Below are 72,089 nucleotides of genomic sequence, written 5' to 3'. Positions count from 1 at the left end.
TCACTGTTTCGTGTTTTGTCGTGAAGAAGACTGCTGCCTTATTTAAATGGGTATAACGCATGAATTACATGCGATAAACCTAACTGTCTTTTCACATTCAGGTATAGCGCATGTATTTGATGCGCTATACTAAGTCTTTGCCCTCCGTTTCAAACTTAGGCATATCGCATGAATTACATACGCTATTCCTTAACGGACAAACTTGCCATTAAGGTATAGCACATGAAATTCATGCGCTATATATAAAAGTGTTCTTAATTCTTTTTTTTTAAACCTATTTTGTTGTTTTGAGTCTATTTTTGCTACACTATGATTCCGGATTCGGATTTTAACAGATAATTCAAACAAACAAGATAGTATGGGTGTATCTAAGGGGATGGAGGCGGGTTTACGTGCACGAATGATCTTCTCCCTAAATAATGTATAGTAATATTATATTATTTTAAAATAATATAAATATATGTGGTGCACCCAAGAGTCATATAGTATAATTGTTAATGGGTGCACCAAGTGAGGTCAAGGATTTAATTTCCTTGTTCATCTTGCGTTTTGATTAATTACCTTTTTCTTTGTTTTTATTTCTTTATTTGGTTGTTTTTTAAAGTCTCACGTCTATTAGAATCCTTGTTCTCCTTTTGTAATAATAAAATTTTATATAATTAAATGAAATGTCTAATATTAAAAATTAATAGCAATGGAGGATATAATATTGAGTCAATTAACGGGTTCAACTAGCAAATTTTTGACATGGAGTACAGATATATTTTGGAAAAATCACAAAAATGTCTAAAAAAACATTAAACCTATAATTTCAATGGTGTAATGGTTTCAATAAGCTAAAGGTTGAACATCAAATTTAAATTCAAGATCCGTTTATTTATAATAGTATATCCATTCTCTTAAAATCCTGGATCCGCCTCTCGCATTACCTACTTTGAAGGATTAATCAACAATATTTGTGATATTATCTTAGTCACGACAAGCCATTAACAAAAAAGGTTTGATCAAGATCGATTATGCATCATTTTCTTATTAGAGAATGAATGAAATAGATTTCTAATCAAGTACTTTCTCTGTTTCAATTTGTGTAAAAATTTTTACTTCTCGAGATTCAAACTATGTGATTTTTGACTAATATTTAAAAATATATGTTGTTTGAGAATATGATGACCTGATAGGCCATTTATAGTGTTACCTTTTATTTTTGTGTTTCGAGACCTCGTATAGCTCCATTTAACCTTTCTCAATTTACGTGCACAGTCCGTGTCTTTTTTCCGGAAGTATTCTATGTGAAAAGTTATGAAAATGTGAAATTGTGACTTAAAACTCATTTGAGTTGACTACGGTCAATATTTTGTGTGAACGGACCTGGATCAGTATTTTGATGGTCCCGATGGGTCCGTATCGGGATTTGGGACTTAGGCGTACGCCCGAAATCAAATTCGGAAGTCCCTAACTTGAATTAACGCAATTTGTTGAAAACTAGAAATCTAAAGATTTAAAGAATTCCTAAGTTTGACCGTAAGTTTACTTTGTAGCTACTGAGTTCGGATTCCAGTTTCGGAACTTGGTATAAGTTAATTATATATTTATGACTTGTATGTAAAATTTTGTGTGAAACGGGGTTGATTTGACGTGATTCGGATGTCCGGTTGAAATATTACATGTTCTTAAGTTTCATTGAGAATTTTATTCGTTTTGGTGTCCGATTCGTAGTTCTAGATGTTATTTTGGTGTTTTGCGCGAGCAAGTTCATATAATTTTTTGGATTTGTGTGCATATTTGGTTTGGAACCCCGAGGGCTCGGGTGAGTTTCGGACGCGTGGCGGAGTGATTTTAAATTAGAAGAATAGATGATGCATGTTTGTTTCGTGTGCTGAACTACAGATATTTGCGAGGTCTGGCTCGCAAATGCGAGCCTTGCTTTTGCGAACAATGAGTCACATTTGCGAGCTTGGGCTGGGTTGGGAAGAGTTCGCATTCGCGAGAAATTCTTCGCATTTGCGGACTCTGTATCTTCGCAATTGCGACCAATGACTGACTTGGTACTGCTTCGCTTTTGCGAAGTATTGTTCGCATTTGCGGATAGCCTTGGTTCGCATTTGCGATGACAACAGGCTCAGTGACTTTTTTGTATTTGCGAAGGATTGATCGCTTTTGTGATCATCGTAATTGTGAACTATGTGTCGCAATTGCGATAATTGCAGCTCGGTAAAAGAGGAGAAAATCGGGATTTAGCTCATTTCTTTCAAACTATCAACCCTAAACACCCTAGAAGCAATTTTCCCTAGAGATGTTCTTCCTAAATTCATTGGTAAGTGACTTTAATCTATTTCTTTTCAATTACCCATTACATTTCATAAGTTTTCAACATCAAATCTAGGATTTTCATAATAGAAATTAGGCATTTGGGTAGAATTAAAGATTTTTGTAAATTTGGGATTTAGAACTTAAATCGAGGTCAGATTTTGAAACTAATTATGTAACCGGGCTCGGGGATGAATGGGTGATTCGATTTTGGTCCAAAACTCGAGTTTTGACCAAGCAATCTCGGGGTTGACTTTTGTTTACTTTTTCCGAATTCATTAAAGATTGAATCTTTTTCACTCATGGGTAGTTTCTAAGGCTTATTTTCATTGTTTGAACGATATTTGGTTAAATTCGATTGGTTTGGAGACGAATTTAAGAGGAAAGGCCCCGGCTGAGCTTTGAGTTGATTGCGGAGCGAGGTAAGTATTGTGGTTAACCTTGACTTGAGGGATTAGGACTTGTTTGCCTATTTACTACGTGATTAACGTGTGGGTACAATGTATATGTGAGGTGACAAGCATTTATGTGTTATTGTTGGGATAAAGCATGCGGGTGGAACTTGTTGCCTTGTGATTTGTTGCCTTTTTAAAATATGATATCCATTCTTTGATTAGATGATTACTTATTTAATCATTTCTTCCGCAATTATTGCTTAATTAGTAATGGTTGAGTATTTTGAAAGTTCAGGTTTGGTATCTTGGCATCGTATTTGATGTAAAGCACATTTTGTACGCTATGTATCTCCCGAATTCATATTATCTTTACTACATGGTAAGGGGGAGTGTTAAATCATGAAAGGTGATATCGTGCCATTGCATTGTCTTATTTATTGATTATTACATAGTGAGGAAGAGAATTAAAGCACGAAGGGTGATGACGTGCCATCTATATCATCTATTAATTGTTACATGGTGAGATCGAGAGTAAAAGTACTAAAGGTGATGCCGTTCCATCTATATCAATTATTCATTGTTACAAGGGAAAATTGAGAGTAAAAGAATGAAGGGTGATATCGTGCGATTTCATTTTACTTATGTCATCATGTCATGGTAAGGATAAGAGTAAAAGCACGAAGGGTGATGATGTGCCATCTTTATACCGTATGTTTATATGTCTTCATTGGTTGATGAGTTATTTGGCTATCTTGTAAAGTCATATTTGTCATAGTTGTTGTATCTATTCCCCCTTTCGCATGTCCTCTCCCAATTGTACATTGTTAAATCTCGGTTTTGTTGCTGTTTTGTACATATATCTATGTTTGTACAAGTTTAATTACGTGAATGTCCTATCATAGCCTTGTCACTACCTCGACGAGGTTAGGCTCGATAATTACGGAGTACATTGGATTGGTTGTACTCATACTATACTTCTGCACTTCTTATGCATATTTTGGTATTGGTCCCAGCGGTGCGTGTGTGCGTCATCTCGGATTATTGCATACAGAGACTTGATGTAGATCTGCTGGCGTCCACAGACCTTGGAGTCCCCTTCCTTTTCCCTCTTTTACTGTTCATTTCATTTGAAACAATTGTATTTATTTCAGACTCTGATTGTATAACTTCTAGTAGCTCGTATACTCGTTACTCCGAATCATTAGGAGTAGATGTTATTATATGACTTATGCTGGTGTTGTATTTTTTTGAGTTCCTATCTCTCGTTATTTATCATCACATTATTTAAACTGTAAAAATTTGGCTATTTAATTATCTCACGTTGCCTTGCCTAGCAAGTGGATGTTAGATGCCATCACGACCCCGAGGTTGGTATTCTGGGTCGTGACAAGTTGGTATCAGACCACTAGGTTGCCTAGGTCTCACGAGTCACGAGTAAGCTTAGTAGAGCCTGGAGGATCGGTACAGAAACGTCTGTACTTATCTTCCAAAGGCTATGGAGTTTTCTAAAAGTATCACTTCTTTCTTACTCTATCGTGCGGTTTTTATTCTATCATTAATGATTGAACCCTTCTATTCTTGTTCTCTCGTAGATGGCGAGAACACGCACTGCATCTACAGACGGAAAGGAGCCGGAGCCCCCTGTGGCAGCTACTACCAGGGGTAGAGGTCGAGGCAGATTTTGAGGAGGAGGTTCCAGCTCACACTATACCCGTCAGACCAACTCAAGTTTCGGAGGTTTTCATAGCCAATACAGTGCTTCAAGATGATCTAGTCCGTTTGGTAGGCCTTATGGAGAGTGTGGACAAGGCCGGTACCTTTCTAGTGGCACCAGTCATCTCTCGGGCTGGGAGAGGAGCACAGACTCTCGCTACTCACATCCCGGAGCAGGTGGCTCCCAAATATCAGACTCCAATAGCCCCGCCAGTTGGAGTAATTCAGCCGATTGTTGTAGTACAGGCTGGTGATCTCGCTTTGTCTTTTGAGGCTATGTTAAGGTTGGATAAGTTTACCAAGCTCTTTCCTATTTATTTTAGTAGTGCATCTTCTGAGGACCCACAGGATATTCTGAGACGAATGGGGTCGATTTTGCAGCATTTTTGATCACTAGTTCCACCTGGAGATGGTAGAGGGATTATATGTTGACTAGACCAGCTGGGTCGACTGCACTTACCTGGGATTAGTTCTCATAACTATTTATAGAGAAGTTCATTCCTATCACCCTGAGAGAGGAGTACCGCAGGCAGTTTGAGCATCCCTAACAAGGTAGTATGATTGTTACTTAGTACGAGACTCGATTTATGGACCTAGCTCATTATGCCACTATCTTGCTTTATACTGACAGAGAGAGAGAGAGAGAGAGAGAGAGAGAGAGAGAGAGATAGAGATAGAGAGAGAGAGAGAGAGGAGATTTGTTGATGGTCTCACTTTCACTCTCAGGCTACAGATGCCCAAGGAGACCGAGAGTGATATTTCTTTCCAGACGGTCAGAAATATTGCCAGACAGATCGAGTTGGTTCATGCTCAGGAGATGGGGTCGGTGTCAGATAAGAGACCTCGTTATTCCGATAGTTTAGTGGTGCCTCATTTGGAGGCAGGGGTACTTTTGATAGAGACCATCCTCCCAGGACATTTCATTCAGCGCTTTAGGTATCTTAGAGTGCCTCAGGGAGCCATGGTCCTTATGTGTCACATCCTGAGCAGCTAGCCTACAGTGCACCGCTAGCTCCTATTAGTGCACCTCTGATCCAGAGTTATCAGAGTGGTTACTCAGGTCTATAGGGCCAGTTCTAGGGTCAGTAGTCACAACAGCTGAGGGCTTGTTATACTTGTGGTGATCCGAGGCACATTGCTAGATTTTTTCCCACGATCACAGGGTAGCGTACAGCAGCAGGGTTCTCGTGCCATTATTCCGGCACTAGTTTCCCCACCGCCCACTCAGCCAGCTAGGAGCAGGGGTAAGGTAGCCTGAGGTGGAGGTCAAGGCGTTAGAGGTGGAGATCAGACCGTTCAACCAGCTAGAGGCCATCCAGAGACGTGGTTCAGAGTAGTGGGGCCCAATCCTGAGTCATCTGACATTGTTATCACATGTATTGTTCTAGGTTTCCATAGAGATGCTTCAGTTCTATTTGATCCGGGATCTACTTATTCCTATGTGTCATCCTATTTTGCTTTACATCTAGTTGTGCCTCGTGATTCTTTGAGTGCTCCTGTATATGTGTCCACGCTTGTGGGAGATTCTATGTTGTAGATCGTGTCTATCGCTCATGTGTGATTACTATTGGGAGTCTTGAGACTAGCGTAGATCTTCTACTTCTTGATATGGTAGATTTCGATGTTATCTTGGGTATGGATTGACTGAAACCTTATCATGTTATACTGGACTATCACGCCAAGACGGAGACCTTAGCCATGCTTGGGTTGCCTTTATTAAAGTGGAGAGGGATCCTGGCCACTCTACCAGCAGAGTTAATGTTTATGTGAAGGCTCGAAGCATGGTCGAGAAGGGATGTCTAGCTTATTTGTCCTATGTCCGCGATTCTAGTGCGGTGGTTCCTTTGATGGATTCAGTACCAGTTATTCGTGAATTTCTAGATGTGTTTACTACACATCTGCCGGGGATGCCACTCGACAAAGATATTGATTTGGCTCCGGGCACTCAGCCCACTTCTATTCCACCATACTGTATGGCCCCACCGGAGTTGAAAGAACAGTTGCATGATTTGCTTGATAAGGGCTTCATTAGGCCTAGTGTCATCGCCCTGGGGTGCATCCGTATTGTTCGTGAAGAAGAAAGATGGATCGATGAGGATGTGTATAAACTATCAGTAGTTGAACAAGGTCACTATCAAGAACAAGTATCCATTGCCGAGGATTGATGATTATTTGATCAGCTTCTGGGTGCAAAGTGTTTTCAAAGATTGATTTGAGGTCAGGCTACCATCAGTTAAAGATTAGGGCATCCGATATCCCTAAGATGGTTGTTCAGACTCGGTATGGGCATAATTATTTCCTAGTGACGTCATTCGGGTTGACAAATGGCCTAGCAACATTTATGGATTTGATGAACCGGATGTTCAAGCCCTACTTGGATTCTTTTGTGATTGTATTCATTGATTATATCTTGATCTACTCCCACAATCGAAAGGAGCACGAGCAACATCTTCGGATTGTGCTTCAAACGCTGAGAGATAGGTATTTATATGCCAAGTTCTCAAAGTGTGAGTTTTGGTTAGACTCAGACGCCTTTTTGGGGCATGTTGTATCGGTGGAGGGTATAAAGGTGGATCCTAAGAAGATTGAGGTAATTCAGAACTGGACTAGACCTACTTCAGCTACAGAGATTCAAAGTTTCCTGGGTTTGGTGGGTTATTATCGCCGGTTCATGGAGGGGTTTTGATCCATAGCAGCCCCATTGACTAGATTGACCCATAAGGGTGCACCGTTCAGATGGTCGGATGAGTGTGAGTTGAGATTTCAGAAGCTCAAGACTGCTTTGACTACGATGCTAGTGTTGGTGTTGCCCACAATTTCAGGATCCTACTCGGTGTATTGTGATGCATATAGCATTGGGCTCGGTGCGTTATTGATGCAGGATGGCAGGGTGACTGCGTATGCGCCGCGACAGTTAAAGGTTCACGAGAAGAATTATGATGTTCATAACTTAGAGTTGGCAACCATTGTTCATGCGTTGAAAATTTGGAGGCACTATCTTTACGGCATGCCGTGTGAGGTATTCACGGATCATCGGAGTCTATAATATTTGTTCAAGAAAATGGATCTCAACTTGAGGCAGAGGAGGTGGTTAGAGCTGTTGAAAGACTATGATATCACCATTTTGTATTATCTCGGGAAGGCCAATGTGGTAGCCGATTCCTTGAGTAGGCACACAGTGAGTATGGGTAGCCTTGCATATATCCTAGTTGGTGAGAGACCGCTTGTAGCAAATGTTCAGGCTTTGGCCAATCAGTTTGTGAGGTTAGATATTTCAGAGCCCAGCCGTGTGCTAGCTTGCACAGTCACTCTGTCATTTTTGTATGAGCGTATGAAAGAGCATCAGTATAATGATCCCCATTTACTTGTCCTTAGAGACACAGTGCAGAACAGTGGTGCCAAGCAGGTTACTGTTGGAGATGATGGGGTTTTGCGGATGTAGGGTCGTATTTGTGTGCCCAATGTGGATGGGCTTTGTGAGCTGATTCTTTGCGAGGCCCACAGTTCCCGGTATTCTATTCATCCGGGTGCCACCAAGATATCAGGACTTGCGGCAACATTATTGGTGGAGGAGAATAAAGAAGGATATAGTTCCATATGTAGCTCTTTGTCTAAATTGTCAGCAAGTAAAGTACGAGCATTAGAGGTTAGAGATTCTTGAGTGGAAGTGGGAGCGTATCACTATGGATTTTGTTGTTGGACTCCCATAGACTCAGAATAAGTTCGACGCGATATGGGTCATTGTGAACAGGTTGACCAAGTCGGCACACTTCATTCCAGTGGCAGTTACCTATTCTTTAGTGCGGTTAGTGGAGATCTACATCCGCGAGATTGTCCAACTTCACGGTGTGCCCATGTCTATCATTTTTGATCGAGGTATGCAGCTCACCTCGCACTTCTGGACGGTCGTACAATGTGAGTTAGGCACGTAGGTTGAGTTGAGCATAGCTGTAATGACTCGGTCGGTCGTTTTGAGTATTATAACCACATTCCCCCATTTACTACTCAAGCTATTCTTTACAGTTGTTTTATATCTTATCGGGTTAGTTGGTTCGGGTCCGTAAGGATTTCGAAGTAAATGAGACACTTAGTCTCATAATTGAATATTTAAGTTGCAAAAGTTGATCAGATATTGACTTATGCATAAACGATCTCGTATTCGAATTCTGATGATTCCAATAGCTCTGTATGGTGATTTTGGACTTAGGAGCGTGTCCAGAAAAGTTTTTGGAAGTCCGTAGTGAAATTTGACTTGAAATGGCGAAAGTTAAATTTTTGGAAAGTTTGACCAGATAGTTGACATTTTGATATCAGGGTCGAAATCTGATTTTAAAAATTTTAATAGGTCCGTTATGTCATTTATGACTTGTGTGCAAACTTTGAGTTCAAGCGGACTTGATTTGATAGGTTCCGGCGTCGTTTGTGGAAACTTGAAATTTCAAAGTTCATTAGGCTTGAATTGATGTATGATTCATGGTTCTAGCATTGTTTGGCGTGATTTGAAGTTTCGACTAAGTTCGTATGATGTTTTATTACTTATTGGTATGATTTGACGGGTCCCAAGGGGCTTGGGCGTATTGTTTTTGTATTTTGGATCATTGGTTGAGAGACTTGTAAAGTTAAGAAATTTGGGAGTTTGACCATGGTCAATATCGGGTCAAGACGACCTCTTTTCAGTATTTTGAGTGTGCGAGCAGGTCCATAGCGTATTTTATGATTGAAATTCATATATGGTTTATGTCCATGAGATTTGGGGTGAGTTTCACATGGTTAACGGATCAAAATTTGGACTTAAACAACTGCTGGAAATTTCTGCTGCTAGAAAAATCGTGGTCATGAAAAATTGAGGTCATGAAAATCAAGGTCATAAATCGAGGCTGGAGAAAATCGAGGTCATAAAAATCGAGGCTGGAGAAAATCGAGGTCATGAAAAATCGAAGCTGGAGAAAATCGAGGTCATGAAAAATCGAGGTCATAAAAAAATTGAGGCTTGAGAAAATCGAGGTCATGAAAATCGAGGCTGGAGAAAATCAAAGTCATGAAAATCGAGGCCAGGCCTGGGCAGAAACTTTAAGTTACAAGACGGGGGTTTCGTCCTAATATTTTTTATTTTTGACAAATTGGAGCTTGGAGAGAGGCGATTTTTGAGAGATTTTCAAGGGAAAACATCGGGGTAAGTGATTCTAACTCAGATTTTGTCAATATACACGAATATATCAATGTTTTCAGCAATTAATTAGTGTTTTGAGATAAAAATTTTGGGAAAAATGAAGAAGAGTTCTTGGGCTAGAATTTTGAGGTTTTGAATGGGATTTTGTTATCGAATTTGAGCAAATTTTGTATGGTTAGACTCGTGAGTGAATGAGCTTTCGGGTTTTATTACTTTTGTTGGATTTCGAGACGTGGGCTCCGGGGCCAGGTTTGAGCCATTTTTGGATTTTTGGCTATAACTTTATATTTTCTTGTGGAATTGATTCCTTTAGCATATATTGATTGTATTGTACTGCTTGTGGCTAGATTCGGGACGTTTGGAGACCGATTTGAGGGGCAAAGGCATTTTGGAGTAGAGTTTTACTCGGATTGAGGTAAGTAACACTTCTAAACTTGGTTCTGAGGGTATGAATTCCCGAATTGATGTTATATAAATTGTTTGAAAGTGACACACACGATAGTTGACGAGCGTGTGGACGTGCTCCATTGAAATTGTGACTTGAATAAATTCTGTGGGGTTGAAAAATTAAAGAATCATGTTGTTATCTGAACATTTGCCCACGTGTTAGAGAAATTGAGATGAGGCTCTTACTAAAGATCATGTTTAGGCTGCGCGCCGATATTTTAGGACATATGGGGCCGTGTTGCTGTTGAATTAATTATTTTAAAAATGTACATTTCACACTCAGTCATATACGTCCATTGTGAGGATATTTATGGGATCGAGAAGCGCACCGCAGCTGGCCATATTGGCTTTATATATGTTATTACTTAATGGATCGGGGCTGCCTGCCTGCAGCAGGCCAGAATGGCTTTATACATTATTATTGTTCTGGATCGGGGTTGCCCGCCTGTAGCAGGCCTTATAGGCTTTACATTTTTATAGATCGGGGCTCCCCGCCTGTAGCAGACCTTATAGGCTTTATTATTATACGGATAGGGACTTCCCACCTGCAGTAGGCCATAAAGGTTTTATATCACGCTTGGGCTGAAGGAGCCCCTCCAGAGTCTGTACACACCCCTAGTGAGCGTAGATGATTATACATATTCGGGATGGATATCCCACGGCATGGACTTGCCTTACTTATTAATATTGTAATGAATTTACCTAGACATAGATCTTGTCTGTATCATTTACATTTGGGGATAAATTACCCCGGGCTGGATTGGCCTTATACGGTACTGAGTGACTGACTGTCAGTCGATGTGTATTTATATACGGGTTGGAACATCCCTGGGCTGGATTGGCCATAAATTGTACCGAGTGACCGAATAATTTGTGACCAATATTTACATGAGGTCTTTCTCATATCATGCAGTATTGATCTATTTCACTTGTACTGAGTTTTACTGTTGAAATTGAAAGTATGCCTACATTTTTGTACCATTATTTATACTGGACTGTACCTGCGGAGCTCGTCACTACTTTCAGCCCAGAGGTTAGTCTTGTTACTTATTAAGATGGTTGTACTCATACTACACTCTGCACCTTGTGTGCAAATCCAGGTGCTTCCAGACACGGCGACTGTTAGACCTCAGTATGATACCAGTTGGAGACTATCAAGATAGCTGCCTGGCATCCGCTGACCTTGTCTCTCTTTCCTTCAGTTATTGTACTCTTTTATACTTTCGGACAGTGGTTTTTTTAATCAACCAGACATTGTATTCATATTAAATGCTCATGTACTCCGTGACACCGGATTTTGGGAGTGTTATATTTGAAAATTGTGGGTTTATTCCGCTGAATTTAATTATTTTGTTTTCAAACTTAAAAGATATGGTGTTTTATTGATATTGTTGGCTTGCCTAGTATTGAGATAGGCGCCATCACGACAGGTGAGATTTTGGGTCGTGACAAGTTAGTATCAGATCCTAGGTTACATAGGTCTCATGAGTCATGAGCAGGTTTAGTAGAGTCTTGCGGATCAGTACAGAGATTTTTGTACTTATGTTCGAAAGGCTGCTAAACCCTTAAGAAAATTTCACTTTCTTGTATTATATCGTGCGAAATTGATTCAGCTTGAAACATAACTCGTTGAATTTCCTTCCACGCATTTGTGTGTGCTTGTGAGCACTCAATATCAGTTGTGCATCACTGGCTTGTGATTCCATGAATGAGGTTCGAGATGTGTATTCTGTATTTTGGTGATGGGCCAGTCTGGAGGACTTGAGGCCAGGGTTAGACCGCATCTTAAGATCGGTAGCTTCAGTTATAACGTGTACATTTGGACTCATATGTCTGGTAATGTTCCTACTGGTGGAATTTGTGGCTCGATGAGCGGTGGAATGGCTTTGTGATGAGTATGATGTGACTGCGGGATATGTTAAGCCGATTTGAATATGACGAGAAGTGTTTCCCTGAAATGTAAAAAGGGCCATTAGGTGCTTGATTTTCGTTTTGATGTGACGTACAATCTCGAGTATGAATGTTTTGAAGGATCTTTCATGTTGTTAAAGTGGGACAAATTAAATTCTCATGTCTTATTAATAAGTTTTGACTCGGGAAGATTAAGTGACTGTATAGTAATTGTGATTGCGAAGAGGTATAACAAGATGCCAATTTGAGGCTAAGCATGTGGGTTATCCCCTGCGGAGTAATCTACATAGGTGTGTTTCTTATAATGTTAAGTGGAGAGTTTCGTTTCTGCCAGCGGGGCATATGTGTTGCCGTTTGAATTTGAATCTGGTCGATAAAGTTGACTTGACTGTCACAAGAATAAATGCGAACTTAGCGGATGATTGAGGTATTTTATGGTGGCTGTTGCATAAGCTTGAGAAGAATTTTTGTTGAACTGACTGCAGTATTATGGCAGTAATAAAGTATGGGTATTGTGATTTATCGAGTTTTTTATTCTATGGCTTTGAGCCAAGTGGGGGCGTCTGCTATCTACGATGTGATTGCATGCTTATGAACGATATTGATTTTGGTCCGAGGCATATTTGTTGATTAGTTATGATTTGTAGAGGTTGAGATTGGGGATGACTCGAGTATGAAAATTTCTTGAATGCGGGTTATATTGTACTTTATGAAAATATGAAAAATCGTGAAATGATTAAATTATTATAGCGACTCATGAGGAAACTTTGTGAGAAGTTGAAAATCATCCATCGTAATTCCACAACATACAGGCCTCAAATGAACGGGGCAATTGAAGCAGCCAACAAAAACATCAAGAGAATCTTGCGAAAGATAGTGGACAATCACAGGCAATGGCATGAGAAACCATCATTTTCCCTACTTGGTTACCGCACCACCATGTGGACATCTACTGGGGCAATGCCATACATGTTAGTATACGGTATTGAAGTCGTAATACACGCAGAGGTAGAAATACCATCTTTGAGAATTATGCAGGAAGCCAAGTTGGATGATGCAGAGTCAGGCAGGAACAACTCATGCTCATTGATGAAAAGATAATGGATGCAGTTTTCCATGGTTAGCTATATCAAAATAGGTTGGACAACATATTCAACAGGAAACTGAAACCCCGATAGTTCACACCGAGGCAACTAGTTTTAAAGAAGATATTTCCCCATCAATAAGAAGCAAAAAGGAAGTTCGTGCCAAATTTGCAGGGTCCTTATGTGGTCCACCGAGTATTATTAGGAGGAGAACTAATCTTAGCGGAAATGGACGGCAGAGTAAGTACAAAGCCTATCAATTCATACGTAATCAAGAGATGCTACATTGAAGACAATAGAGTTAGGTTTTGTTGTAACATAACTACGCTCGACCTGATTTTCCACGGTGGGATACGTAGGAAGCCCACGTAGGGTCCGGTCCCACTCTTGTAATAGAAAACCAAATATTGCTTTCATGTATCCGGAACTACGCCATGACTTGATTTTCTTTGGCAGGAATACGTAGGCAATCCACATCAGATTCAATTATCTATTATAATAGAACTACATTTTGTCCTGATTCTAGTTGGATATGTAGGCAGTCTGAGTCAGACTCATGCCATATCATTTCGAAATTATATCATTTTGCATCTATTGTAATCGAACTACGTTTTGACTTGATTCCATTCGAATATGTAGGATGCCTGAGTCAGGCTTAGTCATTTTATTTCACCATTTTATTATTTTCATACCCTAGAACTATGCGCAAACCTGATTTTGATTGGATACGTAGGCAACCTGAAAAGGTTCGGTCATTACCTTAGAAAAAGCCTTTGTAATGCACTGCCTAGATTAGGAAATAATCACATCAGCAAGGAAATTACGTCATTAGAGGCACACCCAAGAGAGCACCCTTAGCACGGTAGAACCATCCAGAAATGATACACGTATTAGAGGAAACGTCTAAATATGTCATAATCCGGAATGATGGTGTTTGCCATAAACATAAATGATTTTTCAAAATAACTTTTAAGAAAATACTACTTGATCCACCTACCGAACTTCATGGTATAATCCACCAGGTTCGGGGCAAGGCCAACAATAAACACAAATCAACACCCCTCCCCTACTAAGAATTTGTCTTTGAGTGCAGGACTGACAAGAGTCGAAGGGCGCCAGATCACACCGGAATCAATGCCAGACCCGCTACCTTGAATTCTTTACATGTATCCCAGATCCAAGCCTCTGACACAGTCAGAGCGTTTTGTATATATCAAACTATTTACTCTGCCAATCAGAGCACCTCGTACATATCAAATCATTTTCTATGCCAATTGAAACACCTTGTACATATAAAACTGTATGCTCCACCAATTGAAACAACTTGTACATATCGCATTGTCTGCGTATCCAAATAAGATCACTTTGTACAGATCGCAGTATCACTCCGACAAACAAGAGATTCTAAGTAGATCGTTGCAAACCTTGTCCCTAACTTCGCTAATCGAAGGATGGGTCATTCAATTCCGTCACACGTACCGCCGATCGACGGCCGCAAACTAGTTCTGTAGTCAAGAGCACCTCTTGGGCATGCTCATTTATTTTCCTACTTTTACCTTGAATGATTTGACGTTTTATTTATGCAGCTAACATGCATTTTTATATTTTACTTAGTTCAAGTTCAAATACTCCCATCGTGCGGAGGTTCAAATTCTACTACTCCCATCGCGTGAAAAATTAAATTCAAAGTCAAATACTCCCATCGCGTGGAGATTCAAATTCAAAGTGAAATATTTCCATCGTTAGGAAATTCAAAGTCGAATACTCCCATCTCGTAGAGATTCAAATACTCTGACAACTTCAGAATGGTACACAGCCCGGCTAACATTCAGGTCAAATTCAAACACCCATCTCTGGCATATCGAATAATGCTCTAGAACTCGGAGGCTTCATGTTCAAACATCCCATCTTCCAAAGATCCCAAATAACAGTTAGCCGGAAGCCATGCATTATTATTCCTGTATATTTACATTATATCCTAACGTATTTGCATTACGATATATGGATATGTGTGTTTCTTTCTTTTTGCAAGTTCAAACACCACAACGTAGAACTCTCTCTAAGTAGCAAACCAGGTTATACCACTATGAGGGAAAACAGACTCATAAACGAGTCGAGGGTCCAACCTCCAACTCAATTCGATCAATAGAACTCCAAAATTGTCAAATCTCTTAGATTCTATAATCGAGTTTCAATCCAGAAGTCATCGGGCCCTGAAACTATTTTGTCCTACTGCAATCAAGCTTATGCAATGATAAATAGTGATGAAAGTCAAAAATCTATAGCATCCACTTTAGAAATGCAGGGAACTAATCCTACTGTGTCTACTGAGAATATGAGTTGGCCATGTATTCAAGAAATGGTAATAACCAATTTCAGAAGTTCAAGAAGAATTATAATATTCAGTGAATTTTGCTAGCTAAAGGGTCATAGCACATAAAACCGCTATAAAATCATCGGGTCCCTACAGACTTTAAATTCAAGAAGAAAGGAACTGGAGGAAACCATACTAACTACAGTGCAAATGCAGTCAATGTTCTCAGTGAAACAACCCCTGGTTCTCAATATTATCAAAACACCAATTCAGCAACACCTCTTGCATTTAGTTATAACCAGAACACAAATGTGTTAGAACAAAATGCAAGTGGCACATGTTGTCAGAACTCAGGATCCTATGGTCAGTCTTCGGAAACCCCTACAAACCAATTGGAAAATTATGCATTCACAAAAGATCAGTATAACCAAATTCTACAGATGCTGAAAAAGATCTCAATCCCAGCACCATCCAGCTCTGCAGCTAATGTAGATGGTATTACTAAAGTAGTACTAGGTCTAATGAGCCTCAAGAATGGATTATAGACACTATAGCTACAAATCATATGGTTTCTGATATTGATATGCTAAACAAATCATCAACGGTTGAAACTAGAAATCCAAATAAAGTGTTTCTACCAAATGGGGATATAACCCATGTCACACACACAGGTGCTAGCTATATATAAGATGGGAATATAATTATAAATGTCCTCCATTTAAATACAACCTACTATCTGTATCTAAGGCAACAAAGAGTTACAATGCTCAGCCATATTTTTTCCTTATTTTTGCTTCTTCTAGGATCTCTTCATTGAAAAAGTGAGGGAGATTGGTAAAAAAGAGGATGGACTTTATCTACTACTAAACTAGACAATGGAGAAGAACAAGAGGATAGCCCTTACAACTACAGAATTTAGATCAACTATAGACAAGAAACTAGATATGGAATTATGGCACAAGAGGCATGGTCACATGTCTACTGTAATATTACAGAAAATATTTTCCGTTGGTTTAAAATTATTTAGGAAAAATATAAATAAATGTATTGTCTATCCTTGTGCTAAATAAACTAGGCTGCATTTTCCTTCCAGTTGTATCAAGAGCACTTATTATTTCCATATGATTCATGCAAATTTATGGGGACCTCATAAAATAGCTATTTTTTATAGTAACAAATATTTTCTAACTGTAGTGTATTAATCCAGAATGACTTGGATATTTTTACTTAAGCAAAAGTACGGTATGTATCTCTCATTATAGTATTTTTTCAACTATTTTAGAAACCAGTTTGATAGAATATAATTTCGAGAATTGATAATGGCACAAAGTTTATAAATACAGTATGTGATAGTTTGTTTAAGAACTTGGATATCATACATCATAGAATATGTGCCTATACTCCTCAGTAAAATAGAGTAACTGAGAGGAAACACAGGCACATTTTAGAGGTTACTAGAGCCATCAGATTCCAAGCTCAAATTCCCATCAAAGTATGGGGACACTGTGTGTTAGATGCATTTTATTTGATAAATAGAATGCCTAGCTCAGTCATTAGAAACATTATTCCATATGAAAACTTAAAAAAGAAAAAACCATCACTGGATCATCTTAGAGTCTTAGGATGCTTATGCATTGCAAAGATTATACAATAACATGACAAAATCATGCCAAGATCTAGAATGGCAATTCATATAGGATATTCAGAAGTGCAAAAATAGTACATTTTATATGATATAGTTCATCAATCTTTCTTTGTTAACGGAGATGTAACATTTAGGGAAGATATATTTCCTTTCACACAAGGAATAAAATTACATAACCACTGTTTGTAGACAGTACACTAAATACATGAATAATAATAGATAAACCCTCTGAAGGTATAGTTACAGATACTTCATCAAATCATCACACATAAGGGGGTGGAATATCTACAGAATCAGAAATTCCTGAACAATAAGTAACAGTAACAACAGATCTGCAATTACAACCACATATAGAAATTCAAATAAATCATCAACAATCAGAATAACTACCAACAGAAATTCAGATACATCCTCAACAACTAGAAGTCAGAAAGTCAACAAGAGATAAAAATCCACCAATGTGGATGAAAGACTTTGCGTTTCTTAAAATTCATAAAGATGTGCCCTACGCAATGAACAAATACATAGGATATGAAAAATTGTCACCTAAGTATCATGCGTACATGCAAGTGGCATCTTCTATAGTTGAGCCAACTATCTATTCAGAAGTAATCAAAGATCCTAGATGGGTAGAGGCAATGAATGAAGAGATAAGGCATTGGAAAACAATCATACTTGGACATTGTCACACTACCAGCATGCAAGAAACCTATAAGCTGTAAGTGGATATAAAATCAAATAGAAGGCTTTAGAAGAAGTTGAGAGATCCAAAACTATATTAGTAGATAAAGCTATGGTCAAAAAGAAGGAATTGAGACATTTCGCCAGTAGTAAAAATGGTAACAGTTAAAATTATATTAGCTTTGGTACCTGCAAAATAATGGCATATACATCAAATAGATGTGTATAATGCCTTTCTTCAAGGTGATATTTACGATGAAATTTACATGGATATACCCCAAGGATTTTCAATTCGGGGGGAGAATAACTTAGTATGCAGACTTATCAAATCTTTGTATGGGCTTAAACAAGCACCAAGATAATGGAATGCGAAATTATCTGAAGTATTGCTAAAGTTTCAATTCAAACAGAGTCAATGTGACCACTCTCTATTTGTCAGAAAATCCACCGAAGGGATTGTAGTAGCCTTAGTTTATGTTGATAATATGTTGATTATAGGAGATAGCCTGAGACTAGTTGAAGAAACCAAAAACTCACTGCAGAAGGCCTTTAAAATGAAGACCTAGGAGAACTAAAATACTTCCTAGGCATTGAGTTTGCTAGGTCAAAGAAAGGGATCATTATGCATAAGAGAAATTATGTCTTAAAGCTCATTTTTGAAGCTGGATTGGATGCATCTAAACCTGCAATAACACCCATTAACACCAATGTAAAGCTTACATCTAAACTATATGATGAGCATATAGGAAAGAATCTCAAAAGAGAAGAAGATCCTTCAATTGTGAAGCGGCCTATCAAAAACTGATAGGGAAACTTCTATATTTAACTGCAACTAGGCCTAACATATCTTTTGGAGTCCAGACACTTAGTCAATTCCTTCAACAACCTAAAAAATATATATATGGAGGCAGCATTGAGGATTGTAAGATTTATAAAGAATTATCTAGGTCATGGTATACTACTGTCAAGCAACTACAGCAACACAATTACTGCATATTGTGATGCTGATTGGGCTTCCTGTCCCCTTACCAGAAGGTCTGTCACAGGTTTTTTTAATTAAGGTTAGTGATTCTCTAGTCTCTTGGAAATCCAAGAAACAAACTACAGTCTCTAAAAGCTCTACAGAAGTTGAATATAGAAGTTTAGTAGCTAGTGTAGCAGAGTTAATCTGGTTGATAAGATTGTTAAAATAAGTGGATACAGAGATCAAGTTTACCGGTTGAGATATACAATGACAGTAAAACAGCCATACAAATAGTTGCAAACCCTGTATATTATAAAAGAACTAAACATATTGAAATAGATTGTCATTTTGTGAGAGAAAGGATTCAACGAGGTCGTGTTACTACCAAGTACATTACAACAAAGAATCAGCCTGCAAATCTCCTCACCGAAGGTCTTACTAGAGTTCAACATAAATACGTAAACTCTAACCTAGGTGTTCTTACATATTCACACCACCTAGCTTGAGGGGAGTGCTAAATACCACTGGGGCAGTTTAGTCTTTTCACCTTAGGTCATTAGCTGTTAACTAAGTCAGCTTTGGTCGTTTTCAAGTTGTTAGTTTACTCTTCCTAATGTTAGTAGTTACTATTTAAACACCCCTCAATGTACTTATTTTATACGTGAGATCAATGTAAAATTACGCAGATTTCCTCTCTTTACTTCTTTGTACTTCATCTTCTTCATTTCATTAGGGTCCATATCTCTCACTTGCTGAATTACAACATGTTCTCTTCAAATTGTGAATTCAGCATTGTCCAATATTAACTTGTATATTGATATAATTATTCCATATGAGTACCAACATTACGGTGCTCAAACAGCTACCTTTTGCGCGATCTATGGAAAGTAAAAATTGATGAGTTCCATCGACTCAAATTCTTGAAACTAGAAAACCTTTTTCGTGATGGAGTGTCTTGGATGGTCACTTTTCCTTGCCTTGAAAAATTGGTATTTATGAGGTGATCCCCTCTCATTTTGGCGACAAGAGTCCGTCTGCAATAAACTCGTGGCGTCCTACATTGATTCATAATCCATTAGATTAACTGGATATAGCGAGAGCACCTGTTAGATGATAAATTAAACTTATATTGCATTAGCAAGCATGTTTTACAATAAAATTAAATTGCAGGTTTAAATCTTCAGGTTTTCCTTGATTGAGAATGATCACCACTGGTACAATAGCACCCTGCCTTAATAATCTCATAGGCACCCAGGCTTGACAAGTTCAAGTAAAACCGTAGAGAGAGCGGACTACACCTAGCTTAGCCTATCCAATATCCGATTCAAAAAGAGTTTTTTTGCTGATTTTCTCCTCTATTTGTATACGGTCAAAACCATTTTCGAACTTCGTATGATTGGTGAAGATTGACCGAAGAGCGTTTTCATAATATCGAGGTGAGATTTGAAGAAGGCACGAACGAGCTTCGAGTTTCGGGGTCAGATTATATACCGAGCTCGACGTCATTATCGAGCTCGCGTCCAAATCGAGCTATGAAGAGAAGTGATGGTATCAAGCTTCATAGCCAGAGACCAACCGACACCGAGCCCGAATCAATACCGGACCCCGAGTAAGCATCGAGCTCAAGCCCGCATCGAGCTCTAAACCTGGAAACCGACACCAATACCGAGTCCAATCAAGATCGAGCCAAGAGACAAGAGCTGTTAAAGCCGCACTAAGAGAGAGAATCTCGGCGAAAATTAGGGAAAAACTAATTTATCATGGGTTTCGCACTATGTATTTTTTATTATATCCAAAGTAGGATCCCTCCACTATAAGAGGGATGGTTATTATTCATATAAAGGGATCAAGTGGTTGATACATTGTAACTCAGATATAATACACTCCTATATTAAAGAATTATCATTTTTAGCTTTATAGATTGATTTATCTTACTTAATCCATAAATCATCTTCTTTTCAACTCGGTTTGTATCTTTTCTTTATAGTCAATATTCGATATTTCTACTTACTCTTACGATTTGTGTCAAGTTATACCACATACTCTTAGAACTACGTACAAATTCAACTCTATCCATTTTTCGAGTAAACAGTTTAGCGCTCACCGTAGGGCTAAGGATAGCAGTGGTTATTTGATACGAATCTGAAAATTACATCATTTTATGCTTGTTTTCGGAAGTGTCCTTGATTTCAGATTAGCAACGATGAGCTCTCAATTAAATGGCCTTACCTATCGACAATGAAGCTGGCCTTCAAGGTGAGAACAACAACTTGACGCCCAGGGCCGAAAGGCTACTTGTCGACGACGTTGGAGCTCGAGTCGAAGTGCCATTAGACGTTAATTCACATGTGGCCATTGAGGCAAACCTATGTTCTGAACCTGAAAATAGCATTCATGGTGGTACTCGATCTACAGCTCGAGATACCCATAACGTTGAGGAAAACGGAATCATCTTGCGTATGATTTTTGAAATATTGCAAGCTCAACAGGCAACAATAGCTCAGTTGCAGAGTCAAACTCAGATACCGAGCAGGCCGGAGCCCAGTCCACCCCGAGAAGATGTTTGTCATCGAAGAAGCAATTCCGATATCCTCGCCTTCATCAACAAAGGTGTCGGACTCGAAGGGGGAACGTGATGCCAAATAGCAATCACAGACGTCAGCTTCGACCCAACTAGAAAATCAGAAGATTGACGAAGATGATGAGGAAGGGATCCTTCGATCCTTCATGGTCCCCGATGATTCCGACGCTACCCAATCAACGGTTGAAAGAACTGGAGCAAGTCATACTAATCGAATATTTGCCCAAACGAAAGGTATACCTGGGAAAGGGATTAACCCCCGAACTCAGGAAAAAGCTTATTCAATTTTATATTGATAGCATAGATTGTTTCGCTTGGTCCCATTTAGACACAATAGGGATCCCACCGGATATAACGACGCATCGGCTAAGCCTGGACCCTAGGTTCAAACCGGTAAAGCAAAAGAGAAGATCCCAGTCCGAGGTAAAGCATGCATTTATTAAGGACGAGGTAACTAAACTTCTCAAAATAGGGTCCATTCGGGAGGTGAAATATCCTGAATGGTTATCCAATGTAGTTGTAGTCTCTAAAAAAGGGAACAAACTTAGAATGTGTAGATTATAAGGACTTAAACAAGGCATGCCCCAATGATTCTTTTTTCGCTACCTAACATCGATCGCATTATCGATGCCATGGCCGGTCACGGGATCCTTACTTTTCTCGATGCCTATTACGGGTATAATCAAATCCAAATGAACTCAGAGGACCGAGAAAAGACTTCATTTATCACCGAGTATGGAACATATTATTATAATGTAATGCCCTTCGGCCTAAAAAATGCAGGAGCTACTTACCAACGCCTAGTAAATAAAATATTCGAGAAAAAAATAGGTAAATCAATGGAAGTTTATATTGATGGCATGCTAGTTAAATCCCTGCGCGCAGAGGACCATTTGGCTTATTTGCAGGAAACGTTCGAGATTTTAAGAAAATACAACATGAAGCTCAACCCCGAGAAATATGCTTTCAAGGTCGGTTCGGGCAAGTTTCTTGGCTTCATGGTATCGAATCGGGGGATCGAGATCAACCCCGATAAAATCAAGGCCATCGAAGACATCACCATCGTAGACAGTGTAAAAGCCGTGCAAAGGCTAACTGGAAGGATAGCTGCCTTAGGCCGATTCATTTCGAAGTCGTCGGATCGAAGCCACAGATTTTTCTCTCTACTCAAAAAGAAGAACGATTTCGCTTGGACCCCCGGAATGCCAATAGGCATTAGAGGAATTGAAGCAATAGCTATCGATCCCACCGCTGCTTCACACTCCAAAGGCAGACGAGAAACTTTAGTTATACTTGGCAGTATCGGAAATCGCGGTAAGTGGTGTCCTAGTTCGAGAAGAGCAAGGTATGCAATTTTCCGTTTATTATGTAAGTCGAACCTTAGGAGAAGCAGAAACTAGATATCCACACTTAGAGAAATTGGCACTTGCTCTAATAAGCGCCTCTAGAAAGTTAAGACCATACTTTCAATGCCACCCCATATGTGTATTAACTACTTGCCCACTTCGTAATATTTTGCACAAGCCCAAACTACCGGGCTGATTGGCCAAATGGGCCGTCGAACTTAGTGGGTATGATATCGAATATCAACCCAGGATGGCCATCAAGTCTCAAATTTTAACGGACTTCGTGGCCGATTTCACACCAATCCTCGTAGCCGAAGTTGAAAAGAAACTCGTGTTAAAATCGGGTACGCCATCGGGGGTATGGACCCTCTTCACAGACGTTGCTTCGAATGTGAAGGGGTCAGGGCTAGGCATCATTTTGAAACCGCCCACGGGTAGCACTATTAGGCAATCTATCAAAACTTCTAGGTTGACTAACAATGAGGCCGAGTTCAAGGCCATGATTGCAGGTCTCGAGCTAGCTAAAAGCTTGGGGCAGAAGTCATTGAAACCAAGTGTGACTCTTTACTGGTGGTAAACCAAGTAAACAAAATCTTCGAAGTTCGAGAGGATAGAATGCAAAGGTATTTGGACAAACTCCAGGTAACTTTGCACCGTTTCAAGGAATGGACTTTACAGCATGTACCTTGAGAATAAAATAGTGAGGCCGATGTACTTGTAAATTTGGGGTCATCGATCGAGGAAGATGGGATCAGCTCGGGGACTGTCATTCAACTCTCGAGATTCGTAATCGAGAAAGGTCACGCTGAAATAAAATTCACAAGTCTAACTTGGGATTGGAGAAATAAATATATATAATACTTCAAGAACGGGAAACTTCCATCGGACCCAAAGGAGTCAAGAGCTCTACGCACAAAAGTTGCACGGTTCACCTTCTCCAATGATGGAACGCTGTTTAGAAGGATGTTCGATGGTCTACTGGCAATATGTTTGGGACCGGGAGATACCAACTACATCCTATTCTGGTGCCGATTCATTAGTCCAAAAAATAATCAGAGTAGGATATTATTGGATCGATATGGACAAAGATGCAAGGGAGTTCGTTCGTAAAAGTGATAAATGGTAAAAGAAAAGAGGGGATATTTATAGATTGAGCAACAACGGTTCAATATCAGCAGTGGCTGACCACCGTCTGACACGCATTTAATGCCCTGGTAAACTGAACTGACAGGACATCTATCACGTACGTCATGGACGGGCTCGATGCAAATGTCAGTGTATATCTAATCGAGATGTTGGAAAATCATATCGTTTCTCGCCACATCCTTCCCGAGAAACGAGGGGACTATTTGTATATGGTCAAAACCATTTTCGACCTTCGTACGATTGGTGAATATGGACCGAAGAGCGTCTTCATAATATCGAGGCGAGATTTGAAGAAGGCACGAACGAGTTTCGAGTTTCGGGGTCAGATTAAATACCGAGCTCGACGTCATTATCGAGCTCGAGTCCAAATCGAGCTATAAAGAGAAGTGATGGTATCAAGCTTCAGAGTCAGAGACCAACCGACACCGAGCCCGAATCACTACCGGACCCCGAGTCAGCATCGAGCTCAAGCCCGCATCGAGCTCTAAACCTGGAAACCGACCAATACCAACCAATACCGAGTCCAATCATGATCGAGCCAAGAGACAAGAGCCGTTAAAGCCGCACTAAGAGAGAGAATCTCGGCGGAAATTAGGGAAAAACTAATTTATCATGAGTTCCTCACTATGTATTTTTTATTATATCTAAAGTAGGATCCCTCCACTATAATAGGGATGGTTATTATTCCTGTAAAGGGATCAAGTGGTTGATATATTGTAACTCAGATACAATACACTCTCATGTTGAAGAATTATCCTTTTTAGCTTTATAGATCGATTCATCTTACTTAATCCATAAATCATCTTCCTTTCAACTCGGTTTGTATCTTTTCTTTATAGTCAATTTTCAATATTTCTACTTACTCTTACAATTTATGTCAAGTTATACCACATACCCTTAGAACTACATACAAATTCAACTCTATCCGTTTTTTTAGGTAAACACTATGTATAAAGTCAGTCCCAGTGTTGAGGAGAGCCCTTAGTCTGAACCTTCTGTAAACGTATGTTTGTACTTCCATTGACCTAATCCTGAATGAAAGTTTGCTTGTAACTTATTCAGTTTCCTTTGCTTGTCTTAGATCTCCTTCAGATGTTGTGGAGTTTTATTAGCTGGTGCAGTTTGGAAATCATGCAGTTTATTTATGTTGGACTGCATATATTTTAGGATTATTATTTAGTATCCTTGCTTCTAAAGGAAATCGTATCATGTACGATTTGAGCTAATGGCTGTATTGGTGATTTGAGAAGCACTACTGGATTGGATATGGTATTTGGTTTTAGTGTTATACCTCTGTGGATTGAGAATTGCTATGGTGTATTCTAGCTAACTTCACTTGTTTTTTACTGTCACTTCACAGAGGCGGAACCAGGATTTCAAGTTTATGGGTTCGGAATTCTAGTCGTTTTAAGCTACTGATTTCTAAATTAATAATCTATATATATTCAATGAATTTTTTAAGACAAATACATGATTTGAACCAAAGCTGCTGGGTTCGGCCGAACCCGCTCGGGACACTCTAGCTCCGCCCTGACTCTTCATGACTAGTAATAAATGGGATTTACAGAGCATATGTTAAGTGTAAGTTGTTCTAGGTTTTGTTAACAGTGTCAAAAGTATGATATGTACTGACATCTACAATTTTCTAATCAAATCAGTATATATCTAGTAGTAGCAATTAGCAAGAATTGACGTACATTTTTTTACTACAAGCTGTTCTAGCCTAGCGTCAAAAGTAAAACAGATTCGAACAGCATATAACTCTGTAGCAAGGAGCATCTTTGTTAGGGTAGAATTGCCAGCAGTTGTAAGCTGATGAGAAGAACAAATAGCTTGAGTGCTAAAAATCATGGTTCTTCTGGTACAATAACTACGCTTCAGTCCCAAACAAAGTCGGTGTGTTGTTATTCTAGGTTGGATAAATCACTTTCTTTATGAATGTCATAAAAGACAGGCTAATTTCTTGCTTCAGCATGCGAGGGAAATGGCCCGGGTTAGCGGCTTTAGAGATAGGGGCGAGAGCGGCGGGACATAAACTCTTCTAAGTTCCTGTTCCCGGTGCGAATGCATTATGCCCGGTTGAATCAGTTACACCAGCTAACATAACAACTCTCAACACTCCGAGTAGCATAGGCGCGGGCAGAGCGGTTAAGGCCTCGTGACCCACGCACAGCGGCTTCAAGTTCTAAAACATCGCAAGCAACCTTCAAAACCCCTTTGAACCGTGACACTCGATAGCTGCACTTGTTCCGCACTCTTCCCATGGCAAGCGCTACCTCAATTCCCATGCGTTCTTTTAGCTGATTGATGAGTGCCAAAGATAGACGTGTCACGCCGCAGGAAGAAAGCTGTCAAGCATTGAATGAAGGGAGGGAGGCTCCCTAACTAGTACCTATACAGTTAGGGAGATATAGCTTAAAGAGTCATAGAGATACTAGATTGGCACCCTAACTAATACCAATACAGCTAGCTACTCCTTGTTAGTTGTTATATTTTTCACCTTGATGCTGAGAGATTAACTCCTTCCACTCTCAACCGCCTTTGCTTATCTTACTAGTAGCTCTATCTTTTGGGGTACCGGCCAGGGATCGGAACTTCTTCTTTGCGAGCTAGCTACTTACTTTATCGGAAGTCGGAAGTGGGAACCCTCTACCGATAGATTGGCGAATTTCACTAAGCCCTAGTCAGTCAATGGAGGGAGCGGTACGCTAGGTATTTTCCTTCTGATCAATTCTATTGAGCTTCACGAACAACTTGAATTGCCAATACAGTGATTGGAGGTCTTCCTCACCTGTTCTAATGATATAGGCCCATTCAGTCGAGAGAAGAGACTTGAGATTAACCACTAGGTGAAGATCGGCTTCGGTCATAACTAATTAATACGGAGGGATATTTGGTGGTACAAGTAGTCGCGACTTGAATGTTTAATATGTATAGTACACATCTAGATGAATTTCAACAGAATTTTACAAATGCGTATTAAGGTTTAAACAATTCAGCATATTTCAGTCGATTATGCATTTTGATAATCATATTATATAACTACTATGAATTATTTATTTTGGGAATACATGAACCTTTTAGTATTTGCATTTACAAGTTATCGAGATTTTATTAAAATTCTCATTGATAACGTCAAATTTCCATTAGTTTCTTCTATTTATTTTAAAAGTTATTTTTAATTTTATATGAAATATAATGTTTCATATTTTTTAAATAAGTAACTCTACACATCTTATCATGGAAAGCAAAATTTAAAATTTAAACTTATCTCTGCCTAATTGTTTTTTTTTTTTTCTATCCCGATCTTTTTCAAGTAAAATTTTGATTTTATTTAGTTTCACGCATTATAGTTGTAGTTTGTTAATTTTATCTATAAAATAAATTCTAAAAATGTCATTAAATTCTACTCTTACTTCTGAGTTCTGATTAGAAAGAAGTTAGCAAAACTTACCCGAGACAACTTACCCTCACATCATGAATAAAAAATTGTTTTTTAACACCTTCGAGATATTCATTGTGCCAAATATTTAATTACAATTTAATCAACAAATATTTGAATTTTCTCTTCTATCTTAATACTATTCAATCATTGTTTTTTGGAAATTTTTTGTCAAATAGATTTTTAGAGTAGAGAAGTGCTTTTGTCAGTATCAAAAAAAAATTTACGTTTTGATTGCTTGAAAAAGAATGTTTGAGTATCATATTACAAAAAACATATAACAAATTATTTTATAAGTAATATTATGTAATTCATGAATGATTTTAAAAATTTATTATTTAAGAGTTTAACTAAAAATAATTTAATTCTACTTAAGAGTATAAAAATAAAATTATAGACACTAAATTTCTTTAGAAAATATAACTAAATTTAAAATAAAATAATAATATCAGATCTTGATGAAAGGGAAAAGGAGAAGAGACGCGGGATTAGTAAGGGGTTGTTTGGTACACAGACTAAATTATTACAGAATAACCTATTTGAAAGGTTGGAAAAAATAATCCAGGTTTAATGAAATAAAGTGAGTTTTTCAGGATTAAGTATGTGATTAAATTTATACTGTATTTGACTGGCGGTATAAATTTATCACGATAAATTTATTTTTCGATAAATTTATACTACTAACCAAACACAATATTATTTTAATCACATATTTTATTCCATCTTATCCTGTGATTCTTATAAGGACATTTTTGTCCTAAAATCTTGTGATTCATCCCTATTTATTTGTCGCAAAGGCTAGGTCAGCCGTCAGATCCAAAGCTCATTTCCTCCCCTCCACTTATGCAATTTCAGTCCACAATTTCTTCTCCTAAAAGCGGGAAAATGAAAACATCTGATTGAAATTTCTTCACAACTTTTAGTCAAGAAATATGTTTGGTTCTACCAAAGTGAGAGATCTGCTGTATGTTTCGTCAGTATTCTTTGTTCAGGGACCAATACAAGAAAATTGACCAAAATTCCTCTTCCCGAATCCAGGCATACCAGTAGTTGCAAACATCTAAGATTTGCCAATCCTTTTGTGTTTTTGTTGTTCTATTTTGCACATGACATCTTCAAAACCCTCTATGTTCTCACACTTCATCACTATTAACTAACATTCCATAGTGTGTATAGAGAAATAGTAGGTATTGAAGATGTGATGCCCAAAATAAGGCGACAGTCAAGTCTTAATGTTATGTTAATATAGTGGTATGCTTGGGTTTGGTAAGACGACTTAGGTCGACAAAAAATATAATCTTTATGGGCACAACGATGTGTGTTTCAAGCATATACAGGTTAAATTTAAATGTCAAGTAGAATGTTTATGCTTAGTGTTAGTGATCCCATTCTTCTGGTTCCTTTAATAAGGATGAAAGTTGAATGCTAATTAAGAATAAGAGGGTGTTTGGCTTAACTGGCTTTAAGCACCTTTCGATTTATCTGTTTGTGTTTATAAGCTAGAATCAGTCATTAAAAATCAGTCATTAAGAGGGTGTTTGGCTAAGCTTATAAGCTGGTCAAATTAGCTTATAAGCATTTTTTGACTTATTTACGTGTTTGGTAAAGTTAAAAGTGTTTATAAGCCAAGTGTTTATAAGTAAAAAATAAGCCAAAAGCTTGTTACCTTCGGCTTATAAATTTTTAGCTTACAAGCACTTCAAGTTTGATCAAAACTTTTACTATTTTATTTTTAAAATATTATTTTTTAGAACGAAACTCTTGCATCGATACTCACTGCCTCAAGTACTATTTCAACCTACCCCTCCCTCCGCCTCTTCAAGTCTGTAATGCTTATTGACTATTAAGATAAGCAAATTCGCTATTCCTTTGCATATTTATGTGATTGTGTATTAATTTTTGAACTGTATTTAATAAATGAGCACATATCAAATTTTTGGTATGTTGCTTTCTAAGTGTTGTGGTGATAAAGACAGTGTTTGTTTCTCTTCAAATATTTTATCCTATTTAGGTTTATTTTTTATTGAGAAACTTTTATCAATTTATTAATTATTATAACTTATGATTATATGCTTATCATAAAATAAATTATATTTATCATAAAAGTTATCTTATCTAATCACACTTGTATTTAAAATAAAATGACAAAGAGAATATTTTGTATTTGGATCGATTTGGAATCTAAAATTTTGAAGAAATTACACCCTTATAGGTGTAAACATTTCTAAGGTTATTAAATCATTTTAACAGAAAAAGAGCTTATCAACATTTTTTTTATCAAATACTACAGCAACTTATTATCAATTTCAGCACTTGTATCCAAACACGTAAATATTTATTTATTAAATCAGTTTCAGCACTTAAAAGTATTTTTCAGTACCTAATGCTTATCAGTTAATTCAAATCAGCTAATCCAAACGGGTTCTAAGTCATAGGTTGAGACTTATAAGCATTTTTAGTTTGACCAAGATTTTTACTAGTTTATCTTTAATAATAATTTTAATTGATAAAATATTTTTCCCAAAATAAATTTTTTAAACTTTTTTTTATTCCATATTCCTTGTTCGTCCTTTTTTTTTACAAAGAAACTTTTTAATTTATAATTTTTTATAAAACTTTTAAGGATATTATAGTCGTTTTAATAAAAGAATAACTTATTAGCACTTTTTTTACCAAACATATCTATTGCTTATTATCTAAACACATAAATACTTATTTGAAAAATCAATTTCAGTACTTAAAAATATTTTTCAACACTTTAAATTTATCAGTTATTTATAATCAGCTAATCCAAACGGACTCTAACCTTTTGATAAAGGAAAAGTTGCACAAAAGTTAAAAAGTTTTTGGGCTTGAAATAGTAGAACATTGTGGAGGACTGCCTATTAAGCTTTTCTTGTAGCAGGTTTATATGAAGAGTAACGGACATTGTTGCAACTAGTGGCAACAAATTTATGTAAACAGATTCAGAGTTGTAAGAATTTAGCAATCATTTGAAATTGTGATTTATATATGTTGAAGGACTTTTAGATAACAAGATAAAGTTTTGTTGTTTACACAAGGTTTAGATAACAAGATAAAGTCTGTGACCTCTTCAAGTTCCCTTCAGATCTTGTTAACTTGATAATATCCATGATTTGCTTATTCTAAGTTGGGGTTCCCAACATTGGAGTACTCAAACTGCTACTAGTTATTTTAATACACAATGTACGAGTTCCTTCAATTCAAATTCTTGAAACTAGAAGGTCCTATTATAAAATGGAGTATCTTGGACAATGCCTTTCCTTGCCTTGAACAACTTGTTTTTTTTATAGATGTTCGTACTAAGAGGTAATTCAACTGCTTGCATAGCTTTTCATCAGGATAATTAAGTTGAAAATCAGAGGCAAAGACCCCATTTCCAAAATGTTCACAACTCTGTTTGAGAATCACTGTAAGTTTCTTTGATACTGATGTTTAAGTATTACTATTTGTCAACAGGTTGGCCAAACTTCTCTTCCCTAATCCAGGCATGCCAACAGTTCTATGTTTGACGATCCTGTGTTTTGTCGAGAAACGGTGTGTTTTCGGGGTATGATGTACTATAAAATAAGAGGGCAACTAATCAAATGATGGGCAAATCAATGGTGGTATTTGGATTGGGTAAGACGACTCAGGTCAAATAATATATCCCGATGGTTAAGTTGTCTCTTGATTTATTATCCGGTGTTGTTCAAAATCGAACCGTAACCGAACAACAAAACAGCTTATTGGCTTATTGGTATCGGATTATTGGAGTAATGGTTGTTAAACGGATTGAAATTTTATAATTAACTGCTTAACAGTTTTGGGACTGATTACTCATTTTTTTATTAGATAAATCGTTAACCCGTTAAGAATTTTATATCTACATTTTTACTCCTATGTATATAAATTAGTATTTGAAACTCTAAATCCCTAATTTATCAAATCTCAATTCAGCTCGCAGCATTCGTCTCTTTTCTCTTCTCTGTCACCTAAATTCCTAATTAAAATTTCTCCCAATCTTGTATGTATGATTGGATTTGTTTGATTTTCCTATGGAAATGGTATTTAAGTGATTAGATAAGTTAGAAGCAGAACAACATTCTTAAGCTAAATTGAAGAAGAATTCGACTGCAGATCGCCTTAAACTTTGTTAGCTGAAGTGGGAAATCAAGTTCAAGCTGAACCACTAGGAATTTTTGACTTGAACGTAAATGCTTGACAAACAGACTTGGCACATAATCACCAATTAGATAGGTATCTATACATACATCTGATCGGATGTGATGCTTTGCTCCAAATTTTCCCAATTCTCTAATTCTCAACTTTTTTATTGTAATTTAGTTGATAAACCGTCCGATAATTCTTAATCTGATTCTAATCCGTCGGATGTCTTATTGAATGGCTAGCGAATTACAATATTTACAAACCGATAACTGATAAGCTTAAATCGTTAATGTAAACATCCGCCCGATCCGCTTGAAAGTACCCCTAAGTAGAATGTTGTGGGTCTCAAATATATGCACATAAAACATTCGTTACTAGCCTTTCTACGCGATGTTATTTTTGAGATCACTATCCTTTTTACACGACCAAGTAAGTAGGGTGTATGATACTTGCCATTAAGTATATACTTAGTTGACTTTTCTTTTGTGTCAGTAATGGTATAATGCTCCCGGTGTCACATAATTTTAGTAAAGCTTAATGCTAAAAGAAGACTTTAAAATATGTTTTACTTTATTATTTTGTTTTATTATCTAAATTGTTAACTGCTATAGATGTTTCTTTCTTATTATCAATTGTTTTTTCGTATTTTATATTTCCTTAAATCTCATCCTATTTGCTTATTTTGGAAACGGTTCATGATTCGTACTAGCATGCGGAGCTTAGGCCGGTTGATCAACTTATTTTTTTTATGTTTTTAGCGACTAGACTTGAGCAACTTTTACTTGTTATTGCTTTGTTTTGATTTTTTGTTTGCAGTCCTTAGTGTTAGTTTTGTATTTTCGCTTCGGTTGTCAGATTTGATTTGCTTGTTATTGCCCCTTCTATTTATCTTTCCTGAGTCGTGAGTCTACCAGAAACAGTCTCTCTGCATTCTTAAAGGTAGGGGTAAGATCTGCGTACACTCTACCCTCCTCAGACCCCGCTTATGAGATTACATTGGGTATGTTTTTCAGTTGTTGTGGTAGACCTGAGCAGCTTGGACCCATGGATATATGGGACAACTTCACATCCCCCGTTGCTATTTAGGTGAAATTTCACACTCGTGGAAGCCTTTAGTACTATTCTTTTGAGTCACTAGGATCTACCTCGGGTGACTACTTTATTAGGTTCCATTGAGCTTTCATAGATAGTAGTAATATTTATTTTAAGGGTTGTAAATTCTATGGTTATGATATTAGGGTTGTTCATAATTTGGTAAATATCGAATTACCATATCGAAATCGAAAATTTTGGTATTCGGTATTCGATATTTTGGCATTCGATATAGTATTTGGTTTAAGTTTTAAAAAAATATTGGTATTCGGTATGGTATTTGGTATTTTAAAATGAAATACCGAAATATCGATACCGTACCGAAATATATATTATATTACACATATATTATATTACACAATACACATTTTATTAATTATAACTTAAATATAAGAAATCTAAAATTTTACTTTCCTTTATTCCTTAAGTTCATCAATTAATTTTAAGCAAATAATAAGATATTTCTCTAAATTTTCTCTCGCTAGGTTAATATTTGCTGGTTTTGGACAAAACTTTTGTCAACAAATGTTTTTAGTTTTGTACTTTTGAATACTTTAATTAAGAATATTACCGTCTATGACTCTATGCACTAGTTAGTATTCAAACCGAATAAACCAAAGTTCCCGAATCAAATAAACCGAAAGGAGAAAAATTGAATCATACCGAATTTAATTAGGTACGGTATTGGTATAGCATTTTGCGAAACCGAATACCGAAAATATCGAACCAAAATATCTAAATACCGTATCGTACTGACCGACGAACACCCTAGGTGGCATGCACGGAGGAAACTCTTTACTTTTATATTCTTTCATTTAAACGAAAAGGTTTTTAAAAGATCGCATACATGCTTTGCTTTATTTAATAAATCAATTGTACAGCTTTCACATGCATCTATTACGTGGGTAGATGGGTAATATTGTACGAGTTGATTCACTCAGGTCACATCGAGTAAGATACCGGATGTCGGTCATATAGTTTTGTGGCATGACAATTCCTTTTGATTATAATTCTGGGATAATTATCTATCTGACATCCTATATGCGATAGCTAACACTATCATTCTGGTATAAAATTTATATTTGTATTAAACAATACCCATAAATAAATATGAAATAAAAATAACTCCAAATTTTATACCGTCTTTAGTATCCTTATCCCATCACTAAACGATATATCTCTTGTTGGGTTTTATATAATAAGATGTGTGAATGAAAAATGGAGGAAAACGAAAAGTTTAAAATTTTTTCCTTTACTAATGCACTTTGTCCCTTATCGAAAAAAGGAAAGAAAAAATTTTTGTGCTTATATAGAGAAGCACATCTTCTAGCTCTTAAATAGTTAAGAAGAAGTGGTGCCTCGCGCTGTCGTCGCTCGCTCGCTCGCTCGACTCGGCTTCGGCTTCGGATTCGAATTTTTTGGACCAAATTTATTTTTCGTTTTTCGTTATTTATTTTTCTTTTTCCTGATATATTTCTGCGGATAATTTCCTAACGCCTAATGGTCGTTTTTTAAATTAAAATTCGCAATCAAATAGAAAGGTTTTCTGCCGAAACAGTACCTCATGTGAATAGGTATTTTCGTACCTATTCAACCCACAATTTTTGGCTATAAATTCAGATATTTGGTCTCACTTTCAGACAACCGAAAATTTGCATACTCCCCCCTCCCCCCCTCCCCCTCTCTTCTGCATTTCTGCACTGTCTTTCAAAAGAAAAAAACGTAAGCATCAGTGTAATTTACTGTCATTTGTTGAGTTCGACGAGGTTCTGTAATTTCCATTGCCAGTATTACAGAATAGTTGTTCCGTTCTATCCTGAGCAGGAATTAATCCAACAACCTTGGACAACAATGAGGGGATTAAATTCCTTAAGGAAACACAGTTTTCTGTTGGGCTCGGAACGTTCTTCATCTGATTTTATTTCTGTCTTTTATTTCTGCTTTCATTTTATTTTGCAGAAATTATATTTTTGAATACAGATACTAACAAGCTTAAGGAATTTTTTTTTCTTTTTTTATATATTTTGTATTCATCTTACTTTCTGCTTTAGGAGACTAAAATCCTAGTAATTTTCTACTCCCGTGAGATTAAAGTCTTTGTGGCTTTCTACTCAATCCGAGATTAAAATTCTAGTGATTTTTTACTCGGTTGTTTGTATTCGGTTTGAAGATATAAAAACTTCACCTACTTACTAATTCTGGTTATGTCAATTTCTTTTACAGAAAAATGATAACAAGTACGGACCAACAGAATGCTACAATGGCTGCGTCTTCAAGTCGCACAATGCCTGCACCTGTGATGGCACCGACAAAAAAGCCCAAAAAGTTTGCCGGAGTGGACTTCAAGCGCTGGCAGCAGAAAATGTTCTTCTACCTGACCACACTCAGTTTGCAGCACTTTATCAGTGAGGACGTTCTAGTTTTAGGAGAAGAAACTCCCGAAAATGAACGATTTGTGGTCACGGAGGCATGGAAGCGTTCTGATTTCTTATGCATAAACTATATTTTAAGTTGCTTGGAAGACGGCTTGTACAATGTTTATAGCGTCATAAAAATATCAAGAGAGTTGTGGAATGCTCCTGAAAAGAAGTACAAGACTAAAGATGTTGGACTTAAGAAGTTTGTGGCCGCAAAATTTCTGGATTTCAAAATGGTTGACGGCAAATCTGTCATAACGCAAGTCCAAGAATTGCAAGTTATTATTCATGACCTCCTTGCTGAAGGTGTAGATCGAGTCAATATTTTTATTCAAGATATTGATTATTTTACTAATTATAAATTTATGATTGAAGGCATGGTCATAAATGAAACGTTTCAAGTTGCGGCATTTATTGAAAAGCTGCCTCCGATATGGAAGGACTTTAAGAATTACTTGAAACATAAGCGCAAGGAGATGACACTTGAATACCTTATTGTTTGTTTACGGATTGAAGAGGATAACAAGGCTTCTGAGAAGAAGTTCTGCGGTAACTCAACAATAATAGGAGCAAATATTATTGAGGAAGCATCTACAAGCAACAGAAAGAGAAAGAAGTCGTCTGGTCCAAAGAATTACCCGAGCAAGAAGAAGTTCAAAGGTAATTGCCACAACTGTGGAAAGGTTGGACATAAAGTTGTGGACTGCCGTGCACCGAAGAAGGACAAGAAGAAGAGTCAAGCAAACATAGTTGAAAAGAATGATAAATTGAGGACTTATGTGTCATGCTATCTGAATGCAGCTTGGTAGGAAATTCCAAGGAGTAGTGGATTGATTCTGGAGCCACTCGCCATATTTGTGCTAACAAAGAGTTATTTGCCTCTTATGTTCCCGCAGGGCCCGATGAGACTATCTTTATGGGAAACTCCACAACAGAAAAAATTGAAGGAGTCGTGAAGATAGCTTTGAAGATGACTTCGGGCAAAGTTGTGACTCTAAACAATGTTCTCCATGTTCCTGAAATTCGCAAGAATTTGGTCTCTGCTAGACTTCTTATCAAGAATAGATTTAAGTGTGTGTTTGTTTCTGAAAAAGTTGTAATAAGTAAGAATGATGTGTATGTAGAAAAATGTTACCTAACTGAGGGACTTTTCAAGTTGAATGTAATAGCTATTGATATCAATGAAGTTCAAGCTTCTTCTTACTTACTTGAGTCAAATAATTTATGGCATGCACTTTTAGGTCACGTCAACTTCAAACTATACGAAAAATGATTAACTTGGAAGTATTGCCTAAATTTGAATGCGATAATTTAAAATATGAAATATGTGTGGAATCAAATATGTTAAACATCCTTATAAGTCGGTTGAAAGGAATTTAAATTCTTTAGACTTAATTCACATAGATATTTACGACATGAAGTCAATACCATCTCACGGTGAAAAAAAGTATTTCATAACTTTTATTGACAACAGTACTAGATATTGCTATATTTATTTACTTAATAGTAAAGATGAAGCAATTGAGGCATTCAAGCAATACAAAAATGAAGTTGAAGCGCAACTAAACAAAAAGATCAAAATGATAAGAAGTGATAGGGGTGGAGAATATGAATCTCCTTTTGAAGAAATATATTTGGAATATGGCATTATTCACCAAACAACTGCCCCTTACTCACCGCAATCTAACTGAATTGCGGAAAGAAAGAATAGAACGTTAAAGGAGATGATGAATGCCTTATTGCTAAATTCGGGTTTACCCCAAAACTTATAGGGGGAAGCTATTCTTACAGCTAATCAAATACTCAATCGAGTTCCCCATAGCAAAATATAATCCATTCCATATGAAAAATGGTAAAGTAGGAAACCCAACTGAAAATATTTTAAAGTGTGGGGGTGTTTGGCTAAAGTACAAGTTCCTAAACCCAAAAGGGTGAAGATTGGACCGAAAACGGTTAATTGCGTTTTCATAGGATATGCAAGAAATAGTAAGGCATATTGTTTTCTGGTTCATAAATCAGAAAATCTTGACATTCATATTAATACGGTAATCGAATTCGACAATGTTGAATTCTTTGAGAATATTTATCCTTATAAAAATGAATGCGAGTCGTCTAGTGAAAATTCTAAGTGACCTCGAGAAGAAGCAAAGAAAAGTACGTTTAATAGGAAAATCCAAGACGTAGTAAATGTCAAAGGACAACTACTTCCTTTGGACCAGAATTTCTAACATTTTTATTGGAAAATGAGCCTCAAATGTTTAAAGAAGCAATGTCTTCCTCGGAAGCACAATATTGAAAAGAGACAGTCAATAGCGAGATAGAATCCATATTAAATAATCATACTCGGGAATTGGTTGATCTTCCTCCAGGAAACAAACCTTTGGGTTCTAAGTGGATTTTCAAAAGGAAAATGAAAGCTGATGGTACTATTGACAAATATAAAGCAAGATTAGTGTAACGACCCGGCCGATTGTTTTGAGTATATCATAGCCCTATTTGCCCATTTACTGCTCAATTTGGGCTTTACAGTTGTTGTGTGAATTGCCGGGGTAATTGGTTCGAGTCCGGTGAGGTTTTGGAATGAATTAGAACACTTAGTTCTAAGGTTTAAAGCTTATGTTAAAATAGTGACTGGATGTCGACTTATATGTAAATGACCCAGGAATGGAGTTTTTATGATTCCAATAGCTCTGTATGGTGATTTTGGACTTAGGAGCGTGTCCGAAAAATTATTTGGAGGTACGTAGTGGAATTTGGCTTGAAATGTCGAAAGTTGAATTTTTGGGAAGTTTGACAGGGGGGTTGACTTTTTGATATTGGGGTTGAAATCGAATTCTGGAAATTGGAATAGGTCTGTAATGTGAAATGTGACTTGTGTGCAAAATTTGAAGTCATTAAGGATTGATTTGATGTGTTTCAGCACAAGATATATAATTTGAAGTTAAAAGGTTCAATGATTTCGAATTGAGGTATGATTTATCGTTTCGATGTTGTTATGGGTGTTTTGAGGCCTCGAGTAGGTCCGTGTTATGTTATGGGACTTGTTGGTATGTTCGGACGGTGTCCCGAGAGGCTCGGGTGAGTTTTGAATGGCTAACGGATCAAATTCGAACTTAAGGAAATGCTGCCTACTGGTGTGATTGCACCTGCGAAGCTTTTGATCATAGGTGCGAAGTCGCACGTGCGCGCAACCAGTCACAGAAGCGGCCAAGAGTGGAACTGGGCAGTGCTCGCAGGTGCGAAGAAATTTCCGCATTTGTGAGGCCGCATGTGCGAAGGGGTATGCGCTTCTGCGAGCCCGCAGATGCGAGAAGGGTGCCGCAAATGCGAGATTTGAGAAGGTTGGCTGTTTCCGCAGGCTCACATTTTTGTCCGCAGAAGCGAGGGTCGCAGGTGCGACCCCTTGTCCGCAGATGCGGAAATCGCTGGGACAGAAGCTTAAATTCGGGGTTTTGTGATTTTTATCCGTTTTTCGATTTTGGAGCTCGGTCTGGGCAATTTTGGAGAGGAATGTTTCCACACAACTTGGGGTAAGTGTTCTTGACTCCCTTATGATTATATTTCATGAATTAATCTTCATTTTTGGTGTAAGATTATCGAATCTTCAAGAGAAATAGAATGAAATTTCTATAATGTCACAAAACGAATTTTTTTGAGTTTTGAATACCATTTCGGAGTCGGATTTAAGTGAAATTAGTATGGTTAAACTTGTAATTTGATGGGTTGTCGTATTTTGTGAGTTTCGATTCCGAGATGTGGGCCCCATAGGTGATTTTTGGGGCATAATTTCGGATTTTGTGGAAAATATTAGTATTTTGATATGGAATTAATTCCTATAATTTTGTGAGGTGAATCAAATTAATTATGACTAGATTCAAGCCGTTTGGAAGTTGATACGTGCAAAATGGAATTTCTAGAGCATTTCTTAGCTTGCTCGACATTGGATTTGTCTTGTTCGAGGTAAGTAACTCTTTCAATCTTGGAGCTGAGGGTATGAACCCCAAATATATGTATTATGTGAATTGTTGGGAGGTGACGCACATACTAGGTGACGGGCGTGTGGGCGTGCACCATGAATATTGTGACATAATTGTTTTCGTGGAATTTTGTAGTCAAATAATCTTGGCATTTTCTATATAGTTTTATGGTAAAGAAATTGAGCTGAGAATCATATTAAAAATCATGTTGAGGCTATGTGCCAGTATTATTGGGACCCACAGAGGTCATATTGCTGTGAATTATTTATTTTGAATTGAAAATTCATACTCAGTCATATTCATTTCATTGCACATCATATCTTAGTCTCTATTGTTATTTATTGTTACATCATATCATCATTTTCGGGCTATTTTCATGATATTGTGAGCCCAAGAGACTGGAGAGATTGATGACTGAGTGAGGCCGGGGGCCTGATTGTGAGGATAATTATGGGATCGGGCTGCATGCCACAGCAAGCCATATTGGCTTTATTATAGCACGTGAGTTGTCCGTGCGGATACAGATATTGATACTATAGCACGTGAGTTATCTGTGCAGCACGTGAGTTGTCTGTGCAGATTATAGCACTTGGGCTGAAGGAGCCCCTCCGGAGTGTGTACACACCCCCAGTGAGCGCAGGTACCTACTGAGTGCGAGTGCCGAGTGCGAATGCCGAACGATTGGGAGGATTGAGTGATTGTGAGGACTGAGTAACTGGGACGATTGAGTGATTTGGTGGACTGAGTGAAATGATACTCTGAGAGTATGCATATGATTTTATCACTGAATTGCATCGCATTGACATGCACACATGACATACAGGCATAGAGATGTATTTTCCTCATGCTAAACAGTATCACATCATTCATGATTCTCACACATGCTGACAGATGGGCATAGTGATGCATTTGTTTTACACAGGTTATCTGAAAAGAAAATGAAACTTCTCATTTATTATTAAAAGGATTTTGGGAAAATTATTGTTTTCAAACTTATTCTTATTTTTTGCAACTTCGGTAAACGATTTGGGTTTTCACTGATGTACTTGAAAGGAAGAATTATTATTTTTGAAATCATGATTTAGGTGAGCATTTTATCTCTGAGTTACTTCTTGTATTATTTTCTTTACGTGGTTATGGACTGTTGTGGACTATTGGTTTTTGGACACGACCTTGGTAAAAGATCGTCACTGTTTTCAACCTAAGGTTAGGTTTGTTACTTACTCAGTACATGGCGTCGGTTGTACTGATACTACACTTCTGCACATTGCGTGTAGATGTTGGCTAATGTTGTTGCTGTGCTCGATGGTTGATAGATTTGAAGATGTACATGCGTTCTTATGGTAGCTGCCTCTTGTTCATGGTAGCCTTAGATTATAAAAACTCTGTTTATGTACTTTTCAAACAGAAGATGTATTTACTTCAATCAGCTTTGTAATTTCTATTCTTAAAAGCTAATGACTTGTACTACCAGTTCTTGGGGAATGTATAAGATTAAGATTTTTCTTTACTTAAACTGCTTTAATAATTGTTAATGGAATTGGATAGTTGATAATTGGCTTACCTAGCGGGTTGGGTTAGGTGCCATCACGACTAGTTGGATTTTGGTTCGTGATAAGGTGGTATCAGAGCTCTAGGTTCATAGGTTCTGCGAGTCATGAGCTAGTGTCTAGTATAGTCTTGCGGATTGGTATGATGATGTCCATACTTATCTTCGAGTGGCTACAGGGCATTTAGGATATATACTTCCTATCTTTCTTTCTTTATCGTGCGGAATTGATTCAGCTTGAAATATAACTCTTTGAATTCCTTCCACATATTCGTATACGCACATGAGCGCTCTGTATCAGCTGTGCATTGTCGTCTTGTAGTTCCTTGGACGAGGTTCGAGGTGAGTATTCTGTGTTTTGGTGATGGGCCAATCTGGAGGATTTGAGGCCATGATTAGACCGCAGCTTAAGCTCGGTAGTTTCGGTTGTGAGTACCTGCGCAATTGGACTTATGCGTTTGGCAGTATTCCTATGAGTGGAATTTATGGCTCGATGAGCGGTTGAACGACTATATGATAAGTATGATGTGAATGCGGGATGTATTCAGATGGGTTGAATGAGACAAATAAATTTTTCTCGTGACTCAAGAGTTTGCTATTGGGTACTTGACTCTTGTTTGATGGGACATACAGTCTTGAGTTGTCAGTGGGTTGAGGGATCAGTCATGTTGTTTAATTGTGGAGCGAAGTAGATTTTTATGTCGTGTTGATGAGTTCAAACTGAGAAATATTAAGTGATTCTGTGGTAATTGTGGCTGCGAAAAGGTATGGCAATATGCCAATTTGAGGCTAAGCAGGTGGGTTATCTCCTGCGGAGTAATCTACGTAGGTGTGTTACTTATAATGTTGAGATTTGAATTTGAAGCTGGTTGAGAAAGTTGACTTGACTGTCAAGAGAATAAATGCGAGTTTAGAGGATGATCGAGATATTTTATGGTTGGTGTTACATGATCTTGAGAAGAATTTTCATTGAGCTGACTGCAGTATCATGGCAGTAATAGAGCATGAGTATTGTGAGTTATCTAATGTTTTGATTTATGGCTTTGAGCCAAGTGGGGGGGAGGGGTCTGCTATTGACAATTTAATTCATGGCTATGTGTCAAATTTTTGTTTTGGTCTGAGGTTTACTTGGGAATCAGTGATGACTTCCAGAGGTGGAGTTCGAGAATGACTCGAGTAAGGAAGTTTCTGGATACGGATTATATTGTGCTTTATGAGTATATGAAATCATGGGATGAGTGTTGTTGTGCTAATGGGGCACGTGTCTTTTGGCTCATTTGGGTGGTGTAATTGGGATTTGAACAAAGTGGGTGACTCTCGAGAAAGTTCCAATAGGTCCGAGGTTTACATATAGAAATTGAGAATTCCTCCGGACTTGTGTATGGATAAAATCTGAGATTTGCATTTGATGGTGCCTGGACTTGCAGAAATTCTGTATGACTATGGATTCTACATTTTAGTATAAGGAAGATAATAAGAACAATTTCAAATCCACATAAGGTATTCTCAGAGTGAGTGTTACAATTGTGGTATTTTTGAAGGTGTTTAAGAAGAATACAATTGCTTATGGGCCGTAGGGCGTTATGGTTCTATGATAGGATTGTGGGGTGAGCTGTGGCTAAAGATCGTGGCGTTTTAGCAAGGAGAAGTATCAATCTGAAGACAAATTTGGAAGAAACTCGGAGAAAATAAGATAACTGGGTAGTAGGTTGGATCAGTATGGTAATGGATATGATCGGTTCTTTGGGTGCTTATGATGTGGGGGTTTCTACAAGTGCTTTATGGCAATACACCCGGGTTTGGAGACCTGTGTGGCTTGGTTGAGCTAGGGAGATTCAACTCTGATGGCTATGTGCAAATGGATTCCAAAGCAATCTCGAGTATTTCTACCACGATTTGAGATGGGTATTTTCCTACCGGCCTCAGGAGCATGTTGAGTATTGTGATTTTCTACCGGGTGTGATCAAATGGAAGGCTTCTGGCTGATCAGATATGTATTTTATTTGTGACTCAGAATGATTATGAGGTTCTCGTATTTTTCAAATGATTTCATGTTAGATGCGGTGTGTTGGGTGGGATTAAGGTTGGCGTGTGTAAGGTCACAATTTAGTTTCGAAAGGGAGGTCATAAATTCTTAGAGGGCATGGACGGTTTTCGATGTTTAGATGAATGCTATAATTATTTGGTATTGCGTGAGTAGAGCGTACATTTCTGAAGGCGCACTATGTTTTGAATTATGGATATTTCATAGGTATTGCGGCATTTTCCTAGTTGTTCGACTGCTGATTTTAAGACATTGCTATGTGGCACGAAAGAATGGGAGAAATATTCCTCGTGGGAAGATCGTGCATGAGAGATGTGTTAGACATTCGGGCGGTGGAGATGGAACCAGAAATAGTGATTTGTATGTTCTATGGATTTGGACACTGTGAGTTCTCAGGAGCAGATTGTTTCGTGGTTATGGACTGTAAAGTTATGGCCAAAGCTAGCTAGATAATAATATGTGTTATGACTTAGTCATTATGGATTTTCGGAGGGTTATTTATCTACTGTGGGTGACTAGAGTTGATTCGGGGGTCCATTGGTAGGCTTAATTAGGAGGTGTATTATACACTGAGTTGGATTGGTTGGCTCCATACTACTATTGTCGAAGAATGTAACATTCGGTTGATGTTGAACTTATTCGTGTTCTGAAATGATTTGTGAGTTATCCTTTATGCTACATGGAGTTGTGATTCATTATTTATGTGCACATATGGTGCGGTTCTATTGGGGGCCTCATGACGGAATTTAAGCAAGATGAGTATTTAGATATTGCATGATTAATTGCGTAATAGTTATGTTCTTTCAGGTTTCGTGTGGCATTTTTGTCAGTTGCCTCTCCGTGGTTATTGATTTTGAGCAGGGTGGCTCGAGGTATATAATATGGACCAGCGTTTGGATGAGGTCACGCGTTGCAGCGGAGTTATGTTAAGGTATGAACCTTGTATTAGAATCGTGTGATGGTTCTACGGTGTGTGATGTATTTTCAGCATTTCGTTGTGGCAGTACATGTTAATCTTGCGGGGCAGTTCTCTCATTTGAGTCATTTCCATGACTGAGTACATTTGAATGATTGCATATTGGCGCACTGATGGCACGATTTGTGGCTCTAAGTTATATTGGTGTGGCATGACTGTGGGATAGTTGTGTTTAATAATATAAGGTCATTGGACCTAGAATGGGTACTATCAGGTTTTGATTTCGGTATATTCGGGAGTATAATATTGAAAGTCGGTTCATAAAGCGATTATGGTGCTGGCTTGGGCGAGAGAGCTCTGTGACTTGTTGATCTGGTAATTGGTCATGAAATTTTGTGTGTTTCTTTTATTATCAACAGTGTACGAATGTTTTGGGATGAGGTTTGGTTCGATATGGATTTAATACTAGTATTTGGTTAGTTTTGGAGTAGTCACTATGATCAGGAATGGTGCTACGAGCATGCGAGTTATGTAATATGTTAGATGATTATGTTTGTGGTTATGGTTATTGTTATGGCTTGATACAGCTTGTTCAAACTCATACAGTGTGTAAATGTAAGATTCGTGTCTTGAAAGAAATTCTAAAGGTTGGAAATTAAATTCCAAGGTTTATGGGCTAAAGCTAAATCAATGATTTCAGTTGTATTGTGTTATCAAGCCTATATTTAATAAGGTGATGTGTGTTCACCCCCGGGTACATGTGTGATAAGATGGAACAGTGATTTGATGGCTTGAAAACAACTCTTGGCACGTTCGAGGACAAACGTATGTTTAAGTGGGGGAGAATGTAATGACCCGGCCGGTCGTTTTGAGTATCACAACCCCGTTTCCCCCTTTACTGCTCAATTTGGGATTTACAATTGTTGTGTGAATTGCCGGGGTAATTGGTTCGGGTCCGGGGAGGTTTTGGAATGAATTGAAATACTTAGTTCCAAGGTTTAAAGCTTATGTTAAAATAGTGACCGAATGTCGACTTATGTGTAAATGACCTCGGAATGGAGTTTTGATGATTCCAATAGCTCCATATTGCGATTTTGGACTTAGGAGCGTGTTCAAAAAAATAGTTGGAGGTACGTAGTGGAATTTGGCTTGAAATGCCGAAAGTTGAATTTTTGGGAAGTTTGACCGGGGTTTGACTTTTTGATATCGGGGTCGAAATCGGATTCTGGAGATTGGAATAGGTCCGTAATGTGAAATGTGACTTGTGTGCAAAATTTGAAGTCATTCCGGATTGATTTGATGTATTTCGTCACAAGATATAGAATTTGAAGTTTCAAAGTTCAATGATTTCGAATTGAGGTGTGATTCGTCGTTTAGATGTTGTTATGTGTGTTTTGAGGGCTCGAGTAGGTCCGTGTTATGTTATGGGACTTTTTGGTATGTTCGGACAGGGGCTCAGGTGAGTTTCGGATGGTTAACGGATCAAATTCGGACTTAAGAAAATGCTGGAAATGCTGCCTACTAGTGTGATCGCACCTGCAAAGCTTTTGATCGCAGGTGCGAAGCCACACGTGCACGCAACCAGTCGCAGAAGTGGCCAAGAGTGGAACTGGACAGTGCTCGTAGGTGCGAAGAAATTGCCGCATCTGCGAGGTCGCATGTACGAAGGGGTATGCGCTTCTGCGAGCCCGCAGATACGAGAAAGGCATCACAGATGCAAGATTTGAGAAGGCCAGTTGTTTTCGCATGCACGCATTTTTGTCCGCAAAAGCGAGGGTCGCGGGTGCAACCCCTTGTCCGCAGATGCGAAAATCACTGGGACAGAAGCTTAAATTCGGGGTTTCGTGATTTTTACCCATTTTCCGATTTTGGAGCTCGGTTTGAGCGATTTTGGAGAGAAAGTTTTCCACACAACTTGGGGTAAGTGTTCTTGGCTCCCTTGTGATTATATTTCATGAATTAATCTTCATTTTTGGTGTAAGATTATCGAATCTTCAAGAGAAATAGAAGGAAATTCTTATAATGTTACAAAACGAATTTTTTCGAATTTTGAATACCACTTCCGAGTCGGATTTGAGTGAAATTAGTATGGTTGAACTTCTAATTAGATGGGTTATCCTATTTTGTGAGTTTCGTCGGATTCCGAGATGTGGGCCCCACGGGTATTTTTGGGGCGTAATTTCGGATTTTGTGAAAAATATTAGTATTTTGATATGAAATTAATTTCTATAATTTTGTGGGCTGAATCAAATTAATTGTGACTAGATTCGAGTCATTTGGAAGTTGATACGTGCAGAATGGAATTTCTGGAGCATTTCTTAGCTTGCTCGACATTGGATTTGTCTTATTCGAGGTAAGTAACTCTTCTAATCTTGGAGCTGAGGGTATGAACCCTGAATATATGTATTATGTGAATTGTTGGGAGGTGACGCACATGCTAAGTGACGGGCGTGCATCATGAAAATTGTGACATAATTATTTCTGTGGAATTTTGTAGTCAAATAATCTTGGCATTTTCTATATAGTTTTATGTTAAAGAAATTGAGCTGAGAATCATATTAAAAATCATGCTGAGGCTATGTGCCAGTATTATTGGGACCCACAGAGGTCATATTGCTGTAAATTATTTGTTTTGAATTGAAAATTCATACTCAGTCATATTCATTTCATTGCACATCATATCTCAATCTCTATTGTTATTTATTGATACATCATATCTTCATTTTCGGGCTATTTTTATGATATTGTAAGCCCGAGAGACTGGAGAGATTGATGACTGAGTGAGGCCGGGGGCATGATTGTGAGGATAATTATGGGATCGGGTTGCACGCCGCAGCAGGCCATATTGGCTTTATTATAGCACGTGAGTTGTCCGTGTGGATACAGATATTGATACTATAGCACGTGAGTTGTCCGTGCAGCACATGAGTTGTCCATGCATATTATAGTGCTTGGGATGAAGGAGCCCCTCCGGAGTATGTACACACACCCCCAGTGAGCGCAGGTACCTACTGAGTACGAATGTCGAGCGCGAGTGATTGAGAGGATTGAGTGACTGTGAGGATTGAGTGACTGGGAGGATTGAGTGATTGGGAGGACTGAGTGAAATGATACTCTGAGAGTATGCATATGATTTTTATCACTGAGTTGCATCGTATTGACATACACACATGACATACAGGCATAGAGATGTATTTTTATCATTCTATACAGTATCACATCTTTCATGATTCTCACACATGCTGACATATGGGCATAGTGATGCATTTGTTTTACACGGGTTATCTGAAAAGAAAATGAAACATCTCATTTATTATTGAAAGGATTTTGGAAAAATTATTGTTTTCAAAATTATTCATATTTTTGGCAACTTCGGTAAAAGATTTGGATTTTCACTGATGTACTTAAAAGGAAGAATTATTATTTTTGAAATCATGATTTAGGTGAGCATTTTATCTCTGAGTTACTTCTTGTATTATTTGCTTTACGTGGTTATGGACTGTTGTGGACTATTGGTTTTTGGACCCGACCTTGGTAAAAGCTCGCCACTGCTTTCAACCTAAGGTTAGGTTTGTTACTTACTCAGTACATGGGGTCGGTTGTACTGATACTACACTTCTGCACATTGCGTGCAGATGTTGGCTGATGTTGTTGCTGTGCTCGATGGTTGCCGGATTTGAAGATGTACCCGCATTCTTATGGTAGCTGCCTCTTGTTCATGATAGCCTTAGATTATAAAAACTGTGTTTATGTACTTTTCAAATAGAAGATGTATTTACTTCATATCAACTTTGTAAATTCTATTCTTAGAAACTCATGATTTGTACTACCAGTTCTTGGGGAATGTATAAGATTAAGATTTTTCTTTACTTTAACTGATTTAATAATTGTTAATGGAATTAGATAGTTGATAACTGGCTTACCTAGCGGGTTGGGTTAGGTGTCATCACGACTAGTTGGATTTTGGGTCGTGACATTTAGTTGTCAAAGGGTTTAGATAACGAGAAGGTCTTGATTATTTTGATACATACTTACCGGTAACAAGGATTACATCTATTCAGGTGTTAATAGTGTTAGCCGCCATGTATGTTCTTGAAATCCATCAGATGGATGTGAAGATAATCTTCTTAAATGGAGATTTGGAGAAAGAAATTTATATGGAACAACCTGAAGGATTTATGGTTCCCGGAAAAGAAAAGAAGGTGTGCCGACTTGTTAAGTCACTTTACAGATTGAAACAAGTACCCAAACAATGGCATGCGAAATTTGATCAAACAATGTTGGCAAATGGATTTAAGATTAGTGAGTGGGATAAATGTGTCTACATTAAAAACACTCCAAATCATATAGTCATTGTATGTATATATGTTGATGATATGTTAATAATGAGCAAACACATTGCGGATATAAATGCTACTAAGCACATACTTTCTAGCAAGTTTGATATGAAAGACTTAGGAGTTGCTGATTTAATTCTAGGAATTAAAATCCATTGTACTCCACAAGGACTAGCATTGTCTCAATCTCATTACGTTAAAATGGTATTGGAAAAATTCAAGTATTTGGATTTCAAAGTTGCAAAGACCCAGATTGATGTAAATGTGGCTCTTACAAAGAATCTAGGTCAAAGCAAATCTCAATTAGATTATGCTCGAGTGTTGGAAAGTTTAATGTATATCATGAATTGTACAGGACCTGATATAGCTTGTGCAGTAAGTAAACTGAGTCTTACACAAGTAATCCCAACCAAACTCATTGGATGACAAAAAAAATGAGTTTTGGGGTATCTAAAACATACCCAAGATTATGCTTTGCATTACAGTAAGCACCCTGCGGTAATTGAAGGATATAGTAATGCAAATTGGATCACTAGGTCATCAGAAACAAAGTCCACAAGTGGATATATTTTTACAATTGGTGGAGGAGCAGTTTCTTGGAAATCATCCAAACAAACATGCATCGCTCGCTCTATAATGGAGTCTGAGTTTATAGCTTTAGATAAGGCTGGAGAAGAAGCTGAATGGCTCTGGAATTTCTTGAAAGATATTCCGTTTTGGCCCAAGCCAGTGCCTATATGCATACAATGCAATAGTCAAGCGACAATAGGAAGGGCTGGAAGCGTTATATATAACAGAAAATCTCGTCACATACGATGAAGACATAATACCGTTAGACAACTGCTCTCTAGTGGAATTATCACAATTGGCTACATAAAATCAAAAGATAATGTGTCGGATCCACTTACAAAGGCCTAAATAGAGAGGCGGTTTATAAATCATCAAAGGGAATGGGACTATAGTCGAGGATAAATCAATGTGGTGGTAACTCTACCTAGAAGACTGGAAATCCCAAGATCTAAGTTCAAGGAGATCAAACAAAGTCATTAGTAATGGTTCAACATTGTCAAATAGAATTTTGGTCTATTCTCGTGATGAGACAATGTTCAGTACTAAAGATAAAATGTTAAAGTTTTTAATGGTTTTTAAAATTGATACGGGGTATATCAAATAGTGTATCTATAGGATAACACGTTTAGGAATCACCTATATAAGTATGAAGTGTAAGTCGATTCAAGGAGAATTCTGTAAGGCCAGTTCTCTATGCACTTATGAACCAAGCGGTGTTTATGGCTGAGACGAACACAACAATGAGAACCAAAGGCGGTTAAAGGGTTGATTGTGTGATTTATGGTTGTATAGGTATATACCAAAGTTTAACGGTTCAAAGATATTAAATCTACCGATTGACTGAGTATATCCGACATAAGTTCACTATAAAAAGTTCAAAGGGAAACCTACTTATCCAGATGCAATTAATCTTTGCTTGTAAATCACACTGTTTTTCATACATGCATATTTTTAGATAGCCATTCCCCATTCATGTGGGAGATTGTTGGGTTTTATATAATAAGAGGTATAAATAAAAAATGGAGGGAAACGAAAAGTTTGAAGTTGTTTCATTTACTAATGCACTTTGTCCTTCATCGAAAAAAGGAAAGAAAATCTTTGTGCTTATATAGAGAAGCACATCTTCTAGCTCTGAAAGAGTTGAGAAGAAGTGGTGCCTCGCGCCTTCGTCGTCGTCGTTGTCGCTCGCTTGGCTTCGGCTTCGGCTTCAGATTCGGTTAATTGATATGTTTAGGATTCACCTATATAAGTGTAAAGTTTAAGCCACTTCAAAAGAATTCTATAAGGCTAGTTCTCTACGCACTTATGAACCAGACGGTGTTCTTGGCTGAAACGAATACAACAATGAGAACCAAAGGCGGTTAAAGAGTTGATTGTGTGACTTATGGCTGTCTAGGTATACACCAAAGTTCGACGGTTCAAAGATATCAAATCTACCGATTGACCGAGTATATCCGACATAAGTTCACTATGAAAAGTTCAAAGGGGAACCTACTTATCCAGATGCAATTAATCTTTACTTGTAAATCATACAGTTTTTCATGCATGCATATTTTTAGATAGCCCTTCCCCATTCATGTGGGGGATTGTTGGGTTTTATATAATAAGAGGTGTGAATGAAAAATGGAGGGAAAAAATTTGGAGGGAAACGAAAAGTTTGAAGTTGTTTCCTTTACTAATGCACTTTGTCCCTCATCGGAAAAAGAAAAGAAAATCTTTGTCCTTATATAGAGAAACACATCTTCTAGCTCTTAAAGAGTTGAGAAGAAGTGGTGCCTCGCGCCGTCATCGTCGTCGCTCGCTCGGCTTCGGCTTTGGCTTCGGTCAATTGATACGTTTAGGAATCACCTATATAAGTGTGAAGTGTAAGCCGCTTCAAGGAGAATTTTGTAAGGCCGGTTCTCTATGTACTTATGAACCAGGCGGTGTTTATGGCTGAGACGAACACAACAATAAGAACCAAAGACGGTTAAAGGGTTGATTGTGTGACTTATAGTTGCATAGGTATACACTAAAGTTTGACGGTTTAAAGATATTAAATCTACCGATTGACTGAGTATATCCGACATAAGTTCACTATGAAAAGTTCAAAGGGAAACCTACTTATCCAGATGTAATTAATCTTTGCTTGTAAATCACACTGTTTTTCATGCATGCATATTTTTAGATAGCCATTCCCCATTCATGTGGGGGATTGTTGGGTTTTATATAATAAGAGGTATGAATGAAAAATGAAGGGAAAAGATTTGGAGGGAAACGAAAAGTTTGAAGTTGTTTCCTTTACTAATGCACTTTGTCCTTCATCGGTAAAAGGAAAGAAAATCTTTGTGCTTATATAGAGAAGCACATCTTCTAGTTCTTAAAGAGTTGAGAAGAAATGGTGCATCGCGCCGTCGTCATCGTCGCTCGCTCGGCTCGGCTTTATCTTTGGCTTCAGATTCGGATTCGGTCAATTGATATGATTGATTGATAATTTTTTGGACCAAATTTATTTTTTATTTTCCGTTAAAATTCGCGACCAAATAGAAAAGGGTACTTTCGCACCTATTCAACCCAGACTTTTTTTGCTATAAATTTAGAGGTTTGTTCTCACTTTGAGACCACCAAAAATTTGCATACTCTCCCCTCTCTCTTCTGCATTTCTGCACTGTCTTTCAAAAGAAAAAAACGCAAGCATCAGTGTGATTTACTACCGTTTGTTGAGTTCGACGAGGTTCTGTAATTTCCATTATCAGTATTATAGAATAGTTGTTCCATTCTATCCCGAAAAAAATTAATCCAACAACCTTGGGTAACAATGAGGGAATTAAATTCTTTAAGAAAACACAATTTTCTGTTGGGCTCGAAACGTTCTTCATCTTATTTTATTTCTGTCTTTTGTTTCTGCTTTCGTTTTATTTTGCAGAAATTATATTTTTGAATACGGATACTAACATCTCTATATATAAGGAATATGGTGTTCGATGACTTAATGACTTTTCTCATTTTTACGATTTTTATGTTTAATGGAGTACCCTTTGTGTTCCAATTTATCCGGTAGTCTTCCTTTTTTGCCGGTCACTAAAGATAACAATTTTCTATTTTAGAACTCTTAATATGTACATTTTAAATATTCTTACCTCACTAGAGTTTATGCATATTAAAAATTTCCAATAAAGTGATGCCAACAATTAGGATAAAAAGTCGAGTTAATTACACTAAATACTCTATAATATGACTCAATTTCGCATACATCCTTTGATTTTAAAATTAAATATTTAGACCTCCTATAATATAAAAATCTGACACTTACACCAATAAAATATATCCGTAGCTAAGTATATTAAAATACACAACTGAAAAAATAAACAAAGGAAAGGTGCCAACAACTCCCAAATGAATGAGTAGAACCATCAGGCAAATATATAGCATTGGTGTAGCAACACCCTGTGCCCTTTGGCCTTGATTGTTGCTCTTTGAAGTTCTTCCCTTGGTATACTTCTTACTTTGACATTATTTGGGATAGTTTTGGTATATTTTGATCGATTTTCTCCCAATTCGATTGCTTTCCAAAATTTCCAAGGGCTGGTCTCTCCCAAAAGCTTTCTCATAAATGTGTTTTCATTTACTTCCTCTGTCCGAATTTATGTGACAGTATTTGACTCGGTATAAAGTTTAAAAAAAAATATATATTTTTAAAACTTGTGGTCCCCAAAATTAGCAGTAGATAAGTGTGACTATAAATCATATGACTTTTTTTGGGATAGACTAAATAAAAAAGTATGACACATAAATTGGGGACATAGGGAGTACAATTTAAAGTGCTCAAGGAACCATTTTCCATAATGAAATTAAGATTTTCTCATTGTGTTTCTCTCAGGATTTTCGCCACTTCGATGGTCAAAATAAGATCATTCCCGCGGAGCTCATTGATATGAAGAGTTGAGGAAAATTGGCGACCGTTGGAAATCAACACCTCTTTATTAATCAAAATGAGATGTGACAGATTTGAAATTTTATTTCAACGAGAAAAAGAAGTAAAACAATTTACAGTCATTGTCAGTCAACTTGGCGCTTACAAATTACAATCTAAAGAATCTTTTTCTTACAAGATTTGATGGTTATTACTTACTGTATTGTATCGTATTATTACTTTAAATATAATATTTATTTTGATTATTACTTAAATTTTATTATATCATATCGTTAAATGTGTGGTACGTAACAACGAAAAGTACCACTTTATGTACATATTTGATGTGGTCGTGTTGTTACTTTTTTGTTTGTTCCCATCTTGCCTTTTCTTATTAGTATTAAATAATACAATCCTTTACCCTACATTTTTATGCAATAATTCTACCTCGTACCTTAATATTTCTTTATAATATTGTAATCTTATTATTCAAATTATTGGTGCATAACATCATGAAACGACAACAAAAAAATATAATATATTCAAACATTATATACAATATAATATATTATAATACAACCCAATATAATAAATTATGATACAATACATAACACTTATCCAAACAAGAATACAAAACATGTTTCTCTAGAGCGAATAGGCAGATTTCTCATCAAGGAGACTTTCTGATCTGAAGACAGCAAATTCAACAGTTTCTTTACGTCTCTTACTTTCTGGGACAATTGGGCAGTCAATGATTTTCGAACCAGATTTATCAACACAAATATAAACCTCAAAAAGCTGGCTGTTCCCAGATAAATCAATATTGCATTCCACACCAGCGGTATGTCCAATGCCTTTTTCTATTGCTTCTTTGATTGCTTCATAGCTGTAAAATCCTCCATCTGGTTTAATACCTGGTTATTTCTTTCCCCACATCAATTAAATTTTTTATACGCTAATAATTTTTAAGAATATTTCAAATACAAATAATTAATTTATAAATTAAAGATAAATACTGACTTATGACAACCAGTATATACTAATAGTGTAAAATTTATTTATCACAATAATATACAAGATTTGGACGGTCAGGATGGTTTCACGTGAAACCAAACCATATCAGTAGATCTGCCTGAATTTCAACTTGTGATTGTCATTTAGGTACCGTTTTCACTTGGTTATTGATTAATATTTATCATAAATAATCGTTATTTTATAAGTGACATGGTTATTTAAATTTTATAGTACTATTAGTGCACAAATCTTAAACTCGATATCATTAATAATACATTTGTCTAAGGTATATTACCTGCATTCTTGAGAATTTGAAGCAGGTTCACCTTTTCCTTCAAGGCAAGAGCAGCTTGGAAATAAGAATGCATGTCTAGCATAGAAAGGGAACAAGTACCATGTTTCTTCCATTCATGAGACCAAAACCTTGTTCCATTGTTTGATGGACAAAATAGTGTCGGCCAATTTTTTTGCATACTACTTATCAAGTCCGAAATCTGTATTCATTAATGTACACAACTTTTTCAGTTTCAGTAATTAAAACTGTTGGGAATAAACCCCCTACATAATTAATATTCACAGTAATAAAAGCAGAATAATAATGTAGCACCGAGATATGGTAATTAACAAAAATAAAAAAGTGAATACGACCCCAAGATTTTATGTGGAAAACCCTTTTGAATAAGGAAAAAAGGCGCGGTCCTGAGACGAGCAACTGATATCACTATAGCAAGGAATTTTACACTTTGTAAGTTCGAGTAAAATACTCCAAAGACCACTACAATACTCAAAAGAAATAACCCTCTTTCGATATTCCAAGCTCACTACAATATCGCTCAGTCTCTATTTTTCTCACAGACTATTTTGTTATACTTTATCTGTGAAACCTCACTCTTTCTTTCTCTCTTTGTTGGTGTGTAGAAATGAGAGTCGAAACTCTCCTTTTATAGCCGAAGCCTCACTCTCTAAAGCCTACTATATTTGATAATTTGCACATATTTTTCCTTCTTTTTCTTCAATGTTGACAATTCAACAAAGTTGGCTACCAAACCAAAGAAATTCTCAGCCAAATATTTTTCTTAGGCACATGCCTATTACTTTGCCTTTTGAATGAAATGGACCCCATTAATCTCCCCCTCCAGTCCCATTCATCTAGAGGAGGTAGCATTGTATTCTAGTTTGAGTGCATGCCGACAAGTTCTTTGCATAGCTCGAACTTGTCTCTTGGTACCACCTTGGTCAACATATCAGCATGATTTTCACTCGTGTGATCTTTTTGACCTGTAAAGATTCGTTCTCCACCTTCTCACGAATCCAATGATATCTCACATCTATATGCTTTGTTCTTGCTTGGTACATGGAGGTCTTGCTCAAGTCTATTGCACTTTGATTGTCGCAATAGACGACATACTCCTTTTGTTGCAATTCCAGCTCTTGAAGAAACTGCTTGAGCCATACAATCTCCTTGCCAACTTCTGTAGCAACAATGTACTCTGCTTCAGTTGTTGAAAGTGCAACACACTTCTGCAATTTAGACTGCCATGATATAACTCCGTCTGAAAAAGTAAATATATATCCAGTAGTGAATTTTCTATTATCAGTATCATCGGCCATATCAGCATCCGTGTAACCCTTCAAGATTAGATCAGATCCTCCAAACCACAAGCAATCTCCTACAGTACCTTTTAGGTACCTGAGTATCCACTTGACTGCTTCCCAATGTTCCTTTTCAGGATTTTCAAGGAATCTGCTAACAACACCAACTGCATAAGCAATATCAGGTATGGTGCATACCATTGCATACATCAAGCTTCCGACTGCTGAAGAATAAGGAACTCTAGCCATGTTCCCTTTCTCCTCCACTGTTGTAGGACACATCTTCTTGCTCAAGTTTAGATGACTAGCAAGAGGTGTGCTGACTGGCTTAGCATTCTTCATGTTGAAGCATTCCAGTACACGTTCAATGTACTTCTCCTAAGACAACCACAACTTTCTGCTTGTTCGCTCTCAAACTATCTTCATACTCAGAATTTGTTGTGCTGGGCTCAAGTCCTTCATATCAAATGACTTAGATAAATCTCCATTCAACTTTGTGATCAGTCCCTTGTCTTTTCCTATAATTAACATGTCATCCACATACAACAACAATATAATAAAGTTATTCTAAATCTTTTGAAGTATACACAAGGATCAAAATAGGTCTTTATGTATGCTTGACTTTTCATGAATGAGTCAAACTTCATGTACCACTGCCTTGGTGCCTGCTTCAATCCATAAAGACTCTTATTCAATTTGCACACCATGTATTTCTTTTCAGCTACTTCAAATCCTTCTGACTACTCCATATAAATCTCCTCTTCCAAATCCCCATGAAGAAATATCGTTTTCACATCCAACCGATCCACTTCAAGATCTAGGCTAGCTGCTAAGCTCAAAATTGTTCGAATAGAAGTCATTTTGACAACATGTGAGAAAATTTCGTCAAAATCAATACCTTTTTTCTGTTCGAAGCCTTTAACCACCAATCAAGCTTTGTATTTGACCATCTTGCCTTTTTCATCTTTCTTTAGTTTAAAGACCCACTTACATTTGAGTGATCTTTTACCCTTTGAAAGTTCAACCAGCTTGTACGTGCCATTTTTCTGCAGAGATTCCTTATCTTCTTGCATGGCTTTCATCCACTAGTTCTTTTCTGTATGGGACAACACCTCTTTAAGACTTTCTGGCTCCCCCTCATTACTGATGAGGACATACTCTGTGGCAGGGTACCTGCATGACTCTACCCTTGGCCTTTCTGATATCTTCAGAGATTGAGGTTGTTCTTCTCCCTGAGTGGGGTGCTCCACTTGCTCGACATCATCATCAAGTTTCTCCCCTGCTCAATAACCTCACCTGGTTACTCCCCCTGCTCGGCAACCTCGTTGGTCCTACTTTCTGCACTTGTGGGATTTTTAGAAGTAGAAGAAATAGTAACAAGGTTAGGAATTATACCATTCTTGGCCTTCTCTAGCATATCATCAGCAGTTCCAACTTCACTTTCTCGGAAGACTATATCTCTGCTTTTGATGACCTTCTTCTTTACAAGATCCCACAATCTGTATCCGAACTTTTCATCTCCATATCCGATGAATATGCAGGGAACATATTTATCATCCAGCTTTGTTCTCTATTCCTTTGGTACATGTGCAAGAGCTCTGCAATCGAACACCTTCAGATGCGAGTAGGACACCTCCTTGTTGGTCCAAACTCTCTCTGGGATGCCAAATGCCAACGGAACTGATGGACTCCTATTGATCAGGTAACAGACTGTCTGAACTGCTTCACCCCAGAATGGCTTAGGAAGTTTAGTCATTCTGAGCATGCTTCTCACCTTCTCCACAATGGTGCGGTTCATTCTTTCGGCAATACCATTGTGTTGTGGGGTTTCAGGAACTGTCTTTTCATGTCTGATCCCATGGCTCGAACAGTACTCTTCAAATTCCCCTAAAGGGTACTCACCTTCATTGTCACTTCGGAGACGCTTTAGCTTTTGTCCTGTTTCCCTTTCCACCATAGCATGAAACTTCTAAAAAACTTGAAACACCTAATCTTTGGTTTTCAAAATATAAACCCATAATTTTCGTGAAGCATCATTAATAAAAGTAACAAAATATTTGTTATCGCCCATCAATTCAATTTCCATTGATCCACAAATATCAGAATATACCAAATCAAGTAAATTCAATTTTCTTTCAGACGATGTCTGAAATGAGACTCTATGTTGCTTACCAAATAAACAGTAGTCACAAGGTTTTACCGTTGTAGCTTTGGCATAAGAAATGAGTGGTTTCCTGGAAATAATATGCAATCCCTTCTCGCTCATATGACCCATCTGTGTGTACCATAAATCTGTAAAAATCTCATCTTGTGCCGCGTTCAATTCACCTTGGCTTATTTCTGCATTTGTCCTGTACAATGTACCACGAGCAACTCCCTTTGCAATCACCAATGATCCCTTGGTGAGTCTCTATTTTTGATTTGCAAAATAGTTCTCGTATCCATCTCGGTCTAAAGTAATTCTCGAGATCAAGTTCATCCGCAAATAAGGTACATGTCGCACGTCCTTTAGAACCAATGTGCATCCGACATTTGTCTTGATACAAATGTCACCAATCCCCGCAATCTTTGAGTAAGTTATGCTACCCATTCTCACATTGCCGAAATTACCTGCTACATATCTGTGAAAAAGATCTCTTACCGGTGTGGCATGGTAAGATGTTGCTGTATCAACCACCCATTCCGACTCTGGACCTCATAAGTGCATGCATTCCTCTTCCTCGTTTATAAAGAGGACAACATTATCATTGTTTTGCACCATAGCAATTGTGTTGTCGTCATTCTTCTGGCCACTAGTTTCATCTTTTCCCTTCCTTCGATTTGGGCAATCTCTTTTGAAGTGACCTGGTTGATCACAATTGTAGCAATTTCTAGGTCTTGATTTGGATCAGTTCTTAGACTTCCCAGGAGCTCCGGATCTACCATAGTTGCTCTAACTCCTTTGATAACTCCTGCCTCTACCTTTTGTGATGAGAGCATGTCCTTGATTTTCAGGCTTCTTTCTCATCTTCTCATTGAGTAGAAGAGCCGATGTGACGTCTTTCAGCTGAATGGTAGTCTTACCGTGCAGGATGGTTATTGCCAAATTATTGTACGAAGATGGCAACGAGTTCAATAGCAAGATGACTTTATCTTCTTCCTCGATTTTCACTTCGAGGTTGGCGAGCTATGTGATTAGTCCGTTAAACATATTTAAATGTGACAAAAAATTTGTACCTTCACCCATGTGTATGGCGTATAGCTGCTTCTTTAGGTACAATTTATTTGTTAGCATTTTGGACATGTATAGGCTTTTCAATCTTGTCCAAATGCCACATGCGGTGTCTTCATCAATGATGTTATTTACCATATCATTTGATAAGTGCAACCTGATTGCACTAGCAGTCCTTTTATCCAAGTCAGCACAATCCTCAGCTTTCATGGTATCAGACTTTTTGGCATTAGCATCAAGTACCTTGTGTAATCCTTGTTGAATGAGCAGATCCCCCATCCTTCTTTGCCATGTTGAGAAACCGTTATCTCCGTTGAATTTTGCTACATCGTACTTTACTCCGAACATTTTTTTTACCGAGTATAGTACTACTGACAGTGAATATTACTTCTGTGAACGAGATGAACATGTGCTCTGATACCAGTTGTTGGGAATAAACCCCCTACAGAAATAATATTCACAGTAATAAAAGCGGAATAATAACGTAGCACCGAGATACGGTAATTAACAAGAATAAAAGAGTCACAACGACACCAAGATTTTTACGTGAAAAATCCTTTTGAATAAGGAAAAAAATCATGGCCCCGAGACGAGCAACTAATATCACTATAGCAAGAAATTTTACACTTTGTAGGTCCGAGTAAAATACTCCAAAGACTACTACAATACTCAAAAGAAATAACCCTCTTTTGATATTCCCACCTCACTACAATATCGCTCTCTCTCTATATTTTTCTCACAGATTATTTTCTTATACCTTGTCTGTGAAACCTCACTCTTTCTTTCTCTCTTTGTTGGTGTGTAGAAATGAGAGCTGAAGCTCTCCTTTTATAGCCGAAGCTTCACTCTCTAAAGCCTACTATATTTGATAATTTACACATTTTTCCTTCTTATTTTTCAATGTTGACAATTCAACAAAGTTGGCTACCAAACCAAAGAAATTTAACAAAGTTGGCTACCAAACCAAAGAAATTCTCAGCCAAATATTTTCCTTAGGCACATGCCTATTACTTTGATTTTTGAATGAGATCGACCCATCAAAAACAAATTAGCTGAATTGCTACTTACTACCGGTAATTAATTTTTTTCCTTGAACTTGCCTGCGTTTCAGCGTAACGGGCATTCTTGTTACAGCTCTTTGGAAATGAGCCATTGTTGTAATTTGGCCAGAGCCCAAGAATACCAAAATCTTCTGCGGGTTTTCCATTTGTTGGGTAGCAACATTTTATCTTGCTGTCACATGATGCTGGATTCCACTGAGAATATAATATAGCCGTAACGTATTAATTAACCAAGAATTGATAATTATGAGGAATACAAATTAGTGTGTTTAGTACTATGGAAGTCATTTTTTTGTAAAATATTTTTTTTATTTTAAAAAATATTTTCATAGCGTTTGATTGGTTAGATGAAAATATTTTCCGGAAAAATTCAGTACTAATAATGGCATTAGCTTATCTGAAAGTGTTGATGAAATTTCAAAGTATAAAAGATTAATAATAATGTTTAAATATTAATCAGAGCAAGTAATATGAAATTAGTGACTTAGAAAACGTGTGAATACTCTTCATTTTTCTTGTGAATAAATATATTAAAGAACTTCATGGTAGGCAACTTAATTAGTGAGATGCCATTCTTAAATCTTTAGATGATTTTGCTATTTGAATTTCATCTATAATAACTTAGTTTTGCAACATGTAATTATTATCTGAGAGTCAATTTCACTAATATTTGAAACTAAATTATATTAGATCAACTCAGTGTTTTAGTGTTAAAATTTAGATATAAGAAACTATATGAAAATTACTATAAGATTATTCTTCTCTGTCACGACCCGGAATCCCAACATCGGGGTCGTGATGGCGCCTAACATCCACTTACTAGGCAAGCCAACGTGAGATAGTTAAATAGCCAAATTTTAACAGTTTAAACAAGTGATGATAAATAACGAGAGATAGGAACTCAAACTAATACAACACCAGCATAAGTCATGTAATAACATCTACTCTCAAAGATCCGGAGTCACGAGTACACGTGTTACTAGAAGTTCTACAAACAGAGTCTAGAATAAATACAACTGTTTCGAATGAAATGAACAGTAAAAGAGGGAAGAGGAAGGGGACTCCAAGGTCTGCGGACGCTAACAGATCTATCTTAAGTCTCCGTATGCAATAATCCGAGCTGACGCACCTCACGCACCGTTGGGACCAATACCAAAATCTGCACAAGAAGTGCAGAAGTATAGTATGAGTACAACCGACCCAATGTACTCCGTAAATGTTGAGCCTAACCTCAACGAGGTAGTGACGAGGCAATGACAGGACACTCACGTAACTAAACCTGTATAAACATAGATATATGTACAAAATTGCAACAAAACAGAGATTTAAGAATGTACAATTGGAAGGGGATATGCGAAAGGAGGAAAAGATACGATAACTATGATAGATATGACTTCACAAGATAGCCAAATAACTCATCAACCAATAAAGACAGATAAACATACGGTATAAAGATGTCACGGCATCACCATTCGTGCTTTTACTCTCATCCTTACCATGAAATAATAACATAAGCAAAATAAAATTGCACGACATCACCCTTCGTGCTTTTACTCTCAATTTGCCCATATAACAATGAATAATTGATATAGACGGCACGACATCACCATTTCGTGCTTTTACTCTCGATCTCACCATGTAACAATGAATAGATGATATAGATGACACGTCATCACCCTTCGTGCTTTAATTCTATTCCTCACTATGCAATAATCAATAAATGAGACAATGCAATGGTACGACATCACCCTTTATGCTTTAACATTCTCCATTACCATATAGTAAAGATAATATGAATTCGGGGAGATAAATAGCGTAGAGAATGTGCTTTACGTCAAATATGATGCAAAGATATCAAACCTCAACTTTCAAAATACTCAACCATTACTAATTAAGCAATAATTACGGAAAAATAATTAAATAAGTAATAATCTAATCTTAGCATTGGTATCATAATTTAAAAAGGCAACAAATCACAAGGCAACAAGTTCCACCTGCATACTTTATCCCAACAACAATGCATAAATTCTTGTCACCTCACATATACGTTGTACCCACACGTTAATCACGTATCAAATAGGCAAACAAGTCATAATCCCTTAAGTCAAGGTTAATCAAAATACTTGCCTCGCTCCACAATCAACTCAAAGCTCAACCGAGGCCTTTCCTTTTAAATCCGCCTCCAAACCAATCGAATTTAACCAAATATCGTTCAAACAATGCAAATAAGCGTTAGAAACTACCCATGAGTGAAAAAGATTCAATCTTTAATGAGTTTGGAAAAAGTCAACAAAAGTCAACCCCGTGCTCGCTTGGTCAAAACCCGAGACAAAATCCAATCACCCATTCACCCCCGAGATCGGTTATGTAATTAGTTTCGAAATCCAACCTCGATTCAAGGCCTAAATTCCTAATTCTACCCAAATCCCTAATTTCTACCCAAATCTCTAATTTCTACCATGAAATTCCTAGATTTGATGTTGAAAACTTATGGAATGTAATGGATAATTGAAAAAAATAGATTAAAGTCACTTATCAATGAATTTAGAAAGAACATCTCTTGGAAAAATCGCCTCTAGGGTGTTTAGGGTTGAGCGTTTGAAAGAAATGAGCTAAATCCCATTTTCCCCCTCTTTTACCTAGTTGCAGTTATCGTAATTGCAATGATCGCAAAAGCGATCAACCCTTTGCAAATGCAAAAATGTCACTGAGCATGTTGTCGTCACAAATGCGACAATTTTATCGCAAATGTGAAACAAGAATGTCCGCAAATGCGAACAATACTTCGCAAAAGCGAAGCAGTACCAAGTCAATCAGTGGCCGCAATTGCGACTAAAACCTTCGCAATTGCAAAGATACAGAGTCCGCAAATGCGAAGAATTTATCGCGAATATGAACTCTTTCCAACCCAGCCCATGCTTGCAAATGCGACTCATTGTTCGCAAAAGCAAGGCTTGCATTTGCGAGATAGACCTCGCAAATGCGAGATCTGTAGTTCAACACGAGAAATAAACATGCATCAGCTATTCTTCTAAGTCCAAAACGACTGTGTCACGCGTCCGAAACTCACCCGAGCCCTCGAGGCTCCAAACCAAACATGTACACAAATCCATAAATATCATACGAACTCGCTCGCGTGATCAAAACACTAAAATAACACATAGAACTATGAATCAGACACCAAAACGAATGAAATTCGTAATGAAACTTAAGAACATGCAATTTTTCAACCGGACTTTCGAATCACGGCAAATCAACTCTGTTTCGCACCAAATTTGCAGCCAAGTCATAAATACTGTAATGAACTTATATCAAGTTCCGGAACCAAAATTCGAACCCGGTAGCAACAAATTCAACTTATGATCAAACTTAGGAATTCTTTAAACCTTTAGATTTCTAGTTTTCAACAAATTGTATTAATTAAACTTAGGGACTTCAGAATTCGATTCCGGGCATACGCCCAAGTCCCAAATCACGATACGGACCTACCGGGACCGTCAAAATACTGATTTGGGTCCATTTACACAAAATGTTGACTGTAGTTAACTTAAATAAGTTTTAAGGCACGATTTCACATTTTCATCACTTTTCTCATAAAAACCTTCCAAAAAAGACACTGACTGTGCACGCAAATCAAGGAAAGCTAAACTGAGCTATACGAGGTCTCAGAACACATATATGAAGGGTAACACTATAAATGACATATCATGCCATCACATTCTCCATATCTAAAATAAACGTTCGTCCTCGAACGGACATAGAAAAATACCTGGACTGGTGAAAAGGTGTGGATATCTACTTCGCATGTCCGAATCAGACTCCCACATGGATGCCTCGATCGGCTGACCTCTCCAATGCACTCGCACTGAAGGATAACTCTTAGACCTCAACTGTTGAGCCTGCCGGGTTAGGATAGCCACCGACTCCTCCTCATAAGTCAAATCCTTGTCCAATTGGACTAAGCTGAAATCTAATACATAGGACGGATCACCGGGATACTTACGGGGCATGGACACATGGAACACCGGATGGACATCTAATAAACTAGATGGCAATGCGAGCTTGTAGGTCACCTCACCCACTCTCTCAAGAATATCAAAGGGTCTGATATACCTAGGGCTAAATTGCCCTTCTTACCGAACCTCATCATACCCTTCATGGGTGAAACCCGGAGCGATACCGTCTCTCTAACCATGAATGCAACATCACAAACTCTACAGTTGGCATAACTCTTCTGCCTAGACTGAGCGGTGCGAAGTCAATCTTGAATAATCTTGACCTTATCCAAGTCATCATGTACCAAATCTGTACCCAACAACTGAGCCTCCCCTGACTCGAATCATCCAATTGGCGAACGACACCGCCTCCCATATATGCCTCATAATGAGACATCTGAATGCTCAACTGGTAGTTGTTATTGTAGGCAAACTCCGCAAGCAGCAAGAACTGATCCCAAGAATCCCTGAAATCCATAATACAAGCGTGAAGCATATCCAACAATATCTGAATAGTGCGCTCAGACTGTCCATCTGTCTAGGGATGAAATGCTATTGTCACGGCCCAAAATCTCACATGTTGTAATGACGCCTATCTCAATACTAGGCAAGCTAACAATCTCAATAAACCACCACATTTTTTAAGTTTGAAAACAAAATAATTAAATTCAGCGGAAGAAACCCACAAATTTTCAAATATAACACTCCCAAAACCTGGTGTGACGGAGTACATGAGCATTTAATATGAATACAATGTCTGACTGATAAAACAAAACCACTGTCCGAAAGTATAGAACAGTACAATAACTGAAGGAAAGAGAGACAAGGTCAGCGGATGCCAGGCAGCTACCTTGGTAGTCTCCAACTGGTATCACACTGAGGTCTAACGGCCGCCATGTCCGGAAGCACCTGGATTTGCACACAAGGTGCAGAGTGTAGTATGAGTACAACCAACTCAATAAGTAACAAGATTAACCTCTGGGCTGAAAGTAGTGACGAGCTCCGCAAGTATAGTCTAGTATAAATAATGGTAGAAAAATGTAGGCATGCTTTCAAGTTCAACAGTAAAACTCAGTACAAGTGAAATAGATCAATACTGCATGATATGAGGAATATGACATCTCAGTAGAAAGACCTCATGTAAATACTAGTCACAAATTATTCGGTCACTCGGTACAATTTATGGCCAATCCAGCCCAGGGGTGTTCCAACCCGTATATAAATACACATCGGCTGACAAGATCCCCCAATCCAGTCCTGGGGTAATTTATCCCCAAATGTAAATGATACAGACAAGATCCATGTACAGGTAAATTTGTTACAATATAAATAAGTAAGGCAAGTCCATGCCCTGGGAAATCCATCCTGAATATGTATATTCATCTACGCTCACTGGGGTGTGTACAGACTCCGGAGGGGCTCCTTCAGCCCAAGCGTGATATAAAGCCGTTATGGCCTACTCCAGGCGGGCAGTCCTGATCCGTATAATAATAAAGCCTATAAGGCCTGCTACAGGCGGGCAACCCCGATCCATAAAATAGTAAAGCCAATAAGGCCTGATGCATTCAGGCAGCCCCGATCCAGAACAATAATAATGTATAAAGCCATTCAGGCCTGCTGCAGGAGGGCAGCCTCGATCTATTTAATAATAACATATATAAAGCCATTCTGGCCTGCTGCGGCGCGCAGCTCGATCCCATAAATATCCTCACAATGGACGTATATGACTGAGTGTGAAATGTACATTTTTAAAACAATTAATTCAACAGCAACACGACCCCATGCATCCAAAAATATCAGCGCGTAGCCTAAACATGATCTTTAATAAGAGCCTCATCTCAATTTCTTTAACACGTGGGCAAATGTTCAGATAACAATATGATTCTTTAATTTTTCAACCCCACAGAATTTATTCAAGTCACAATTTCAATGGAGCACGTCCACACGCTCGTCAACTATCGCATGTGTCACTTTCAAACAATTTATATAACATCAATTCGGGGATTCATACCCTCAGAATTAAGTTTAGAAGTGTTACTTACCTCAATCCGAGTAAAACTCTCCTCCAAAATGCCTTTGCCCCTCAAATCGGTCTCCAAACATCCCGAATCTAGCCACAAGCAGTACAATACAATCAATATAGGCTAAAGGAATCAATTCCACAAGAAAATATAAAATTATAGCCAAAAATCCCAAAACGGCTCAAACCCGGCCCCCGAGCCCACGTCTCGAAATCCAACAAAAGTAACAAAACCCGAAAGCCCATTCACTCACGAGTCTAACCATACAAAATTTACTCAAATCCGATAACAAAATCCCATTCAAAACTTCAAAATTCTAGCCCAAGAACTCTTCTTCATTTTCCCCAAAATTTTTATCTCAAAACACTAATTAAATGCTGAAAACATTGATATATTCGTGTATATTGACCAAATCCGAGTTAGAATCACTTACCCCGATATTTTCCCTTCGAATATATCTCAAAAATCGCCTCTCCCCAAGCTCCAATTTGTCAAAAATAGAAAAAAAATGGGACTGAACCCCCGTTTTGTAACTTAAAGTTTCTGCCCAGGCCTGGCCTCGATTTTCATGACCTCGATTTTCTCCAGCCTCGATTTTTATGACCTCAATTTTCATAACCTCAATTTTCATTACCTCGATTTTCTCCAACCTCGATTCTTTTATGACCTCGAGTTTTCATGACCTCGATTTTCTCCAGCCTCGATTTTTTATGACCTCGATTTTTATAACCTCGATTTTCTCCAGCCTCGATTTTTATGACAAAATGGGAGATTTCCTGGAAGAAGGTATCAAGTCAGAGAAGATACAATCAATGGCTTCACTACAGGCTACCAGCAAGGCCATACAATCCGGTTCCATCAATAGTGGAAAGAAGAAGAAATAAGAAGTGACAGCAATTGTCCCCTATTATCAACCAAGTCCTCCTCGTCAAGCCAATCCCTACCCCACAAACACTCATCCTCCAAATCATCCCGCTTATACCCCAGTATATAACGCCAGACCATACTACAATACCCAACCACACTACAATCCACCCTGAGCTAACATACACTCAAACCCACCATGACCATATGCTTATGTTCAAACCACCACTCACCAAAACAAACCTGCCTATGCTCCCAGACTACGTCCAAACTTTGAAGCATAAAATCCCAGAAACTTCACCCCAATTACTAAACCTTTAGATCAATTATTTGAGAGGTTGAGAAGAGCCAGATTGATCTACCCAGTTGAAGGAAGAGTCATGACAAACCCACCAAGTATTTCGATGCAAGCAAGCGATGTTCCTACCATTCCAGTGTTCCTGGACACAACACCGAAGATTGTTATGGCCTGAAGAGCAAAATCAAAATACTAATCAAGAGCGGAGCTATCCAATATACCCCAGTCCCACCAAATATAAACCATAACTCACTACGAAATCACAGAAACCAAGGAGCTAACATGATTACCTTGGAGGAGGACTATAATTTAAAGAGGACTATTATTACTATTGGGAATGTCGAAGCAGCAAGGACTACTCCTCGGGCAACCCCACTGATTACTATCCAATTAAAGCCGCCAGTAATGGTTTAGACATATCAACAATGGACCGTCGTAGCCGATATAGATAATGAGAATCAATAGTTTAAAGTAGTTTTGTGGACTTATCAATTGAAAGGAAAGGGAACAATGACAGACACCACGACCGCTCATGAGGTGACTAGGTCGGGAAGGTGCTATGCTCCTGAAGAAGTGAAACGAGGAAATTCGAATAGAGAACAGAATCAGAGGAGAAACATAACTGATGCAAAGGCAATAGAATTCTAGACAAATATGTCGGTTAAAGAGTACTCCATAGAAGAGCAGTTGAGGAAGACCCCCGTCCACATATCAATTATGGACTTGTTGATGAGTCCCGATAGTCACATGGATGCTATTGTGAAGATGCTAAGTGGGGTAAGCATACTAGGCAATACCACCTGTGAGGACCGGCAGCAACCATTGGAAAGATGGTGGAGGTGAACAAACTCTTTTCAGAGGGACAAACTCCCTATGGAGGGGATTGATCACAGTAGGCCTCTATACATCACTGTCAAATATGGAGACAAGGTCGTATCTCGAGTACTTGTTGACGGGGGATCTAGAGTAAATATCTGCCTGTTCTCCACTCTGCGGGAATTAGGCATTCACTTAACACAAATAAAAGAGATCCAAATAAGGGTACGGGCTTTTGGTGGGTCAAAGAAATCATGTCATCGGAGAAATCTACCTAGCTTTGCCAATTGGACCCGTTGAGTTCCAGGTGATGGATATTTTGTCTTCATACAATCTGCTACTTGGAAGGCCCTGGATACACATGGCAGGGGAAGATCCTTCCACCCTCCATCAGTGTATGAAATTTGAATGGAATTGCCAGCAAATTATGATACATGGGGAGTGGAGTGGATCAACTTACATAGAACATGCGGTTACTTTTATAGAGGGATTGGATGGGGCCGCTTTCCATGCAGTCGAGATCACGCAAGCAATAGAAATGAGGAAAAATGAATAAGATCACAACATGCAGTCACCGAATGGGTCGATAATGGTGATTCGAGAAATGATGAAGTATGGTACAGACCAGGGTTCAGGCTAGGAGCTCGATCAAATGGGATAACTGAGCCAATTCAACCAAAAGGGGTAGAAAGGTACCGCTGGCTTGGGATACCAACCTACAACTGGAAGAACCTACAATGGTATCTTTGGGAGGAAAGTTTTTGTACCAGAGCATGTTCCGAGCCCGGGTTAGAGCTTACCACAAGAAGAGGATATCATTGACGGGATTGGAAGATTGTTTATGGCTATGATGGAAGAATATTGCGGTAAAGTTGATATCATACACCGACCATTCGGGATGTCGAACCAGGAGAGACCCTATAGAACTGAATAGCGAGTCTATCTCTGGTTCGGCGGGAATCTTGGTAGTGTGAAATTGTAGTAATATTGAAAATTGCATGGTCAACTGAGGTTTGAGCCATGCCTGCGCTTTTTTGTTAAACCGCCTCTTTGAACGCTGACACATTCCTTTTGATGAAATAATATAATTATTTTCCTGAAAATCATTGAAAATTTATCTTCGTCTTTATTTATACTCAACTTTGCTTTTCAGCAAACAAATTAATAAAAAACGACATTCCGCGATTATGACATGTAATGAAACCTTTGAGTAAAATGATTCGGACTATGAAGGGTACGATGATAGTATGATGCCCGAGAACCTAACACAAGAGATAGAACAGCTAGAAAATCAGAAGAAGCTTAACCTCAAAAAATCAGGGGTGATCAACTTGGGAAATGAAGAAGACATAAAGGAGACTCAAATCGGCATCCACTTGGCGACAGAACAAAAGGAAAAATTGGTAGAACCCCTCCGACAATACCTTGATGTATTCGCTTGGTCATATGACGACATGCCTCGATTAAGTACCGACATCATCTCGCACTAATTGCCCACCAATCCCGCCAAGCTACCAGTCAGGAAGAAACCCAAGAAATTCAAGCCTGATCTGAGTCTATTGATTAAAGAAGAAGTTACCAAGCAGATAGAAGCGAATGTGGTAAGGGTCACCAATTACCATACCTAGTTGGCAAACATCGTATCAGAGCCAAAGAAGGACGGGAGGATTAGGATATGCATGGATTAACGAGACCTCAACAAAGACAATCCCAAAGATGACTTTCCTCTACCAAGCATCCATATATTAATTGACAATTGTGCCAAACATGACTTGCAATCATTTGTGTATTATTTCGCTGGATATTACCAGATCTTGATGCATGAAGAAGATGCAGAGAAGACAGTATTAACCATGCCATGGGAAGTTTATTGCTACAGATTCATGCCATTCGATCTCAAGAATGTCGTTGCTACCTACATGAGGACCATGGCGACCCTTTTTCATGACATGATCCACAAGGAGATTGAAGTATACATGGATGACATCATCATTAAACCACGAAAAGGTGTGGATCATTTGAGTGATTTGAGGAAGTTCTTCAAACAGCTGCGAAGGTACAACTTGAAGTTGAACCCTGCAAAGTGTGCATTTGGAGTTCCCGTAGGAAAACTGTTAGGTTTCATAGTCAGCAGAAAGGGGATAGAGTTGGATCCCTAGAAGATCAAGGCTATTCAAGACTTGCCGCCTCCCAAAAGCAAGAAGGATGTAATGAGCTTCCTAGAAAGATTGAATTACATCACCAGGTTCATAGCCCAGTCAACAGTAATCTTTGAACCAATTTTCAAGTTATTGAAGAAAGATGCCGCTACGAAGTAGACTTAAGAATGCCAAAAAGCCTTCAGAATCAAGGATTATTTATCTAGTCCACCAGTGTTGGTCCCTCCTAAACCTGTGAAGTCGTTGCTACTATACTTGTCTTTCTTGGATAATACATTCGGATGTGTGTTGGGGCAACACGATAAGACTGGAAATAAGGAGCAAGTTATTTACTAGCTGATCAAGAAATTCACTCCATATAAATCCAGATACGCCTTGTTGGAGCGAACCAATTCTGTCTTGACTTGGTTCGCTCAGAAGTTAAGACATTACTTGTTGGCATATACCACAAATATGATATCCAAACTCTAACCCCTCAAGTACACCTTCCAGAAGCTGATGCCTACGGGAAAGTTAGCCAAATGGTACATTCTTCTCAGTGAGTTCGACATCGTGTATGTGACGCAAAAAGCTATTAAAGGACAAGCATTGGCTGATCATCTTGCGGAAAACCCGGTGGACAAGGATTACAAGGCACTTACCATGTATTTGCCATATGAAAAAGTGTTGTTTGCTGGGGAGGACATTTCAGAGTCGTACCTAGGGTAGAGGTGTTCTTTGATGGGGCTGCAAATTTCAGGGGAGTGGGAATCGGGGCATTCTTAATCTCCGAATTAGGACAACATTATCTGATTTCAGCTACGATAAGGTTCCCCTGTACAGATAATATGGCAGAGTACGAGGCGTGCATCATCGGGATTAGGATGGCGGTCAACATGAACATCAAGGAACTTTTGGTCATAGGAGATTCTGATTTGCTAATCCACCAAGTCTAAGGAGAATGGACCACCAAGAATGTCAAGATCCTTCCATACTTGCATTGTGTAAAGGAACTAAGTAAGAACTTCACGAAGATCGAGTTCAAGCATGTACCCAAAATTCAGAATGAGTTTGTCGATGCTCTCCGCAACACTATTATCCATACTCTCACAACACTATCATCCATGATTCAACACCCAGACAAGAATTATATCGACCCCATTGAGATAGAGATCTGAGACCAGCATGAGTACTGTTTCCACCTAGACGAAGAACCAGATGGCAAGCCTTGGTACCACGATATCAAAAGGTTCCTCGAGGTAAGAGAATATCTAGAGAATGCCACTAATGGTCAGAAGTGAGCATTTCGGAGACATCAAATCATTTTTTTCCTTAACGGGGAAGTCTTGTATAGGATGACCCCGAAATTTGGTATGTTAAGGTGTGTAGATGCTGCTAAAGCAACAAGGATGTTGAAGGAAATACACGCAGGAACATGCGGGGCTCACATGAACGATTTCACTCTAGCCAGGAAGATTTTGAGAGTTGGATATTTTTGGATGACCATGGAAAGGGACAACATTCGCTATGTGCAGAAATGTTACCAGTGTCAGATTCACGGGGATTTCATCTGGGTTACGCCAAATGAATTAAATGTAATGGGTTCGCTTTGGCCATTTGCCGCTTAGGGAATGGATGTAATCAGACCTATAGAACCAACCGCATTAAATGGGCATCGTTTCATCGTGGTAGCCATTGATTATTTCACCAAATGGGTCGAAGCTTCCACATACAAGGCTGTTACAAAGAAGGTGGTGGCAGATTTCGTCCATAACAACATAATCTGCCGATTTGGGATTTTGGAATCAATCGTAACTGACAATACAACCAAATATTTATATTATTGGCACGTGAGTTGTCTGTGCGGTCTAGATATTGCGTGGTATCAGCCCCGGGTATGTGAGTGGTAGATAGAATAGTGATGTGATGGCTTAGAAACAACTCTTGGCATGCTCAAGGACGAACGTATGCTTAAGTGGGGAGAATGTAACGACTCGGTCGGTCATTTTGAGTATTATAACTCTGTTCCCCCATTTACTGCTCAAGTTATTCTTTACATTTATTATATAACTTACCGGGTTCGTTGGTTCGGGTCCGTAAGGATTTCGGAGTGAAATGAGACAATTAGTCTCATAATTGAAAACTTAAGTTGGAAAAGTTGACCAAATATTGACTTACGCGTAAACGACCTTGGATTCAAATTCTGATGATTCCAATAGCTCCGTATGGTAATTTTGGACTTAGGAGCGTGTCCGGAAAATTTTTTGGAAGTCCGTAGTGGAATTTGGCTTGAAATGGTGAAAGTTAAATTTTTGAGAAGTTTGACCGGATAGTTGACTTTTTGATATCGGGGTCGAAATCCAATTCTGAAAATTTTAATAGGTCTTTTATGTCATTTATGACTTGTGTACAAAATTTGAGGTCAATAAAACATGATTTGATAGGTTCCGGCGACGTTTGTGGAAACTTGAAATTTCGAGGTTCATTAGGCTTGAATTGATGTATGATTCGTGGTTCTAGCATTGTTAGGCGTGATTTGAAGTTTTGACTAAGTTCGTATGATGTTTTAGAACTTGTTGGTATGATTTGATGGGCCCGAGGGGCTTAGGCGTATTTTTGTTTTTGGATCATTAGTTGAGAGACTAGTAAAGTTAAGAAATTTGGGAGTTTGACCATGGTCAATATCGGGTCAAGACGACCTCTTTTCAGTGTTTTGAGTGCGCGAGCAGGTCCGTAGCATGTTTTATGATTGAAATTCATATATGGTTTGTGTCCGGGAGATTTCGGGTGAGTTTCGGATGGTTAACAGATCAAAATTTGGACTTAAATAGTTGCTGGAAATTTCTGCTGCTGGAAAAATCGAGGTCATGAAAATTTGAGGTCATGAAACTTGCAGGTTCTTCATTTATTTCCTTAGCACCTGTAGTTGTTCAGACATCAAATCCTCTTCTTTGGAATTTGCTTCTC

At 38.0% G+C, this 72,089-nt stretch overlaps 2 protein-coding genes across 2 annotated transcripts; one reads left to right on the top strand and one right to left on the bottom strand.

Annotated features, from left to right (window-relative positions):
* The first annotated feature begins 34,669 nt into the window (after window positions 1-34,669).
* Window positions 34,670-35,635, top strand: LOC142167286 (uncharacterized). The gene has a single exon (XM_075227450.1). It carries the CDS (start codon window positions 34,670-34,672, stop codon window positions 35,633-35,635), a length of 966 nt encoding a protein of 321 aa, XP_075083551.1.
* Window positions 35,636-52,756: 17,121 nt separating this feature from the next.
* Window positions 52,757-59,278, bottom strand: LOC142167285 (intracellular ribonuclease LX-like). The gene is made up of 4 exons (XM_075227449.1): window positions 59,267-59,278; window positions 59,030-59,185; window positions 53,421-53,619; window positions 52,757-53,025 (listed from the first exon to the last, which is right to left on the bottom strand). Exons 1-4 carry the CDS (start codon window positions 59,276-59,278, stop codon window positions 52,757-52,759), a joined length of 636 nt encoding a protein of 211 aa, XP_075083550.1.
* Window positions 59,279-72,089: the final 12,811 nt, after the last annotated feature.

Source organism: Nicotiana tabacum, chromosome 12, assembly GCF_000715075.1.
Source record: "Nicotiana tabacum cultivar K326 chromosome 12, ASM71507v2, whole genome shotgun sequence".
Taxonomy (NCBI): domain Eukaryota; kingdom Viridiplantae; phylum Streptophyta; class Magnoliopsida; order Solanales; family Solanaceae; genus Nicotiana; species Nicotiana tabacum.
Note: the sequence above shows the minus strand (reverse complement) of the source record. Positions and strands in the feature narration are given on the sequence as shown.

Coding starts and splice junctions, on each gene's coding strand:
- LOC142167286 (XM_075227450.1), top strand. CDS start 34,670: ATGGCTGCGTCTTCAAGTCGCACAATGCCTGCACCTGTGATGGCACCG.
- LOC142167285 (XM_075227449.1), bottom strand. Junction 53,620..59,029: donor CCCGTTACGCTGAAACGCAG/GCAAGTTCAAGG, acceptor TAATGAATACAG/ATTTCGGACTTGATAAGTAG. Junction 53,026..53,420: donor TCAAATTCTCAAGAATGCAG/GTAATATACCTT, acceptor AGAAATAACCAG/GTATTAAACCAGATGGAGGA.